This window comes from Corvus moneduloides, chromosome 3 (assembly GCF_009650955.1).
Source record: "Corvus moneduloides isolate bCorMon1 chromosome 3, bCorMon1.pri, whole genome shotgun sequence".
Classification (NCBI taxonomy): domain Eukaryota; kingdom Metazoa; phylum Chordata; class Aves; order Passeriformes; family Corvidae; genus Corvus; species Corvus moneduloides.
Genome location: NC_045478.1, coordinates 13524466 through 13596554, shown reverse-complemented (window position 1 = coordinate 13596554; position 72089 = coordinate 13524466).

The following is a 72089-nucleotide window of genomic DNA, read 5'->3' as shown; positions in this document are numbered from 1 at the left end:
ATTTTTGAATGTCTTACTGTTGTGTTAATAAATATACAAAAATATGACCACCATCCTTAAGAGCTATTAAGACTTTTTTTTTTTCCCCCCTGAGAAATTAACTTCAAAGGCAGAATTGTAATTATTTACCTAATGAGGTAACTTTCTTCAGTACAACAGGTCACACACAAGGCTGGAATACCTAGATTATAAATAAGATAACTTCTTTTTGCTTTTAATTCAGAGGGGTCCAACTTATATAGCTGGAGTTGATAAGAAAGGCTGGATATACATACAAGGACTGTGGAGAGAGCTTACAACTTTTAACAGACTAGCTCATGCTGTTAGAAAGTTGACAATCATTCAGAAATACAGACACTCTTGAAATAATAATTATTAAAATGAAAAGAATTCCCTCTTAAAGCCTACAAATATGCAAATGCAATTTGCAGATGAATATTCTGTATTACTTTAAACACATTTTATTTGACCTCCATGTGAATTGTCCATTGTACTAAATATGTTTGAGCTCTCCAGGTCTACATATGGGTGTGCTTTTGTTGGTCATGTATACCTGTGGTCTGAAAAAACAAAACATCAGTCAGACTGACTGATGGACTACATAAACTCAGAACAGTTCGTAGAGCCTGAGAACAGTGAAAGAATGGGTGCTATGATGTGCAAATAAAGACAATGTCAACTTCATTATATGAAACTGAATATAATAGTTGGTTTTGGTTTCATTTTCTTTTTTTAATTTTCTGTCAGAGATCATGTTTTAAATGCTGATGACTTTCATTTTCTACAAATTAATTTTGGACATAAAAATATACTCTGGATCACTGGTATATTTATGTGTGTTTAGAATTTGCTGATCAAATTACAAATGTAAGGGATTTGGAGAGTTTTACTTGTCACATTTCATAATATTCTGATTTTTTTTACATGCTTTACTAAGTAATTGTTAAACTTCATTTTACAGCCTGGGTATTTAATTAGCTTTGTCCTGCATACACCAATCAATGACTGAAGACCATCTTTTCATGGTTTTGCTATGAACTAAACTCTTTTCAGGTAAATTTCTGTAGTCAAGATAATTTCAATATATTTAGTTATTAATGTTTTCTAAGAGTTTCTAAAATGCCATCCAGAACTTAATAAAGTATGGACATGAACTGAAAACAAAAATATTTTATGCAATTATGTAACCAATAAAAAGCAAACTAAAAAATGTGGTTAGTCTGGGTTGAAGACAAAAAATATTTTGAAGTAATCCACAGATTAGTGCAGTCCCTACATCTGAAAATAACTGAAAGTGTGACTAATGTAAATATTTATTAGGTCAACTGTTAAGTAAAATATTATTTTGTTTTTCATAACATATTTCATTGATTCCAGCAGAAATTTTAATCTGAAAATGTTGTAAAAAGTTATATTGTTCTGTGAACATGTAAGTGTGAAAATTCCTGTATTCTAATGTAAGTACTTGAGACATAAAACTTGCTGTTCTGAACCACCTGTGAGTTAGAAGCCTACAGCTGCATAAAATGGATGATGTGAGTATCCCTTTCACTGTGTTGTAAAAATCTTTTAGCTTTGCAGTCAAGTACCAATATAGGTACTGTGTTTAAATAATGTTAAATATCACACTAAATTTTCAAAGACTTCATGACAATAATGGGTGTTTTCAAAATATCACGTATCATGTAAGAAAAAGATTGATCTTAGAATGGGCCTTATTTTCATATAACATGACATATCCAGCCTCTGTAATTAAAGTTCCTCTACAGGATTATGAAAACAAGCACGCAGATAATAAAATTTTAAATATAGAATACTTTTTAAAAAGAAAAAGGAGGAATGTTTAATTCCTGGAAACTCATATCAAATATGTAAGAAACCACCCTAAAAAGAATGAAGTGCAATGTAGCATTGACTGTAATAATGCTAATATTTAGTTCTTCTAAATGTAATTATATACTGCAAATTATGGTACTGTATTACAAGATAATTCACATTTAAATCATAAACTATTGGGAGAGTAGTTTTGTGCAGAACTTCTTTTTGGAAAAATCTCCAGATGTGTTTTAATATAGGACATAATACTGGCAAACAGATGTGGAGCCAGTAGCTGTGAAAAACAAGGTGAAAAAAGTTAGCAATATTAATACACCAATTAAATAATATGAAATTACACTTGATTAGCTATTATTTTTTTTCTTGCTGTGCCTAAAAACACACAAAGAGGTATGAAGAACGCATTTTAAAATATATATATGTATATACATTTACATGCACACATACCCTATATATGCATAACCTGTTATAGGAAGTTCTTACCCCTAAGAAGTAGTGTGTTTTCAGGAGATAAAAATTAGCTAGAGTCCTCATGCAGTATCTGAGTGTTCCCAGGTATTCCCAGTAGAAAGAGCAGGGAGGCTGAGATAACAGCACAGGCTGATAAACTTATCTATTAGAAGTCTCTTTTAAGGCTGACTGCTTAATGTATCCAGTTCCTTTCCAAAGCTATTTTGTAACTATCATTTTATTATATTTGCAACATTTAAGATTGCAATATTACCCTTAAAATCTCTTGGCTTTGTCATAGTCTATAGAAAAGCTTGCTTTGTTGGTTTCTGGTGGTGTGGTTTTTTTGGTGTTTGTTTGTTTGCTTTTTTTTTTTATTTGAAGCATCAGATTTGGGGTACATGAACTGAAATGCATTTCATCTTATTGTAGCCAAGGACACATAGATGAGCAGCTACTTTCAGACTAAGTCATCAGGATCTTTACAATGATTCACTCTTTTTCCTCTCCCCAGGCATCCAAGCAAAGAAAAAGGATAGTTTATTCAACCTGGTCTAAATGTGACATCTATTTACATGTCCAGACTGAGAGGCGTCCCAGAGAAGGAGGCAACAGAGGTTGTAACAACCCCTGCAGTGCATTTTGGTTCAATATGTGCACTGCAAGCCAACTGGAAAGCAAGATGTTGCTCATGTGTGCTGTGGCAATCCCTGAGACAGAAGTGTTGGTGGAAGCTGAGAGACTTTGTAGCACTTTGGCCCTTTCAATACGTGGTGTCATGCAGAGATGCTGTGCGTTGCTGGAGAAATCTTCCTGGTGCGGGCATTAACATTCACTTCCACCTTCATGTGTTTTCTTTGTCCTCTCACACACGGCTGTTCGTTCTGGTGATCATCCTGATAATCCCTTTTTCTTCCTGTTTCAGTGCAGATACATTTGTTTTGATAATAAATTATGAAGAATGAGTTCAGCAATTCAGATGAGTACTCATCAGCACCTTCCATGGCTACATTACTACTTTCAAACTGGAGATATCTTTTATAATGCGGATATCACATGACGTGATTCATCTTGCCTTTTTTACTGTGCTATCATTCTGGAAATGACATCATACTATGCCTTATAGTCAATTAGAGGTCTTTCTCCTGTTCAAATAAAGATAGGAAGGCATGTACGAGAAATAGTTCAACATAGGATTTGTTACTATCTTTTGATGCCATTTCTGCCATTTTAAATTTAAAATGTATTTGGCTACTTCTGCTAAAGCTATGAGGATGGGTTTTATTTCAGCTAAATTTAGATGTCTGAGGTAACTTTTGGGGCAATTTGTCTCACCTGTTTTTGATCCTGTCTGCTTTATTTCCAAAGGTGTATCTCATTGTTTCCAGAGGTAATGTGTGACTCTATTAGACATAGCAGATATTATATGCAGTCAGATGACTTCACTATAAACCAACTTTTTCAAAGGAAATTGAAATACTTGAGAACCTAAATCCTTATTATTTTCAGTGACACCTTTGACAAGCCAACCCTATAGCTTTAAATAAAACATTTTATGGACTTCTGTAAGATTCAGAAGCATTGGGAGCCAGGAAGCAAAGTTCCCTAACATATGGTCCAGCTGACAAGTATTGACATCACAGAGCAATGATGAGTTATACAAATGTAGTATCATACATCAAGAAGTAATATTATTATCTTTGAACGGATAATTTTCACAGGTTGTATATTTTGTGTTCTGAAGCATTTTGTTTCCATGGAAGAATGCTACATTATATGATCTATCCACCTGAGGAAGGCATACCATGTTAAAACATGTTATATTTTATGGTATAGACATGTCATTATATCAGGCACAATTTCAATGACAAATTCAAAAGTTAAAATTAAGAACATAAATAGGAGTTAGATCCAGTGAAGAGTTAAGCATATCCAGAAGGTTTTTCATCCTGTCCAAATGTGTATGTCTAAGATAGGTGTGATGAATTCCCATCTGTCTCTTTCTATTCAGAGCAGATGACTAGTTCAAACTATGTGCCAGACCGTTACATAAACAAAGACACATTTAAACAGTTTCAAGACAAGTTTAAGCTTTTGGTATCAAAATTCTCCATACATCTGAGCTTCAGCTTCCAGACATGTTGAGAAGAGATTCAGTTTCACTGCACCTAACATTATCCAAATCTGCAAGCTAGCAACCCTTTCCTCATTTCGACTGATGGGCTTGTGATGGTGGTGGAGGTGGAGGGAAAATGTTCTGTGAAAGGCACTAAATGGCTCATTTGGGATGCTGTACGTAACTGCTGTCGAAGCTCTGGAACACTTATTTACTTGGTATCCTCCCATCTCATTTCAAAAGGCAGATCTTTGGAAATCAGACTAAGCTTTCTTTCTGTTTCAAGTAGTTACATGGCCTGGTAAAATGGATCTGAAATAGTAGAATTGTACCATTTTGCTGTCCAAAAATATCCCAAGACCAGGAAAAAAAAATTCTGGGGAAATCCCTACCAATTTTTAACTCTCATCATCAGCTAAAGAAAGCTTCATGCATCATGGATTAGGAAACCCAGGAGCACCAGTGAGTAACAAAAATCCTCCGTGGAACTTTTCTAGTATCTCTTAGCTATAAAAGAGTGGGGAAAATTTCCAGGAAGGTTTTTTCACTAACTCAGTTCTTAAGAGGGCATGATTCGGAAACCCATCATAAGTTTCTTTTTATTGCAAACACTATGCTACTTTTGTCTGCCTTGTAATGCTTCAAAGGCTTCTACTTCATCTTGCATGTATGCATACAGACACCTACAATATGAACAAATACGTCTAAGCTACTTGCCTTAGTGACCCTTTATGGAAAATGAAAGTAATGGATACAATTCCTTTCTCTCTTTTTAAATATTAACTGTAGAGTAACTAAATGAGATCCTCACAGTGCTTATGTCTCTCTACTGTCTGTAAAGGGAGCTTGTTTCATTATATGTATCTGCATGTTATCTGATGAGGGCCATAAGCAGTGGAGGAAGATGATTTATTAAAGAAAAAATAATAATTTATATTCAATGAAGACTCTTAACTGGCATTTTGTCCTTGCATTAAACTGCTTTGAATTGCCATGGACTTTCTTTGCACAAACACATTTGTTAGAAGTCCTATGAAAAGCATAATTTCAATACAAATTTTCAGTTGATTGTTTGTTACAAGGCATGGGTAGTCCACTGTATAGGCTGTTCCCTTTGATGATAATATCCTAAGGAAAACTCAGCATTGCTAATTCAAATATAACAGGTGTGAAGTAGTATCATGCCATTTTTTAGTGCTGTGAAAGGGGTTGTCTTCAAGATGAAACAGAAAAGTGCAGCACTGGTCACACAGAAATACTAGAAGTCCAGTCATGCTCAGAGTTACCCAGCTAAATCATGACAGGCTGTGTCCATCCTGCTAACAAACTGCTGGAACATGACCTGCTCAAACAGTGTCATTTAAAGCAGCTGCCACAGAGGTCACAGAATCATAGAACTGCTGGTTGTAAGGTATTGCTACAGGTCATACAGTTCAGCTCCCACTTGAAGCAGGACCATTGACAATAATAGATCAGGGCATCTGCAAATTTATCCTACTGAGATTTAAATACCACTCAAAAGATGAAAGATTTTTCAATTGCTCTGGCAATCCTGCTGCAGTGCTGCATTCTTTTCCTAATGCTGAATATTTTCCTAAATGTTTAATCTGAACCATCCCATCCACAGTTTTTTCTCATTCCCTTTATTCTTGCCATCATTTATTTGCTGACAAGAGTGACACTCTGGTCTGTAACTGCCGTTCACGTAACTGCAGCTCACCTTTTGAGTCTCCTCCAGGACACTCTCACCCTTTAGTCTCCTATTCTTTAGACAGTACAAGTCCAGCTCTGTCAATGGCTGTTTTTATTTTCAAGACTGTGAATAATGGTCCAAATGATGGAGATTAATGAGATCATAAGGCTGGAAGTGACCTCATTTAGCTTGTCCAGTCTGCCCCAAGTAAGATCAATTGCATCTATACCATTCTTGACAGATTATTTCTCTAATCTAAACATCTCCAATGATGAAGGCTCTCTAGATTATCTGGCTTGGAGACTGAGATTTCCAGTAGAATATTTTGAGACAGATAAATTTGGCCTCAGGCTCTTTTCTCACAGCTGCACAGTTTCAGGGACACTGCATTTTCATGCTCTCAGCTCCAGCCAGCAGTGAGGATGAGCATATCCCCTCCACAGGCAGCCACACTACAAATAGCACACAGAGCCATGCCTGTGCTGCCACACACATAGAAATACAGTGAACAACATCTGTTCCTTCCCTCCTTCAGAGCAGGGTTAAAGCTTGCTAGTGGAATACGCAACCCTGTACCCACACACACACACACATACACATGTATATGTATATGTATATGTATATGTATACACATACATGCACACATGGACTTTTTCCATAGTGATGTTATATGGTTGAGTCAGTTGCTGGCTCCCAGACCCTGGTCTCCCCTAGCTGCTGTCATCCACAGCTGGGCCCCTCATGCTTCAACTTTCCACTCCAAGAGCTTGTTAAATAGAACTCTTCTCCTAGGACTTAGCCTATTTGGCTGTGAGTTCTCTAGCATGTGCACAGAGCCTTAGAAAGGAAATGCATCCAACCCCAAGACAAAAAAGGATTTAATAAAAGTATAAAATAGACTGCAGTGAACAGGTGCAGAGCTTCCCAGATGAGTATACTGACCAATCTCTTTCCCCCTTGAGACAGTTCGTAAGTTTTACATAATCTGCATGTTCTCTTCCCACTGCATTCCAAGACAAGTTCTAAAACTCTTTAGGCATAGCTCCTTTAGATTTGATGGCTTTCCAGAGACAATCTCTTTTTGATGCATCTTAGTGTCTTTCACAGCAGGTGCAGTGATCTGATTATTCTCTTCCAATGTTTGTTTTTGGAGGAGCTTATCCAGTTTGCTCCTTATTAGGTCACTATAATCTTTTCACCTGTCATTGTCCTCTGCTCCTTGCCAAGTCTTTGTGATTAGCCTTTACTCACATAGCCTAGGAGAATTCACAAACCATGGAAAAAAATCACAAGACATATCACCGTGAATTGCTGTCACTACAAAAAAAAATATGACGAATGATGAAATGAAGGGTTTTGCAGTCTTGCTTTAGATGGCATGCCTAGAAAGGACTTTATCCCAAAAGCATTGTTCATTAATTTTTCAGCCACTGTATTGTACCTTAAAAACATCAAACATTTTTATAGAATTTTTTTCCAAAATCAGTGCTAAAAATGTTTCCAAAATTTATCCTAAAAATATAAAACTTTATACAGAAGAAGAGTGTAGAATGCGCTTAACAGAATTTACTGAATAATAAGCTAAAGATCATAAAACCCATGCTTTATCTTCCTGTTAGATTGCTTTCATTCCTGTGCAAACCTTAACTAGCTAACCGAATGATTTAACTGCTCTAATCCTTGCCTTCATTCTACTTTTCTTAATGTGCTGTCTTGTTTTGTGATGATCATTTAGGCTGCTTGCATTCCATGCAAAATGATTATATTGGAACATCTCCAGGGCATTGAAACTTGCATTTATACGTTTTTGCACAGTATTCACCACACACTTGAGTGCATTTTGGCATTGTTTTTAGTAAAACTAAATGTAAATACCCAGGCATAAATTTACTAGGTTCTCTTCTAAACTAATATTAGAAATAATGTGGTGTTGTTTGTTTTGGTTTTTTTTAATTGACATCCTGTTTCTACTGTTCAAAATTATTTTTCAATCAAGCACAGAGAGTGCAGAGGAAAATGAATCAGGGGAGAATATTCTGAAATGGAGCTCCATTTAGCGGATTCAGCAATAAACTCAAGGGGTTTTTATTTAGATATGGCAGACTCAATTAGCATCTCATTAGCAATAAGCTGTATAAATAGGCATGTTCAGCAAAGAGGGAAAAAAGTCAATAGTCTGCTGGCAGCCACTCAGTATCCCAGCACCAAGCTTTCAACACATAGAGAAGCTCTAATTAGAAGCTTGTCCATGTGCATGCATCACTCATTAACTGCCTCTTTACTGAAAGGGAATAATGAATTGAGCCCTTTAATCTGACATTAATAAATTGCCACCATTTTGGGACTATTTGAATGTAAAATGGTGATGTTCATTATCAAAATTATGTTTGATGAGTTGGGTTTGTTCTGGCTCATTGAGAAGGATAATTTTCATACTGTTAGGGCTCCTTCCAAAAAAACAAGTCTGGATGCTTTTGGCTTACTCCATAGAACTTTAGGTGAGAGTTGGGATGTCTGGAAACCAACACTATAAATTACAGATATGATAGATGATGTAAAGCAATGACATATTTCCTGCATCTTGTAGCTACATGTGCAAGGGTAATTGAACATGGCTTGAAGGTGTGTCTTAGGGAGAAAATCACTCATCTCCTGTTTATAGCATTTCTTCTGTACTACCTGAGTCCATCAGAGGGAATTCAGCTCTCTCTATATATGGTAAATATCTGACAAATACCTTGGGCCTGGACAAATCATTGTCTCTTGTTCTGAGTCAATTTCCTCTCTTGCTAAGATTCCTTCTAGTTCTATTTCACCTTTTTTTATGAAACAAATAGACAAAATGGACTTTTATTATGCTTGTTTATGAATGCTTGTTTATGGAAGACACCAGTCTATGGATTTTGAGCCCCATGTTGCTCACCAAACAAGGGTCAAAATCGGATTTTTCAGAGCTGCACTGTGCCATTAGTGAGGTTGTGCAATGACTAATAGGTGACCCGGTCCCCTCTGTGGTACAAAGCAGCCTTATCCCATAGCGCAGTGGTAGAAGCAGAAGTTGTTACAATTTTCCCTGTGTGAAATGGTCTCGGAAACTCTTGCCTTTGGTTCTAGTTATGTGATGGGTATGCTTTGTGTCCTTAGTCATCTGCACAGCTACCTTCATGTGTGGGTTCACATGGCTGACTAGAGATGATTGCACTAGAGGATAAATCTGATAAAGAGCAAGTTAATATAGCAGAACTGTTGTGGTATGCATAAAATAACTGATAACCCTTCAGGACAGGACATATGAAGATAAATTCTATGTTGCTCAAATTAAAAGCAAGCAAAGTGTATTAATCTGTGACTGTAACATGGCTGCCAAAATGTGCTTACAAAACTGTGCAATAGCAAATATGAATTTTTGCCAAATTAGTTCTACCCAATAGGCAAAGTAAACTGTATTATGGAGAAACATCATAATGTTATTTTTCAATATTCAAAAGTCATATAAGAAAGTCCATAGTGACCTGTCTTAACTATATATCAAATTTTAAAAAGTCTTGGAGAAATATTGGTAAAATAAAACCTTTGCTCACATTTCCTCAGTGAACTGCAAATTCATTAGAATCAGAAACCATGCACATTCAAGTATGGCTATTGGAAATCATGTTTCTAATACTATGAACACAACAGGCAATCACCAATTCATCTTATACAACTCCTTCCTAGTTTTAATCATCTTTAACAAATAAATAACGTAGTCCTTGACCGCATTTTTCCTAATAAAATTCCCAGTCTCTGTGGCAAACTGAATAACAGCAGGTAATATTGTATGCTATAAAAAACTTCCTCCTTTTTCTTCATGAAACGGTGGTTATTATATATAGAGGGTATCAAAGGGCTGTTTCCCCATATAGGTTTATGTTGTTTTAGGTATATTCATAATTCCATAACACCAAATCAGACGTTTTTTCTATGCCAAAAGTTCCTCACATAAATGCATTTTGTATACAATTTCTGCAGAAGAATTTTTACAGAAATGATGCTCTCTAGAAATAAGTGTAGGGATTTTTCAAGAATTAAGTATATCTGCGTTGGATAGAGAAGAAATGGTATATAGTCTTTACATAATTTTCCTCAGGTATCATAAAGTTATTGGATGATCAATGGATATTTGATTATATAATACTGAATTTATTCAGTTGGGTAATCTATACGACAGGCTTTGGAGTATGAACTTGGAAAGAAGTGAGTTTGCCACATTTTTCTTGCCAGCTCTCATCACCTTTAGCTTTTTCTCATCCTGAATTTGATATATAGATTAGAAGCTTTTGTAGTAGGACAGTGTACGGAACAGTGAACCTGACATTCTGTGAAGCTTCAATTTCACTAATTTTAATATAAACATTAAATATGTTTAGCTTATGGGAATGATTTCTTAACTTAGAAAATCTATTCAGGGAAGTTACTTAATATCTTGTAATTCATCTAGTAATTTAGTGCAATTTAAGATGAGGTGCTGAGTAGAAACCAGTAGTAACTTTATGTGGAAGTTAAATAACAATAGTATATCTAAGTCAGCTAACATTCCCCCTGAGAAATATTTTGTCCTTGGACTTTCAAGGTGGAATAGGAGAAAAAGCTATAGGCCTAAATTAACAATAAATCAATATTCTTAATTAAGATCTATTTCACTAATAGCCTGTCTAATCCTTGGCAGTGCTTTATCTCACTAAAGACTCCAGCAGACGTATGATGGAGGATTAAAATCAGACAGCTGAAGCAGCTACAGCCACCAGGCAGTCTCCCACATTGTCCTTCTGATAGATGCTGCCACTGAGCAGAATGCCTGATGCTTTGGAAGAAAGTTCCTAAACCAGCATGGCAAAAAGAAGTAAGTTTAACTTAACATACTAAATTGAAATAACCCTACTTTGTATCTAAGAGACTGAAAACTTTAGCAATGCAAGACCTGTAGCACAAATAACTCAGACATACGTATGTTTGAGCAGTAACATCTGTGAGTGAATGACAAAGATGGCTAGGGTGATAACAAATTTAGCCATCTGATTTCCACCTAGTATCATAAGTTTTTAGAGCTCTGAATAAAACACAAAGCTGATGAAACATTTTATTCTAGAGGCCCACTCAGAAAAGTATCTCTTTTCTTGTATGTATTCTGGTGTTAGATGTCTTCTGGTTGAGGAATTCCATATTCCTAATTCTGACTAGATAATCCTGACCACATATATTTAAGTTGCTAATTTCCTATATAAGAGTCCATGAAAATGTAGAGAGACATTACACAGATATTGGTAAAATTTTAGCTGTAATAAACAATGGCTTCTCAAAGATTTTATCTTAACATGAGCTGAGATCTGTCTTTTATCTTGCCAGATCCAAATCCTAGAGAATTTTCCTTTTGTATCAGATAGAAGTTGGATTGGATAAATTCAGATATGTCCTCTGTGGGTGACTAGGGTTTTTTTAAAGATTAATCCTTGTGGTATTTCTGTTTGATGAATATCAAATTTACAACATACCCATCAAAATGAAATTGCTTCTGCTGGAGAACCTTTAGAGGAACTGAACAGGAAAAATTTAGCTTTCAAAAGTGTGAATGCCTATATTTAACTTGCCATTTCTCTTCTTTTATTGACAAGGAAGACAAAGAAGCATGTCTGAGAGTGCCTACTATTTAGTGCATAGACAACTGATTATTTTTTTTAAATCTAAGGTAAACTATTAAAATAGGTTAGATGAAAGAACTCCAGAAGTGTTTCTCTATCTTCATGAGTAATAAAACTCTAGGATGACTAGTGAGATTTGGGCATTTATATTGTAAATTTTAGTAGAAGAATCCTACCTTATTGATACAAATATATCAGTTATAATGTCACCTGACAGATGAGGTGAAGTCAGCACCTCCTTAAGATGCTTCATCTCAAAGCTCATTTACAGATTTTTGAGGGCAGGATACATTGTTAAACTGTCATTTGAAAGCCACCATTTATTGCCACGCCCTTGAGGGAATTTGGACAAAGAGCTGAACACAACATATCAATTTCAGGTGGCTGTTAAGGAAGATGAATCTTATCCATTCAAATTTTAGTGATTACTTTTCTATTTTTCTTAATCACTGACTATTTGAAATCCATTTCCATGATTCCTTAATAATGCTTGAAGACGTCATACAAACCAGAACAAACAGACTTAATGCACAAAGTTTGTTTCTGGCTTTTCTTCACCCTTGTCACATGCTGCTTTCAAGTGTTATTTCTATAAAATTTTTCATGATTTCTTGTGTCATTTTCCTACATTTGATGAATAATGAATGCCAACACCTTCCAGTATTTCCAAAGCTAAAATTAATTTTACTGAGTTTTTCAACTATAAGTTAAGTGGCAATTACAGAATATAAACAATCCACTTCTGCATATCTGAATTTATAGTATTTTTCGCATTTAAAAAGTATCAAAGAATCAAGCAGAAAACCATGTCCAATTAGAATAAAATATTCAAAATTAAGTAGAACTTAATTAAAGAGCTGAGTTTAACCTCTAGAAAATGTTTCCTAATTATAAATGTAATTATGCTGGGCTTAGGGCATAGTTGTTTTCTGTTTGTTGTGGGGTGTTTTGTTGTTGGGTTTTTTTATTGTTAGGTTTTGTTGTTTGGGTTTTGGTTTGTTTTTTTTTTAATATTTCCATAGTTTTACATTATAAGTCTAGAAAGCAGCTGGTTTTGTAATAACATTTTACTTCAGAAGATAAAAAAATATATTTAGCCTTCTACCTTAGGTGATGTTGCCCATCTTGCAATCAATAAATCACTTTATGCAAAGATCGCTTTGCGATCTTTATGATGAAATATTTTTCTCAAAGAAAAATATTATAGTCTAGTAATTTGTATAGTTTAAAATTATAAACTTCTCTCCAGGTCTGTAATAACAATGTTTATACACATTTGCTATATGATACAGAGCTATTCCAGCAACATCAAAATAATCATTACAAAGAAAAATTATTCTTTCCGCTCCTTCATAGGTTTCAAAGGCAAGACTTTAGTCTTCTCCAAAAACTGGTCAAACAAACATTAGCTACATTTTGAGTGGTCAGACAATAATTCTGGGTTACTTTTGGACAGAAGCAGAGAATCAGCCACAGAGCTCTCGATGTGTTTGAAACCATGTGGTTTTGAGGAATACCCATGAAAATAATCAAATCTAATTGTGTTTGCAGAATTTGAAGGAGTTTGAAAAGCTTTTTAGGCAATATAGAGCTACAGTATAAAGACCCAGCAAATGTCCATTACAGGTAATTCATATAGCCTCATAATACAATATCCATCCCCATACAATGGGGAGTAAGACTTGCATTTTAATAGTTAAAGCTCAAGGTAACAGATTTAGGAAAACAACTGCAAAATACACGTCTGAAAGGAACATCATTCAGATGTCTTCTGAATCAGTTAACATTTTGCTGTTTGTCCAAACTAATCTTCATTCAGCACATTGGTGCTTACTTGATTCTCTGTTAGATATTGGCCAAGCTACTGAACTCTGCAATCAGACAAACTAGGAATGAATGGAATATACCTGCAACAGTAAATTGCACAAAATGAGAAATTGGCATGCCTATACTGTTAATTTGTTAGAGAGATTCCTGGGTTTGGGTGATGTGAATTAGAACTATACAAATATTTCCCAGGTCTAATTTGGGAATTAGTAAGGATGATTAGGCAGGGACCATTTCATAAAAGTGACTTGGATGAACCACTTTGTTTTGGCTAGTAAAAGTGTTCAGTAATCTGGAAGCTGACAAATCATGCCAGCTTGACTGCACAAACCCTAGCTTGCTTCAGTTTACTAATGTATATTTCCTCTATGTGGTTTGAGAAACTGATGGTTTTATAATCTGATACAACCCTAAGAATACTCAGAAAAGTGCTCCTGGAGCAAAGACAGAGAGGGAAGAATAGCAAAGGAGGAAGACAGAAGTGCGATGGGAAGGAGAAAAGAGAGTGCAACATACCTTCTTTGGCAATCACGGATTCTTAAAATGGCTCAGCTAGTTATGAAACTTCAGCTCAGCACAGATTTTTGCACTGAAAGTTGGGGTTACTAAATTTCGTAATTTTATATTTAACTTCTACAGTGTATACGTATTTAACAAGATGTGTCCAGGAAAAGAAAATTAAAATGAAGATTTCCATTCTAATTATAGTCTATGAGAAGTGTTTAAGTGTAGACGCTAAAAAGGCTGGCAGAGAAATTTTCCTATTTTTTATAGCCGCTTATGAAAGTCTCCTTTCTCATACAAGCTAGCTGTCAACATTGTAGAGGTTTTTGTAAACCAAGACTTTATCTCACAGGTGCAAACTTGTTATGCAGTTTTGTTTTCCACACTGAAGAAAATATTTTGAAACGGGTGTCATAGCATTCAGCCAATCACTCTGGGAAGTGTATGGTCAAGCACCCAATAATGTTATACCACTTTTGCGAACAGGGCTATATAAATGAGTCTGTAATTGATTAAATAATTCCATTTATCCTGGACTTCTGTGTCGTTTTTCTTGCCGTCCCTATGGACAACAGCAACATTTAAGCAACAGGGAGCTTTGCTTACGCAGTGGCTCTTGGTCAATCTTTTTAAAATAAGGTTAAGCAATGGGGCTGAAAAATTTTTTGTAACAAAAAGGTGTCCCAACCACCTTACTAAAATGTCTGCCCTGTGCTTCTGGTCTTCAGTCACCTGATGCACATATATCCTAGTCCTAAGAATGTTTAGGATGCCTGTGCCTTCCTAGGAAACTGAATTTACACATGCCATGGACACGTAAGACAATCAGGCCAAGGAGAAGGTAAGCCAGAAGATACCAGATCAGTCTGGAAGAGAGGAGGACAAAGCTTGCTTGGGAAAGCACATAAATGTGCCATGTTTTCTGACCCCAGGAGCAGTTTTGCTGTCGTGGGACAACCTAGGCTTGCTGTAATTGTCTTATGGAAAAATGGAAGGGCCAACAAATTTCTGGTGCAGGAGGGAGACAGAGCAGTGTATGGCCGATCATCTTGCTCCCATGCAGGAGTGTTGCAATTCAGGACCATGATAAGGGAAGGGTAGAGGAAGGCAAGGCAGTCTGAGGCCTAGAAAATATCAGTGCTCTGAGGATTTAGGATCCACATTGCCAAAATCAAATATGGATATGCTGACAGTGGGCCTCACATACAAAGAATGCTCAGCTTTGTGGGCCAAAGACTTTCTCTGTCTGTGTTGTCCCTATACCACGCAAATGGTAAATTTCTGAACCTGGCTAATCAAGACACAGATCTTGCAGTCATGCAATATTGATACTGTATTTTTTTTCTATTCTTAAAAGAATGATGATGGTGCCAGTGTTTGGTCTGTTCCTCTGACACCTGGTAATTTTTTATTCTCAGTTTACCTTTCAGACTAGTTTAACCAAATGGGAAGAATAGACAGTCCTGTTTCGTTTTTTGCCTTTGTAACCAGGCCTTTCAAGCTGACAATGTGAAAACATGAAAAAAATACCTTCTATCACCCTAGACAACTTACACCCTATACTCAAAAAATTTGAAAGTTAGTGATTGAATTCAAAATAAATTTAGAAAAATAGATTTCAGTTAGAGGAAATGATGTTGTAATACAAGCCTAGAAATAGCTAAACTCACTGGGTAACCACTAAACCAGTAAATTTTATTGCAGCTGTGACAGTTGCACACATTAAAAAGAAAGGACTACATAGTTTGAGCATTTCCAAACTGTGAAGAATACACATTTTGAAAAAGGGCAATCAGGCAAAGTTGAAAAATTTTTCACTATCTTAGAAAAGATGTCTTTAATGCATTATTTAAGTACTAGCTAGGCAACAATCCTTTTATAAGCTGTCGTTTGAAATATATTTAATGGTAGGAATGACAATGCTTTAGAAAGACTCTGTACAAAGTGAGGGAAAGACTTCAGTGAGGAACTTGCCACAGTCAAGTCATATACTCCCCAATCTCATTTCCAAAGAGACTCATCTTTCTTTGAGTTTTCTATTGTCCAGAACTCAAATTTACTTTTAAGTCAGGACAAATGAGGGAGTGTTTTTGTGAAAAAGAGCAGAAGGAATGTCTGCTACAGAGTGCAAGGACTAATACTTTGGAATGCTTTTTAAACTTTATTTCTCAAACTTCTGAAAAAGAATCTTATATTTTCTACCTGGAGGCTGACATTCATTACAATAACTTTAGCAAACTGCAAGTCAGAAAATTGGTCTATGCTAGTGATCTCTTCAAATCTAATAAAGACATAAAGTTTGGGAAGTGCTTATCTTACTTATCTTAAACAGCTGGTTATAATGGAATTAATTTCCTTTTCAAAGTGTCAGTGTTTATCTTTTGGATACTTCCTTCTAAACCTTTACAGCTCTTGTGGTTCTAATGCAGTCTTTTTTAACTTAATTGTATTAAAGAGTTTAGAATAATGGAAAGTGTAATTATAAACCATTTATACTATTAATAAATCTGCAAAGTAAAATTTTCCATTGTACACATTAAAAAGGTATATTTCACAAATATGTGTATACCATTTAATTGGAAAATAAATTTTATGCTGTCCTTGGCATTCACTTAGCTGGCCTTGTACACACAAATTGGTTTGAGGATTGCTCATATAAATATTTATTCAGAAGAAGCATTTACAGCATCTTTGTGTATTTCTCACAATTTAATTGATAGCTAATCTTGCTTTAGTAAGAACAACAATAAAACAATAATATATTTTCCCTTTTCCTGAGTATAACCAGTTGCCACCGAGTTAAATTGGGAGGGAGGGAAAGTTATAGAGTATAAAAACAAGGTAAATGTCTTCACAAGTCTATTAAACCAAATTAATTCATAGGTAATATAATATTAAACTTAAAATTGTCTTGCTTAATGTAAAGAACCTCAAGTAATCCCATAAAATAGAAAGTTTATGTGATTTATAGAGAGAAAATGCAATGCAGACTCAATGCCTTTATCTCTTCAGCAAGTAATTACTAGGACCATATTTTATATTGCTCAGGTTATTTCAATGAAACTTCTAAACCATACAGTGCAGAAAACAACCTTTCCATGGTAAAAAAAAAAAAAAAAAAGTTTTGTGACTTATTTAAGTTCCTCAGTAGAAATCTTTGAAAATATTTTTGACAGGTTTGATGATGTCTTGGAATGGACAACTGTTTTCCCCAAAATATTCTTCTAAAATATTCTTACGTTTGCACAATTAAAATGCAGTTATTTTCTTTGGATGCTTTCTTCATTAAAAAGAAGGAGGGAAAAAAAAAAAAGGCAATGCAACAATAGGGGTAGACTTTTATTTCAGGTGTTATTAAGTCCATGTGTTAGCATATCTTTTCCCATATGTTTATACTGAAGTTTTTGTGTTCCCTCAATTTTTGACAGTTATCCTCAGAAAGTCATGATAAAGTATGGAAATAAAAATTCATTTGTTGTACTAGGATGTAAAGAAAAAGTTACTTTCTAGGGCTACATGGGAAGCTTTTGATAGAAAACAACTTAAGTACAAACTCTTTTCGTATCAACAGTGCCTTAATGTGTTTCAGAATTTTCTTCTCTTTATCTTGTAAGATTTAATTTCTTCTGAGACTGTTCCTGCATCATGCTTTTAAGAAACCATCCTTAAAAGATTAAGAATTCATATTTTATTGGAATTGTCTCATGTGGGATTCAGCTGCAGATTAAGAAGCTCAGCTTTGTGTGTCTGCACATAGGTGTACTATGTGTCTCCCACTCTCAGCCATGGAGGTGTCATTAGTACAGTGAATGGGGCTTGGAAAATAATTAATCTTATTATAAAGCAGACTATTACAGAGTAATTAGTATGTGCTAAAGGAATTATTTAGTGCTTCCTATGATGTCGTGAGTTTTCCAGGATAATCACATAGCACTTACAGATGTAATGGAGATCACAGGAGACCAAAAGCCTCTAGGAATATCAAGTAGAAAATTACATTGGTTGTCCAAGACCAACTAAAATTACACCAATGTTGTGGTTTCACCCAAGCGAACAACCAAGTACCGTGCAGCAACTGTCTCACTTCCCCACCATCAGGATCAGGAAGACCAGTGGAAGGGTAAAAACCGGAAAACTTCTGGGCTGAGATAAGGACAGTTTATGGGAAAGCAAAAGCTACACACACAAACAAAGTAAAACAAGCAATTAATTCACTGCTCCCCATGATCAGGCAAGTTTTCATCCATTTCCAGGAGATCGAGGTCCCACCACACATAACAGTGACTTGAGAAGACAAACGCCTTCACTCCAAATGTCCCCCCTCCTTCCTTCTCCCCCCACCTTTCTATTCTGAGCATGATATCATATGGTCTGGAATTTTCCTTCTGTCTCTTTGGGTCACCTGTCCTGGATGTGTGTCCCAAGCTCCCCTGCATCCTCAGCTTCCTCACCAACGTGGCAGTATGAAAAACAGAAAATGCCTTGACTCTGTGCAAGCCCTGCTCAGCAATGACAAAAACATTTCTGTATTATCAACCCTGCGTTCAGCACAAATCCAGAACACAGCCCTGTACCAGGCACTTGAAGAAAATTAACTCTACCCCAGCCAAACCCAGCACAACTAAATGCTTATTTTAGGAAACTGAATCATATATTTGATGGAGAACAGCTGAATATCCATTCTAGGACATGAGTGATTTTTGATTCAAAGTGCAATTCAGTTGTCAATTCAAAAGCATAAATTTCCATTTGAAATGTCCTCCAACAAGACACCTACATTCCATGGGTGTTGAGCTGTATCTGCCAGTCCTGTGTGGACTCACACGTGCTTTGCACAGATGATAGGTGGTTACATATAAACATTTCTATTTGGTTGCCTTTATATTGAACCGAATCCTACCACAGACACTTAAAGTGTGTTGAGAAATCTATGCTCTCCTGTATCTGTCCTTCCTTCTCTGCTCTCCTCAGTCCTGAAGTATCAAATTGTCTGAACAAATCTAGATGAAACATCCGAGCTATCACAATGTAATTAAAGTCTACAGGGATCAATGTCTTGCTTTCTAATGAGAGTACATAAGGACACTGAATAAAAGGAAGTTTTTCAACTTTGTTTAAATAGGCTTAATTTCAGCAATCTATCATTTGCCTTTCCTCTAACTCCTCTTTTGAATGGTTTTGTCAAGATAAATCTGCTTATTTATTTTTTCTTAGAAAAATTGTCAAGAGTCACTATGCTTTATAGCCTATAAAAGTGACCTATGCTTACCTTTTTTTTTATTTAGTTATGACCTGTAACATATTTTAAAGATATATCTTAAATATTTAGGGGTACATTTTTAGACCTTTGTTTGATTTTAATGCAAATTTAGGGTCCATTCGAAGGCAGATTAATTCAAATTAAGCTCATGAAATTCAGAAAATATGTCTAATTTGAATGACATCTTTAAATTTCATTATTTTTAAATAACATTTATGTATATTGTGTTCTTCTGGATGTAATTTCAAAGTGTAATTTCTACTGAACACAGAAAAATAATCTCCTAATGTCTTCCTGCTTCCAAGTTTATATTCTTTTGTGTGAGCCTTTTCATTGAAAAAAAGAAAAAATATATGCAGATGACTAATTTTATTGGTTTGGTATGAATAATTTCAGGCTTAAGCTCTTAGACTAAATTGCAGGTGCAGGTTCAAAGAAGTAAGTGATTGGAATAGATCTGACGCCTCAACTGGAAACTATTGAATAAGTATGAATTCTAAATTGTACCAAGAATTCAGGGTGGGAGAACATGCAGCGCATGGGTGAAGTGCATCCTTGCTCTGCTCATGCTCCCTGTATTACCGTGGGAATGCATTTGATGCTCACTGCTGCATTCATTTAAATGAAGAAAGCGAATTTAAAGATCAATGTGCTGTAAATTTTGTATGCAAAAATACGGTGTCACAAATATGATGCATGTATTTATTGTTGTTAGAGTTCATGTTCTACTTAAGAATAGTTTCATGATTTATTCAAAGCATCTCTGACGTCATAATTTTTTACCTAAAAAATAGTGGATATCTGTTCCCCATCTAAACACATATTTAATTTTATATATACATATCGGTATATATATATATATATAATGTTTATATATCTATGTATGTATCTCAGTATAACGGTCTTCCGAATTTCACCCTCAGAAGAATCTGTAAATGTAATTCAGATTCTAAATGCCTTGTACAGTTTGTAAAACAACTTCTCTCCTTTTTCCTATCAGTCTGACAAATTTTGTTCACTGTTTATTAATATTTTAGGTTCCCTTTGTGATCTATTCAGAATTGAATTTACTTCATTTCTCCAGAGAAGTTATCACAACAGACATTAAAAATATTGTGTATATTTTTTAAAAATTTAGCACAGCATATCTACATTCTCTAAAATAATTGTGAAAATTTGAGCTTTGTCTCTCTAGTTGTTGGATGTTTAAATTTTAGTCATCCCAGTCTACACATAATCACCTTAGGCTCCCTTTAAAATCAATGGGGGAATAAAATCAGCTCAAAAGGTGGTTCATTTGACCTTGTTCAAATCCTTATTTCAGGAAGATATCAATCTTCCTTTGGAAGTGCCAATTTCTCTCAATTAACCATAAGAAGAGTTAGTGTGATTCGCTCACAGGCATATGTCTACTTCCAGTCATCCCAACCCCAGTTTAGCTGTCTAGTGCAATTTATTTTTTTACTCACCCATTTCCCTTTAGTATTCAAAGGTTCACACTTTTTTTTGCTGTGAATTACAATTCAATAAAAAAGTCCTTTAAGAAGTATTCCACGGGCACACTGAATATATTAAGAATTACAAAGAACCCTACCTATCTTATCAGACAGATAATTTAACTAATTTGTCCATTGTGCTGTAGTTGGTGAAAAGAAATTACGTATTTGCACAGTAAATTGACATTCTTATTGTTTTAGTATGTTTGTGCTAAAACAGCTACTTTGAAAAGAATAACGTATGTTCATTTTTTTACTAAGAAAGAAGAACTATGCAGCTCTTTCAGGTCTATTCTATTGGTCTTTAGGCTGCCAGTTGTATTAATGTATGCTCCTGCTTACAGATCTCATATATTCCAGTTTTCTCCTTTTTTGTTGTTGTTGATGAAAAAATTATGTTTCATGTACATATTCTATGTGTATATTCTGTGTATTTCACGTTCCCTTTGCACATTTACGCATTCAGTATATTTTTGGAATGGTGGTAGTACATCAACTTGTACATCAGCAGGAGCTACTGCAGAGACAAGCAGCAAGGAAAAGGCAGCTTCTGCCTCCCATTGCTGCTTCTCTGAGCCATTCTTCCCTCACGTAATTTAATAAGTGTTCCATTAAGAAGTGGAGGGCCATGATTCCCTGCTGTAAGATATAGCACACAAAGCTTCAAAGAAGGTTCATGATGATTTTGGGTCTCTGTGCAGTACTATAATTTCTCATACATACTTCTTTTTTTCTTTTTTTTTTAAATACAGGAAAATCGAAGGATGGAAAAATTGCTTTTTATAAGAGTAGTGCAGCAGAAATTTTTTACCAAAGTTGTATTCTATCTGGCATGAATTGCATCTTTGGAACAAAAGTGTCATAGTCACCAATCACCCTAAAACGTTATTAGAAATATCTTGGTTTGTTCTCAGTTGTGCCTCTGAGGTTTCATTTGAGCTTTGAAACTTTATCTGTTCAGTGATACCTTTCAGAACATTCTGATTGTCAAAGGAGTACACAGATTTGATTTCATTTGATTTATCATTTCTTTTTATAAGGGGTTTTTCTTTGTAGAATTTTTTTAGTAAATCACCTCCAAGAGTGATACATAGACATACTGAAATTGAAACTCTCCAAGATTTTATCAGTTTAAAAGCAAAATATTTATTTTTACACTAGGTTGTCTAAGAATACTTATTATCTCTGCTGATGAAACAGTGCAAAATATTTATCTCTTGCTATCATATTGAAGAAAGGAACCCTGTACATTTAAACACGAGCTGATTCATTTCCTCCTTCTCTCATTAATTAATACATGTTTTATTACTATAAAAAATTAGAGGGAGTGTAAATTGACAAAAGAATGTTGTTTCTTTACTTCTCACCCTTAAAAACACAAGAGCTATAGAAGGATAAGAAATTCCCTTTGGAAACTGCATACAAGAATTTTTTAAAGATAAATTTGTGACTGCATGAATGATAGTTTTTGGCAGATTATCTTGTGTAATATGTGCAATACTATAGCTTTATTAATTAATTCTTCATTTATTCCTTGAGCTGAGCAATCTCATAATTACAAATGTACCTTTGTATTCTCTTTAAATAGATCAGAGCTACAGATAAGAAAAGAATTATTGGGAGGAGTAAAGAAAAAAAAAATCTTAAACTTGATTTTCAAGTAACAAAATAGGAGAAATAAGGGTTTTCTCTGCATTAGAAAGACTTTGTGTAGTCCCATAAAGACCAACAATCTGAAAAGTGTCAAGTCTTGTCTTTTTAAAGGGGATGGCTGCTTCCAGACTAATGTTAAACCATTGAATCGAGGAAAGCTACTTGAACTGTCCAAGTGCCTTCCAGGGACCAGTCTCACAATTTAATTGTCCAGTTGATGCAGTTCCAGTGCTTGGACACCTGCCCAAGCACTCTGTAGTTTCCTAATATATGAGTTGCTGAAACACCTCTCTGTGCTTCCACAAGAGGAGTAATGCTTTCTATCTGTCAGAGAAATTCCTTTTCAAAATCCAACCTCCTAATCTCTTGTGGTGACTGTTTTCAGGTTGACAGGAGAAATTATCTGTGTATACAGAAAGCAATCTCAGAATATGGGATTCAGAGATGTTACCATATACTATTTGATTCAGTGTCACTTGATCACAATTATGCCTCCCCCAACCATATTTTTCTGCTCCCCCAAATGACCAGACAGGCTTACTCATAACTCAGGGTTGGATGTGTGTGGGCATTGTTGTGTTGGGTTTTGGTTTTATTTTTCTTTTGTATCTTTGTTTTACTAATCTGAGCCTCTGATCTACTCCTGGACACCTGAAACAAACTCTTAATAAATGGTTTTTTTTGCATTTCCCACTAATCTTGGATTTATAAATGGTACAGTTCTGATGCATATGCTTATTCTTGGATATGTGCAGACCCTTTGAACCCAGACACAGCTGTCTATACCTCTGCTGCAAGGACATTTCTGTTGTGCCACTAGTAGCTGTTAAACAGCCACAAACTACAAGTCTGGTACAATATAAAGTGAAATTGGTGCCAGTTGTGTTCTTACCCTGGGTTTAGAATTGCAGCAGTTTGGGTGCCGCCTGGTGAGGCAAATGGGGTTCTTCCTGCAGCAGTGCAATCAGACAGATATGGGCAAGATTAGTCAATCCTTCCCCTATATCTAAGCCAAGTTACATTATCTTGAGGTAACTCTTAGTTTCAGAGGGAAAATGAAGAATAAATCACTTCTAAGTAGCAATGCTTAAATGCAGCGTATCTCAGAATGTGAAAATGTCAACTTGAAACCCTGGAGATGGATAATGACATGATGTTTGTAGTATGGGCCATTAAACTCATAGAAATTCAGCTAGAGGTGACTCAGAGCAATTATTGTGCTGTATTTATTTCATCGCCGTGATGGACAGACAAAACACTTCATAACTGTGTATAGCTCTGTAGTAAAAGAACTTTTTCTTGTTGAATGTAAACCAGTAAAAAAACCAATTTAATAAAAAATAAAATCAAACTTTAAAATAAACTTTAAAAATAAAGTTTAAAAAATTATAAAACTTATTTATAAAATGAATAAAAACATAAAAGAATCTTATTTTGAGACACTTTCCATGTTCCGTTTCCTATAGTTCCCATATCAACTATTATAATGTTCCTGAAGGTTTTCTGTGGCATTAATTGGGAAAAACTTTCAAAAGCTGTTTGGATTGCTTGGAGATGACACATCTCTACTAAATTATGTAGTACAGTGTACTATTCAAGTATCACACAAAAGCTTTTAGCACTGTACTGCACAGATGTCCAGAAAGACATTAAGGTGCTGGAGAGTGTTGAGAGAAGGGCAGCAAAGCTGATGGATGGTCTAGTAAGTCCTTTGAGGAGCAGCTGAGGGAGCTGGGGTTGTTTGGCCTGGAGAAAAGGAGGTTCTGGGGTGACCTTATCACTATCTGTCACTAGCCAAATGGGGATCAGCCTTGATGACCTTGGAGGTCTTTTCCAACCTAAATGATTCTGTGATTCTCTGTGTCTTGGGGTGACTTTATGCTGTGTATCCCCTATCGCTGCTCTATGCCCAGACATGAATTCTGTGCCTCTCTGTGCCTTTAAAGCTAGCTAAGGGAGAGGGGGGAGAGCCAGTGGAATTCCTTTGGTGCTGTGTTCAAAACACAGATAAGCTCACTGGCTTCTTTGCCCCGCTGCTCTGCTTTTGCAGCAAGAAGCAGAATTACATTCCCTTTGCTTTCTAGCTAGCTTTCTGTTAGCTAAAGCAAGGAGTCTTCCTAGAACTTTGGTTTCTTCTTCTTCTCTTCTGGAGTGTACAACAACAGCAAAACATTGGCTGGGAGACCTTACACCTCAGCCTGGAGGGGCCCAAGCTGACCCAGCTCTGAAGAGCAGAAAAGCCACACCCACAAAGGGCTCTGAAATCTATGCAGGTTTCTCTCCACAGTGAGAGGTTTTATTATTTAGCATTATTCTGTTCCCATGTGTTTGTTAAATAAATAGGTTTTTTTCCTTTCACTTTCCTCCGAGGAAAATCTTTTTTCTCCCCGAACCTGGTGGGGGAGGGATGGCTGTAACCTGCCTTCTATCAGAGGACGTTCAAGTTTGCATGTTCCTCCAAATTTGTCTCAAACCGACACACTGTGACAGAAAAATTATGGAGGAGGACAATACACTTCTTTCCCTTGAAGTGGCATGTCTAATCTAAGACATTCATTCTTCAGTTTCTTTAACTCAGGCTGTGTGCCTCAAACACATGGATTCCTGATTAAGGTTTACAAAGTCTGAACTAATGGATGTATTTTCATTTCTCTTAGAGGACACTGAGAACTATGAATGTCTTCTTAAAGCTTCTTCTGTGACAAATCTTCTTGACAAAAGCTTCAAAATGGCAGAAAATATGGGCATAAACATGCTATGTATGATGTCTACAAAAAACCAGTAGCTTAATGAGAATTTTAAGATTGTAACTTTTACACAGCTAATTCATTTTCTAGGACGGAATTTTTAAATTAAAGTTTCCCTGAAATGTTTAGTTAAGCTCAAAACATTTTATAATGGCAGATCTGTTGTCTAGGAAAGGAGGAGTTAGATAAAATTTTATGTAATTTTTTTTACCGAGAGACCACTAGGCTATATTGACAGTTCTTTAAACCTGACATATTTAAAGAGCATTCTACTTGCATTCTCATAAACAACAGTGTCAGCCAAAGCTCGAATCTATCCCCTCACTATAAACTGGAAAGAAGAAGATAGAGTTGAGGGAAAAGTCAAAAAACTGTTCAGATATTTCATTTTTAGTCAACAATTACTAGTTAACCTCCAGGTTTATTTGGGGAATTTTTGAAAAACAATACTCTGTAAATGAAAAACTTTTGAGCTGGAACGTTAGCTTCACTCAGATAAAGCTTATTTTCATTTTAACATTTTCTCAATTTTAAAGTGGATTCAGAGGTTTCTAACAAAGAGCTACTTCTTGTACAGAGATAACAAGTCCAAATAAAATTGTGTTTACCGGAAAACTCTTTGGAAGTGAGAAAAGTTTGGAAATGACAGAAACTGGGCTGTGTTCTCTAACTACAAGAATCAGTTTGAAGGAGTAGTATTATCAAATATTGGAAAAAGAGGTTTGCTAATCTTATAAGAGTGTTAATGGAAACTGTTCAGGCGATGGAAGAAAAGTCAACAATTTAAAGGAATGGCATATTATTACCATTTACTAAGTACTCATTAAAAAATTGATATGGGGAAGGATATGGAGCACAAATCTGATGAGGAGCAGCCAAGGTGGTGGTGGTCTTTAGCCTTGAAAAAAGGAGGCTCCAGAGAGGGCTCTTCTCACTCTCTACAAGTGCCTGAAAACAGGTTGTAGCCAGGTGGGAATTGGTCTCTTCCCCCAAGTAGCAAGTGATAGGATGAGAGGAAATGGCCTCAAGCTGAGCCAGGGGAGGTTTAGATTGGATGCTAGGAATAACTTCTTCATGCAAAGGGTTTTCAGGCACTTCAACAGTGCCTGATCACCCAGTTCTGCCCAGGGAACTGGGTGATCCACCAACCCTGGAGGTATCTTAAAGATGTATAGGTGGCACTTAGGAACATGAGCTGTCTTGCGGACCTTGGCTGGGGTCCCAAGGTTTTACTAATTAACTTCATATTGTGTATTCCCCAGAAGCAGGTATGCAGTCTGACTTCCATGATGGGATGTCATTTCCCATGTGAAAATAAATGTTCTGTGGATCAAGTGATACATTACAACTGTAAGTTTCATGATGTAAAAGGTACTGCCTGGCATGCGGTACAGCTGTGCCAAACAAAGTCCTCTGTAAACTGGAGAAATAGAGGCAACCTGTGACAAGCAGTACTCATGAGCCAACCTCTCCCTCTGATCTCTTTAGTTTCATTCATTTTGAATTTGACCATTATGAATCCATCTGTACGATTGTGTCCTGGCCCAGCAGCCCATACCACTGATTTACAACATCAGTTTGCTGCTGACCTCACTGTTTGTATTCATGGAGAAACTTGGATGAGAAGGAGAATAGGGGAGGGGACAGTATTGACAGCACAGTGAGTTTTGTCCCTGTTTGTAGTAGGGATAAGAACAAACACAAGCAATCTGTGATGTCTTTCTCACTCACAGTCTTATTAAGATACCTCAGCAAATCTTGCAACTACCAGGCAGGCACTAACCTAATCAATAGAAAATGGATTTTCAAGACACATACTTAGGCAGGGTGACCAGCCATCATGTCCATGAAACAGACAGTGTGATAATGACTCTCCTTTACTGATCTTGTTTTATTTCCTTCTTCTAAACTGGAAGCTTCTGAATAGTTATCTTTATTTTCAGGGTTCTGTTCAGTTCTGTTATATTCTTTATCATAGCATCCACAAGAAAAAAAAAAAAAAATAGATAACTCCCCAGCTTTCTTGGAAACGGACTAGCCAAATTGGTTGTTCTCAAAAAACATACTGTAAACATACAGGGGAAACTATTTAAACGATGACAACAACTTCTGTGAAACAAGAGGTGAATAAGGAGGGCATGTGGCAAAGAGAGATAAAAATTTAGTTACCCGGAAAAATTAAGTGGGTACTGCTTGCCTGCTGCTTAACCTAAAACACTACAATAGGCAAAAAACTCAAGGAGTTTTACCAAAATATCCCAAAGGTTTTATTATCCAATATATAATTAAATTGCAGAAATCAATGCCACGGGATGTTGTGGATTCCACAAGTTTTAAGAGCTTGTATTGAAAAAATAATAAGGAAGGAGAAAACCCATAAAAGTCTGTTCAAATTTCAGATTAAGCTCTGGTTGAGGAGGTCTTTTTAAGGTTCAGATTTTACAAAAAGGAGAGGTATTATATATTTGGAATATGAAGGGAAATTTTCACTTGCCATATGCATTTTACCAAAATACTTCCTTTTATTCATGAGTATGCTGGTCTCATCTCTTGCTGTATCTCAGCACATGCTTTCCTGTACTCTCTCAGTAGCCAGGAAGTGTCCCCCTCCCACAGGTAGGTGAAGCTCAGTGTTCTGTGGCCTCAGCTCATTCAAAAATTATTCCCAGATCCCATTGAAATCCATTTGAATATTTAAGATAACTAGATATTTCAAGATATTAGATGAACACTAAACTGGAGAATGTTTTAGGAGGAGCAAACTCTTGATGTTATTGTTTTCCAGTGGGCAAACTCAAGGAGATCTTACTTTGAGACGCATTTCTCATTGAAACATAGTCAGCTCTCAAACACTTTTTATTAAATAATCCCTGCCCAAGCTCTCATTAAATGTGAGGTTTATGCCAAGCTGTCTTCCACGATGACAGTCTAAGCCACTTGAGGAAGGTGAAAAGTTCATGAGTAAGTGAACATAGTGAAAAGGGCAAGAGAGATGGAAAACCTGAAAAACCTGAAATGACAAGGTTGCTCCAGTACTTTGTTCTGCACTGCAGTCCTGTCTAGTATCTCTGTGCTGATATTACTGTGCTGCAAACAGACATCACTGTGGAGCAAGACAAATTCCAAGTGTTCAAAAAGAAGATGATACATCTTCCCATTTGACTTCTTTTAACATATTTTAAGGGTATGCTTTACTATTAATCTTTCTCTGACTCAAAACTGGATTCCCTAATTTGGAAGGAAAAAGAAGAGAATACTCTTCTGAACCACTCAGAAGGTCTGAATATACTTTAGGTAAGCTTGCTGTAGAAAGAACTTGTCATTAAATGAGTCTTGGAAACTACAATTCCACTATAAGGAGTGCTGTATTCTGTTGATACAGTTTTGAATGTTAAATTCAAACCTGGGTAAAATAGTTATCAGACTGGAATAAGTAAGAGAAGTTCAAAGCATAGGAAAGATAGGACTTCATACAATACTCACTAGGTCTAATTCAGTTTCCAGGCAAGATCATGTGTCTGTCAATAGTTGTAAATGCATGTAGATTGTAGATTATGTCTGCCTGATGGGAAATATAAGGAGCAATTTTTCCTTTATCTATTCAATTGGAAAATACGTGCTATACTGTGGAGGCAGATTTTCAGCATGATGTAGGAAACACATACCTCAGTCCCTTCCTTTCCCATAATAATAACAATAATAATAATTGAAATGTTAGTACCTTATGCTGAGATATATAAATCTTAAATAAGAAACTATGTTGTGTTTCCTATTAAAGCAGTTTTGGTTGGTTTACTTTTCCCATCTTTAAGGGACATTGAAAATTTTGTATTACAATATAAATATCAGTTCTGTAAATATGTGGTTGAAATGCTAAAACCTATATGCTTTTTTATAAATTATATCTGAATATACTTCAGATTCACCACATGAATAGTGTTTGAAAAGAACTCATAGTATTTTTTTTTTTTTAATGGATGTGAGAGTGCTGCCATAGCATTTACATTTGTATTCAATTGAAATCAGTAAATTAGAGTTGTGATGAAACTTCCAGTCCTGTATACTGGAACATCAGAACTATGCAGTTTCCAAATTAGCAAGAAAAGCCCTGCATTTGTAAGTGATTTGCTGTGCAAATCCTCTGCTTTTCTTTTGTCAACTATCAGGGTAATATTCGCTCTTGTACATATTTTATACTTAACCAGCAACTTTTTTCCATTAGAAAGTGTCCTGAGTACATATACGATCCCTAAATAAGCATGTTCTACTCTCTTGTTCCTATTTGCATGCCTGGACCAGCTTGAATTGATTCAATTAGAGATTTAATTAATAAAGTGATTTGATTCATATCACTGTTGAATGGACAGGATGGAGGCCAGAAGAAAATTAAAAGAAACTAGTTCAGACTTGTTACACACAAATCACTACCTTTGGATATATCTCCCTCTTTAGGAATCTATCAAGGCAGATATGTGCTGTAACTTTTTAATTTTAATGGCAATTTTTTGCAAACAACTCTCATTTTAGGATGAAATACAGCCAAGTTATTCCAGAGTCTTGCCAGTAAAACTTAAGTGAAATTTCTTAAATACATAATGGGATATTGTAGCCCAAATTTTGGTATGTTACCACATTGAAATAGAACTTCAATAAGAAAATACAAAAGAGCAGTTAGGAAATCAGTATGCTGTGTAATATCAGAAGAGTGATGATAATTGTGTCTGATTTTTGCTGTTATAGGCATGGTAGATAGCAATATACCTTGACTAGCAAAGTGAAGATAAATAGCTTTATTATTTACCTACTAAGGTAAGTCAAGCCTTTTCAGTTAGCTCTTTGCAATGCCAAACACAGAAATGCAAGCCATTGAGTCATTCAGCTAATTCAACTGATTTAAGAGAAACAAGATTTTAGAACTAAGGTGGTAGGATTTCTCCAGCAATGTCATAGTGTTATAGTATGGAATCCATAAAAATGTAAATACACATGAATGAGACTGGTCTTGCAGGTAATAATTTCACAGCATAATCAGGAGAAACAAGTTTATAATTAAAAGGATTAATAGTGACTACAGACAACCCCAGACCAGTAACTTTATCAAAAGATTTAATACATTTCAGGATACAAATACACCATTGTTTTGCCATATAGCCATGAATTATCTTGAAGTTTTACAGAAAGATAGAAAATTTGGACAAACAGACTTCTGAACTGTAAACAGGAAAATATCTTTCTTTCATACAGTTGTTCCAAAGCAGGTATCTAGACCTGATTGGCAGGTGGATTCAGTATTGGAGTTATTGAATTTCTTGTAGGAAAAGCATGGCTTAAAGCAATTTACTGTGATTATTTTCTAGACAAATTGCTAGCAGAAGGTTTTAAATTGAAGCATTCAGAAGTGGCTAGTAAAAACTACTGAAGATGCATCTTTGAGACGGGTGGTGTTGTCTGTGATAGAGGGACTTAAGTAAAAAGGGACATGACAGAGGATCATGACATATGCTCTAGAATCTATAATCTGTCTCTCTTGTGTTACTTTTCATACTGCAAGAACAAGGATGTGAGCAGTAAAATTGATACACAAGAAACATAATGCTAAAAGACAACATATTACATAAAATTCACAGCAATCCTGTAGTAAGCAATGCCACAATTACTGTTCAGGCCAAGACTTTTACCATGTTTAAAAAAAGACTAGAGGTTTATAGGTCTAATGAAAACTTCTACTACCTACAATAGAATTAAAAGGTGCTACAACACTCTTGCTTCATGACAGAAATGAACCTTTGCCAAAACTCCAGTTGCTCTTCAGACACAGAAATCCTCCCACTGATTCTAAAGAGGCAAAAATTTTACATACATATATTCAGTAAGTGGGATTGTGAAATCTCTTACTGAAATTTGTTATTGAGTAGTTTTAAAAATGATACAACAGAGATCAAATTGCAAGAACTATTAATATGGTCTTTTCACATTCTCCTCACATTTAAGGTACTAATTCGTTAGACAGTATTCCACTTTGCTTTCTGAGGGGTTCTAATTGGCAGTGTTTGAATAAGTATTCTTGGCAATATAAACATATGCAACTGTGAACAAAGTTGTTCCTTTAAAGTAAATCTAAATATGAGATAAAAGCATTAGTGAGATGAAGCTGAACAAACAGATATACCAATGTCAGGGCCCAGGAGAACATTGACTGTATCATTTTAATGTGCAGCTAGTTAGCCTAGAGACAGTGCTTTCCTATCAGCAAAACCTTGTCACTTGAGCATTCATCATCAATGAGGCAAGATGGAAAACAGGAACCTCATTTTCTGACAACTTTGATAGGTGTCTTCTTCTCTTATCCCTGCTGATATGACAACAGTGAGACAATTCCAAATAGAATGTCCATTGTGGAACAAAGGTCTGAAAAGAAAAAGCTCTCTGCTTGCCCCAAATGACTACTCAGGTGTTAAAAACAAACTAAAGGGCTTGAATATGAATCCTACCTGTCCTGTTATTTGGTATTTTCCCTTAGAGAGAAATACTATTTTGTACATAAGGAACCTTCCTGATGAAATTTCACTTAATCCAATCCACTTTTGCACAGTATGTTGGTAAAGTTAACTGATAATTTTATGAGTAAAAGCTGTATAGTCCTCTTTTTCGTCTTATTTCTTTTTTAATCATCTCCAGTCCTCTTTTTCCTCTTATTTCTTTTTTAATCATCTCCAATTCTAGTGATCCTTGGCCACAAATGAAGCTTGAAATAAATATGAACATAAACTATCCAGTCCATGATCTTTGCAAATTGCCACATTGTCACAAGGATACATCTTAACTGTAATCACTGAAACATAACTTTTGCATGGATTATAAAGTTTATATATTTCACAAGAGACACTGCCCTTACTCATCCCAGTTTTAGATCAGGGTTTTATACAAGTTCAAGTCCATTGACTTTACTGGCATTTCTCCAAGGTTGCACGAGTACAAATGAGAGGAAGCAAGACTGATAAACAATAATAACTATTCTTTTTGCAGTTAGACAAAATATTTTTTGCCAATAATGTGTTTCAAATAAGACCTTTTTCTGATAATTTCTCCACCTTAAGGGAATTTCAGACTAGCAAGCAACTTTGTTATGCTACTTTTGCACTGAAATGCTATTCAAATAGTTTAGCATTTTTCAAAAATAAGTTATTTAAAGCATTTAATGTTTTGAAGGATTCTATATTATGCTATTGTAAATTATTTAAAACCAAATTATAGGGGTTTTTTTCCTAATCTAAAAAATGTAATTTAGAAATAATTAAAATACAAGACATTCTTATCCAAGGTGTTTTGCACCATATCTCTAGGTCATGTTTTAAAGTTATTCCTATTTGATGGTACATAAGACAGAGAAAAAGGAAGTGGAGATCTTCAAATAAGCAATCCCAAAAGCTGGAATTTATATGTACTGACTATTCCTTTTACAGTGTTTGGACATATATGTGAATGAGAGTGATTTCTTTTTCATGAGTATTAGATTTATAAGTGTCAAGGACAAAACTTTAATTATGAAAAGTGTGATTATTTTGATGTTCTGATTAGCTCAAAGTCTTGATTAAATATAGTCAAAAAATGATTAATATTTTTGATGTTTACTCTGACATATATTAATGCTTTCTGAATCATCCTAGTTACTCTTAAGATAGGCTTTCTTCTGCTACTAGTTCTTTCGTGATCTTGCAGGATTCCCAAGTACAAATCAGTTTTATGTTTCTTTTGAGTAGAGCTACTGTAGATCATGTAACTTACAATTGGAAATCAATAATCATAACATCATAGATTTATAAAATATCTTGAGATCAAAGGAACCCACAAGGATCATCGAGTCCAACTCCTGGCCCTCCACAGCACTATCCCCAAGAGTCACAGAATGTGCTTGAGTGTTTGCCAAATGCTTCTTGAACTGTGTCAGATTTGGTGCTGTGACCACTTTCCTGGGAAACCTATTCCAGTGCCCAACCACACTTTGGATGAAGAACCTTTTCCTAATATCCAGCCTAATTATCCAGCTCTAGGTGACTTTGCCTTGGCAAGAGAGTCGGACTAGATTATCTCCAGAGGTCTCTTCCAACCCTAACAATTCTGTGATTCAAAGGCAATAAGAAACCCAGGACAGCTAGCTAGCTTTTTCAATGAATGCAAACTGTTCAGTAGGACTCTCATTTCCAATTACCTCTCAACCCTCCCTTACAAAAAAAAAAAAAAAAAACGAACAAAAACAAACAAACAAACAAAAAATCCAAAAAAACCCAAGCTCCCCCCAGAAACCTTAATATTAATAGCATATAATACCTAACTTCATGTAATATCGAATATCAGAATAATATTTAATATCTGAATAACAATATTCCAATTCCAGAGTTCTCTCACTTCTTTTCAAAGGGGAAGCTGAATGCTTGAGTAGTTGTTCCATGGCTTTTTTTGCTCTAATCTCTTAGGCTATGCTAGCTGTAGTAAATTACGCTAAGTCAATGACCAAGGCTATGAATTATATTCTTTGTTCTATGACATAGTTAAAATGGTGCCTGGTTCAGTTTTGGCTTGAGACATACAAAATTAATTTGCAAAATTCCCACACTCAGACTGACCAGGTGGCATGCCCCATAAGCAGTGTGGATACAGTTTCCCTGCACTGGAGGATTACGGGATGTTCTCAACTATGGATTTGAACAGACAATGTAACTGACCTCAGGAGCAGAGAACAAAACCTTTTGCTAGTTTACAAGCAGATACATAGCTTCAAGGCTCACATCCTTCTGGAGAGGATCATAACCCAGATTCCCACTTTGGTAGAGCCTCAGGCTTCCCTGAGGAAATGTGCTCTCCTGCACACTATTTTGATTCCTCCTGCCGGGAAAGCTGATCAAAATGTCCGTGCTTTAGGAATGTAGTGGAAAAGTCATGTAAATAACAGAAAAATTGCAAAGCACAGAGACACGATTCAAGGTCAGTACAATTACTGTATGACCATTATCAATCTCTACACGTCCTTCTGTTTGACTTTCAAAGACAGTTCATTTTTAATAGCACCATAATAATTATTTTGAAAAATGAATTATATTGACATGCAAAGCCACTCTTATCTAAACAGTTATATGTGTTTTTATCAGATTCCCTCATAGCTGGCTTTGTTGGCACCTTTGCTGCTTTTTTCAAAGTGGTTGTAGCCTACATGACTCTGAAGATTGAACTGCCTGCTTTATACCCTGAAGGACAAATTTAGGTAGGCGGAATTCAATTGTGGTGGCTGGTGAACATACATTACAAGGGAGAGAGAGTTTTCTGTAAGACAACTCCCTAGTACCACAAGAACCACTTTATGTTAAGGTGACCAGAAAGACTTCTCCCAGGATGCTTGTTCTGTTATGTTAATCTATCCCAGTTTGAATTCCCTGGTTGGCTGTCAGCCTTTACCCCTCATCACTCCCCCAGAGTTCCCCATTGGTCCCCGTTCCCTAGTCCCGCCTTCCCCCCCCCCCCCCCCCCCCGAGAAAACAGTGAGTTTTGGGCTCATGTTCGTATTTGCCTCTGCACCCTTCGACAGTATAGCAGCAATAAATGCTCCTGCTGGAACGCACACAAATGCCCTTCTCAACTCTTTGCTACTGACTGTAACACTGAACCCACCCGTGCTTCTGAGGGTGCACGCGGCACCCCACAGAGGTGGGCAGAGACAGTATTATTCAATTAGGCTAATCTGAATTTGGCTCAGACAGCAGATGCAATATTAGTTTTCCTGCTGGGATTTTTGCCTCTGTAACAGTGCAGTAATCTTTCAGTAGATAGTCTGGCAATATCTTTACCTTCAGCATGGACTATGGACATGTTTGAAGCATAGTACAAGTGTTTCAAAAGGAATAATAAGTAAATTGGAACCACCCTTAATTGTCTCAGTGGAACAGATTCCCAGAAGAGTTTCATTAAAATTGCCCCATTTAAAAATGTGTTTAAAAATGCAGCCACTCAAAATGATCAGATATATTATTAAACACTATCACACAAATGAATAATTTACAATTAATAACCAAATCATATAATTAAAGAACTTTAAGAGTTCATTTTGCTTTATCCATCTCTTCCTTTCTCAATCCTTTAAAAAGGATTGACTAATGACTGTTCCCTCCTGTAAAAATTTTTTGTCTGCTGCTAAGGGATTACTATTGTAAAAATTTTCTGTGTGCTTCTAAGCCTGACTATTTCTCTATCTGACTTCCTTCAAATTTCCCCTTACTTCCAAGGTAGGTTGTTCAGCACCATGGACTGTTGTGTTCTTAATTTTTCAGGTTGAAGGACATGGAACTGTTGGAGCAAGTACAGAGATAGGCCACAAAGTTGATAAGGGGCAGAGAGCACCTCCCCGACAAAGACAGGCTGAGAAAGTTGGGACTTGTTAAGCCTGGAGAAGAGAAGGATGTGTGGAGAGCTCAGACCAGCCTTCCAGTATCTGAAGGGGGCCCATGGAGAAGCTGGAGAGGGACTCTACATCAGGAACTGTAGAGATAGGACGAGGGGGAATGGCTTCAAACTAAAGGAGAGTAGGTTAGATTAGATATTAGGAAGACATTCTTTACCGTGAGGATTGTGGGGCACTGGAACAGCTTTCCCAGAGAAGCTGTGGATGTTCCACCTGTGGCAGTGTTCAAGGCTGGGTTGGATGGGATTCTGAGCAACCTGGCCTAGTGGAAGGTGTCCCTGCCCATGGCAGGGTGGTTGGACTAGATGATCTTAAGGCACCTTTCCACCCAAACCATTCCAAGATTCTATGATTCTAGGTTCAAATATGAGTTAGCTTCAGAATTTTGGATGTGGTACTGAGATGTTTTTGGAGTAAAGTGGTTTTAAATGCATTTTGATTAGACCATGATGTCTACTCTTAAAATTAAACTACTTAGATAATAAAATCCATTTATTGGATTGGTTCCTCCATGCATAATTTTGGAGTTTTTTTCTTGTGCTCCACAGTTTGATAACATGAAGTGTCAATATATAAACCGCAATGTCAAATAACTTGTCTCCTCATTTCCTCCAGGGTCTTGCTTTCTTAATGGATTCAGCATATTAACACCCAGGCATTATTTTTAAGTGAACTATCAATTTTTCATGGAACATGTGCTATTTTGGTGATAGTTCACTCCTGATACTGCCTCTAAGGGTAATATGGAAGTTCACACCCAGAGTGATGCCATTCATCCATATATTTTATCACACAATTCCAGCAGGTCTTTTGCCGTGCTCCCACTCACATACCCTCATGATATTTCCTAACACAGCTAACTTGTATCACTTTTACTGTACTATAAAAATGTCATTCTGGTAGATTGAAAGTTCACACATGATTTCAAGCCTTGGGCCTGAAAAATCCTAGAAAACCCAATCATTATTTCTTTTGGTCTTAAGACTGTCATACATTATATATATAAAATATGGAAAGATATTGGCAAAAATACAATTACACCATCTCTATTGAACCATTAAGGGTAACTGCCTAAGTGATGCAGAATGATCATGCCCATACTGCTAAAGGAAAGCACAATTCAAACCAGACAGCCCGAGTTCACTTGTCTGTACATTTAACCTGGCACTAAGCTGTACTATAACTATATTTTGTATATGTAGAATTTCTTTTGCTTTTTGTCCTTTAGTTTGGTTCTTCATAGCTTTGGTTTAATATGGCAAATGTCTTGTTTATCAATAGTCATTCTTCAACCTACTAACATTCAGTAGGAGAGTTTGGCAAAGGTAAGCTATGTGGTGTCTGTTGGCTTTTTACTTGTAGGAATGTCCATAATGGAGAGAAATGAAAGAAAAGGCCCGGAACATTCCTTAGCTCTGCACTGTCTGAACTTCAATAGTTAGCTGAAGTCACCCATAAAATCTGCTTTTGGTGCACCCTTGCCTGTCATTTGCATCTTTAAAAGCACAGTTTTATGTATTAATTCAATAAAAGGAAACTGATAGGAGGACATTTTTTGACAGATCATAAATGATATTCAGTTCTAGATCTGCAGACAATAATGTTTATTTATAATGTTTATTATAGAAGTAAACTACTAATAGTAGGAGAAACCAGATCAATATCTGACTACTCTGGCATTTTCTTTAGCAGAAATTGTTATAGTACTTACAGTAAAATAACTGGATATGATAAAAAGTAGGTTCTTGGCCTTATAATGCAAAGTCAAAAGTGTTGCCTGCAGGATACTGTCTGTTCCTATACATATGTATGTAAACTAAATGGCTGTTCCATTCACATAAATATATTTCTGACTATGTTTTCCTGTCTTCAGCTTGTGGAGAAAATTTGTTATATGATGATAACCAGAAAATTAAACACATGCCTGAATATAATTACATCAAATGATTTTTAAACTCTATGAAAAAATCTTCTGTAAGCATTGTAGTGCAGCTGTCAGTAAATTAGACACATCTGACATAGTAATTACCCTTGCTAGTCAATAACTGCTAATTAATCTGTTAAAACTGACATGAATATTTTAAACATCTCTAGGAAGTTACAGCAAGTTTAAGGGTCTGACTCGAAACCTCTTTTGGTTTAGAAGTTTTGCTGCGCTTGCAAAAAATGTGACTTGCCCAGCAATAACTCTGTTGGGATTGGAGTGTACAAAGCAAGTGTCTGCATAATAATAACAACAATTAAAAAAATAAACCTTGACTGCAGCTCCAGTAAGTAAAGGAACTCTTAAGAGAAGGAATGGCTGCATAGTTTTCTTTTATAAAGCTCTGAAACTACTTTGAAGCATGTTTGGTCCACACATAGCCTTTAAAAGCTTCCTCACCCCATTTCCTCTCTTTTCTGTTCATCAACGGTTTCTGTATATTCCTTTATTCTTTCTTGGGATTATCTCCTGATACATTTCAGCCTGTTCAAAAGGTACCCACCTCCTAAACTGACAAAACTTTTCAAATTTTCAGTGTCTACATCAAGATTTTTTCAATTGAAAATTTTAAAACCTTTTTGTTATATGAGCAAATTATTGTACATATGTCCTTATGTGACAGTTGATGAAGGTATTTCACCACCTCCAGAATAGTTCAGAGTGGCCAGAATAGTTTAGGTACACATTTCAGAAATGGGGAGCTTGAAAGGAAGATGTTTTGTTTCTAAATTTGCATATATCTAAATCTCAGTTTACCTTAGAAAGACCTTTCATCTTCACATATCCTTAGAAAGGTGCTTGAGAAGAAACAAAAAGTTAATGATCACTTCTGTTGCTGACTTGGTGTTGCAGGTTAAAGTTTAACCATCCTGAAATCTATACTGCACCATAGAGATATCTAAGAATGTAAGAATAAAGATATCTAAGATATCCTACACAAGAAATTGGAAAGATAGACTGTGCTAAATGTATAGGTAATTAGATTTAGAAGATTCACATACATTGCATCTGAACAAGATTGTACTGACATATAAGTCAGAAATTTACTGGTTTACACTCCCATTGTGGCTAAATATGTGGGAACATCCATGATTTGTACTAATGTAAAATGCGAATGTCTCTGTTCAAAATCAGAGTATTTCATACTAAAAAAATTCCTTCAAAACATGCAATGTTACTTTGCTACCTAAAATATATCTTGAACTTCAGAGAGGTCCTTTTAAAGACCTAGACCTCAAGTTATCTGGGTGCCTAAATATCCATGTTTCGTTACAAGGAAGTAATAGCTCTCATTAATTAAGTTAAAAAAAATAAATATTAAAAAACCCTCAAATATTAAATAATGCAAAGTTATAAATACATAATCCAAAATCTCCTTTTTAATTCTTTTTAGTCTTATTATTTCATACTTTTGAACACTAAAGAATAAGAATACTTATACCATTTTAATTGTACTTTTCTAATGTTTTCTTTTCTGTTGATTGTCCATAAATTTGCTAGTATATTATAAACCAGAATGCAGAACAAAATCAGTGAGAAAAAGTAGAGTAGGGGAGGTAAAAAAAAACCAAAAAACCAACGGAAAATGACAGTTTGCACTTTTTCTTCTTTATTACTTATACTGTCTAATTGTTAAACCACCTGTTTTTACAAATGTGGTTTAAACCCAGCTGGAAATTAAGCCCCACACAGCCACTACTTTCCCCTCATTCCCTTTGGTGAGAGAGACACAAAAGACAGAGAGTCTGAATTGAGATAAGAACAATTTACTGGAAACCAGCAATTAAATAAGAAAGCCGACAGTAACAACAACAATATTAATAACAAAATTACATACCAAAAGCCAAGGCAAAGCAGCCCAGGGATCCTCCATATATGCATTTTTCCTCCAAGCAAAGCCATGCTCCTTCTTCAGGAAAGTGGGGAATTCCATACTTCCAATCCCCTTGTAGTCATACAAGTGGTATAGAACAACAACCTCGGTTAGACCACATGACTCCAAGCTCCACCCCCTCATGTACAAGACCAGGACAACTATAAAGACAGATGGAAAAACAAAATACAGTAAGGTTAATGAGAAGTATAAATCTGAAAAGCTCTAGTACTGAAATGAATCCAGCTCTGTGTGCTGTGTATGTCATCTTCAAATATGTGTGTCACAGTCAAGCAGCACTTCACTGGAGTTGGAAACCAATATTCTGTAATATGTGATTTTCTTGCTAGTGATGTACTTAGGTAGAATTGCTATTAAATGTGAGAGGATTCCTGTTGGGTTCAAAAAATGCCATCACATTTGTTCAGGTTTTGATCTCCACAAATCAGAGAACCTAGCAGTGCTAAGCCCAGTCTGAAGTGGTTGTTCCACCACCACCAAATAAACTGGTTACTGAAGGAATCAGTGCTCATTTTGTATTAAATTATCTAAAAGGTTATGAGTTTTCAAATGTTAAACTAAAATTATCTATATGTATAGTGGAAATAGTCTTGTATTGTAATAATGGTGATACATTGTAATAAACAAGTGTTGCAGCAGGGATTACTGCAACGTGTATAAAACAGTGAGGCCCGTGGAAAAGAAATATGGACCAATTCTTGGAAGATGTTTTAGAGATGTTTATTTTCCAGCCGCATGGCTGGGGACTGCCGAAGAACTGTCACAATCACGGGATCACCAGGGTCCTCCCCGCACAAGGAAACACAAAACATCCAATGGGGAACAAGATTGACCAGGGAGTAGGGAAACCCCGTAGGCCGTGCCTCTACCCCAGGGTCCCCTCCCCCCAGACCCCACGCCAGGGGGGAGGAACCCCAACACTTCACCCTTTTGTTTTAACTAAAAGAGATTTAAAACTTAACATTGGAAACAACTGGACAAACATAAGATAACAATTTCAAAAGAAAACAAGCCACTCTCCTGAGTCTATAAATGTCCGAACAGATTTTTTCTTTGGAACATTTTAGGGCTGGCAGAAGGGAGGCAGGACTCTCTGAGCATGCTTTGAGGGGAAACTGAGGCAGGAGAGGGTTTCTTCCATTTGTACCTGTTGGAACTCTAAACAACAATAATTAATTCCCCCTCCCCCCCCCTTGTCATCCGCCACTCGGCATTGGAAAGGGATTTTTGGGGAAACAATTGATAAAGGCATGGTTTTGTGAGGGAAACCATGGGTAGAAAAACGGATTAGGAATACACTGGGGGTAATAGGATATAGGATAAAAGGGAAAGGTAGGATTGGGAAAGGGAGATTGTATGGGTTGCTTATAATGGGGATATTGTTTGACATGACTACGATTTGCAGCATATATACTGTCTTTCACAGAAGCGCCATCGGGCCTGGTAACATTTGCTGCTTGCAAGGCTTTCCTTCCTTGAATAATCCTGAACTCTACCGCTTCTCCATCTCCTAAACTAGGGATATCTTTTTTAGGGTTATTCTTTTTAATGGCAGTTCTATGAATGAATATGTCTTCCTGGTTGTCACATCTTGTTAAAAAACCATAATTTTGTTTGACATTATACCATTTTACTATTCCTAAAACCTTAGCTACCATGATTTTTTCTTTTTTCCAAGTCGCTGCTGTTTTCTGTCTCGCCGTGTTCCTGCTTTCACTTTCACTTTTACTCGCTCCCGTGTTGAAACTGCCTGAGCTGCCAGGGCTGCCGGGGCCGTTGGGGCTGCTCGTGCCTGTGCACTCTCGCCGCGGGGTCTCGACTTCTCGGGTTTGCATTCAGGGCCGCGCGGGCCAGGCCAGGCCGCACTGCTCAGCTCCCCGCACACTGCTGCATCTGCCACCTCCAGTTCTGGTCACAGCTGCACTGCTGCTGCCTGGCGCCGCGCCCACATCTTGGCCGGGCCTCCTAGCGGCGGACCCCCGCGCCCTGCTCCGGCGTGTGTTTCAGTGATGCACGGCTCTGCTCCACCGCCATCGCTGCCGGCTGCTGCCCACACACCGCCCCTCTCATCCGGGCGTTCACGGGGCTTGCTCCATTGCGTGCTGAGTGGAGCCAGGCGGGCACTGCCGGGTCACGCCTCTCCGGCTGCACCTTGTTCCACTGCCTACACCATGGCTCGCACTGCTCCGCCCACGCACGGGAACTGCCTTGCTGCTGCTTGCAGAGCACTCGGTGCACGTGGCCACGGTTGCACGGTCCCTGAGGCATGTTTCCCTTCGCAAGGACACGACTGATATTGTTCAACAGTCTCCATAATTAGATAATATTCACGAAAATATTCTTCCATCGGCATATATTTTGACTCAGAAATTAACTGTGTCCACACAGTCTTCCAAAAGTCTTTGGTAAGAATCAAGTCCCAAGAAACGTAGAAAAAGTTTCTAAACAACCATGCCAGGAAGTGTTTCAGTTCTTTTTGAGCTTGAATTAAGCTAAAATTTACATATTGTTGTTCAAGAATCTTTTCAAGTTTAAGTTAAATGCCCCTATGCGGCTCGGAGAGCCATGAGTCTGTCCACAGCTCCTCCATAGTTTATGGAACAGCAAAACAAAAGCAAGAAGAGAGATCCAGAAAGTTTCCTTACTCACAAATTTTTGGGGATCTTCAAAATCTTGATTGTTTCACAGTCGCTGACTCCAGGAATCGTTCTGCCTGCATTCTCTACCATTGCTGCAGCAGGGATTACTGCAACATGCACAAGACAGCGGGGCCTGTGGAAAAGAAATATGGACAGATTCTTGGTAGATGTTTTAGAGATGTTTATTTTCCAGCCGCATGGCTGGGGACTGCTGAAGAACTGTCACAATCACGGGATCACCAGGGTCCTCCCCGCACAAGGAAACACAAAACATCCAATGGGGAACAAGATTGACCAGGGAGTAGGGAAACCCCGTAGGCCGTGCCTCTACCTCAGGGTCCCCTCCCCCCAGACCCCACGCCAGGGGGGAGGAACCCCAACAAACAAGTACATAAATCTGAATAAATACGTATTTTCAAAGATCATAGAGTACCACAACTATGCTATGTTTACTTGAATTAAAAATTATATCAAAAAAGTATTGAAATGATCTATTACTGCATCTATCTATTCTCTTTCCACAACATTTTTATAATTACGTACACTGATATACTCAAAGAATTTGAGAGGCTTTCTAAGATCTTATTTGTGTTTTCTACTGCCTACACTTTGGGAGGACTATCTTCCATTTAAAAAGAGAAAAAAGTGCTCATACATAATCAAAATTGGGCAAAGCACATTCCTCTAGGAGGAAAAATATGTACCTTTTAATATATCCTGTGGAGGTATCAAAAATACAACTATATATAAAATTCAGTACAATCAAAGTCAAATAACAGTATATGTATTCTACACTGCATAAGAAAATACACCAATATGTGTAGTATATGGGAACAATGGAAAGAAAGAAAACTATTTTTCTTTCCAGGTATCTGCTGTCTACTTCCCTTTCACCAAAAAACCTCAGTTACTCAACATATCTTCTGTAATTTTCCTGTTCCTGTTGTTCTTTCATCATCTTTCTTGGAAAAAAAAGGGGCAAAAAAGTTATTTTCAAGTATTTCAATCTCCTTTCACATTTTGCTCTTTTGTCCCCTTTGATTTTCTTTCATCCCCTGCTTATCTAAAGCAAAAAGTAGGAAGGCAGGAAGTCTTGCAGCTGACTAGGAGATATTAATATGATGACAGATTGGTTGGCAGACCAAAAAGACAGATAACTGTTCCACCCATTTTATTTTCTTTATGAAGATAGTTTGCATCCTCAGTCCTTGCCATTGACCACAGTTCATGAAACTTAATATTTCATAGAAATTTAGTATCTTTGAGACCGTCTGTCAAATTTGATTGAAAAATCCCAGTGACATCAAAAGTTATTAAAAGAAACTGACAGATGTGCAGAGAAAGAGATGAACCAAAAGACAGAGCTATTTTGTAAGTATTATTCGTATAGGAAATAAAATTCTGGTTTGGGATTATCCAGTTATTCTGAGCAGGTATGTAGTGCTAGTTACATTCCATAAAATGTTTATTGCAATTTTGAACCTTCTAACTTCAGCTTATTATCTGTCATTAAAACCGGAATAGAATACGTTCCTAATTAGTAGTATGTTCAAATATGATATTATAGTGCAAAGCAATTATTTTTTAGCTCTAAGAAAATTAAAGTAGTAATTATCTTTTTTAAACTATTTTAGCAGAGGTATTTTGCACTTCCCAAGTTAGGAGATTCAACTTAGTTGTCTGAGCTTATCTGCATGAAAAAAAATTACTTGACTCCATCAGTCTAGACTTCATGGCTTATATTTAGGGATATTTAGGGAAAGTGGAGCTAAAGCTCCCAGTGACACCAAAATTGAGCACTGCAATTACAGTACATGCACTACAAACTGTAACTTATTAAGGGGAGGGTGCATTTTCTGGCTAATACAAAGATACACACAAAAAATAAAAAATCTTAAGGGTGTTTTTTTTCCTAGAGTCTTTAGCTTTCAGGCGTAGACGTCACCATTTTTTCCATCTCTTCAAAGCATCAAATGATCTATTATCAAAAAAAAGCAGTAGGAACTGTGGATGCTGTCTAAATCTTGGATCAATGATTTTGGGAAGGAGTGAGAAGGAATAAGTTCATATTTCTGAAACCAATATTTGCCTATGTTTTAAGATTTTTATGTTGTGTTTTATGTGTTCAATAGTAGAACTCTAAATAAAATGTAAAAGAGGCCTAAATTCTCCCAGTAACTCCTTTGGAAGTCTATTTTAGGAAAACTCATCTTGATTATGTTTAACTTGCCTTACTGTGCAAGTTTAAGCAACTGTGATCTTGCAATTATTCCCAACTGCTTTATCACTCCCTCTCCCAGAATTATTTATTTAAACTACACCTCAACTTTGCAGTCACCTGTATTGAAGGAGTATATAATGAGATTGCAAACCAGAACACTAAGTGGAAACACCATCTTATATGTATTATTATATGTCAGATAACTTATTGGAAAGAAATTTTGGTCACATCTAAACAAATGACTTTCATTTTTGCCTTTATATTGTATAGAAAATCCATTCATGGATTAGACCACAACTAGAACAGTTTAGAACAGAGAGGTCAGTGGAACTTAGTTATAAGACTATTGACTTTGCCTGGGCTCTAACCAATTGGATTGGATGGAATTGGAGGTTTCTACCAATTTCTTTATTTTTCCATTTACAAAAAACATTACTGCTAATTCATGATGTGTTAAGGTAGCATTTTAAGATTTTGCATGTCTACCTTGTTGGGAGAAAGAAAAACAAGACTAATTATTATTTCCTTAAGTCCATTTGGTATTGCTGCTTATATGTATTTACACTAAAAAAAAAGTGAATAAAAATACATAAATATTATGCCATAACATACACCCAATTAATTTTTAAAAACACAGTTTATGTAAGAAGATTTAGAAAAATGAAATCAGGTTGTGTAAGTGAAATTAAAAAGTTTAGGAACTGTAGAAGACTGCTTTCAGGCATTTACCACAATAACGTTCATGGAATGTTTTTCCCTTTTCTAACTGAAAGAAATCTCACTGGTATTAGCAAAGGCCAATAAAAGCTACTTTTATTGTCAGGGAAGAGACACTGCTGCCTCACATCATTAGATACAATTTCTAGTCTCCCAGAAGACACAGTTTAATTGATAAAGCATTAGTGTGATAGAGACGATTTGTCAAAAGTTAGACTTGTGAACTTACTAGAGCTTAATGAAAATGAGCTGAAGTTTTTTGTTTGTTTTTTTAACCTAGAGCTTCTTTAAAAAAAACTTCTAGTTCTCTTTTTTTATTATCTGTAACCGTTTTTGTATTTTAGAATTGGAAATACCAAAAATTGGTTTTGAGAGATATATTGGTTTTTAACCAGTAGTGCATGTAATTTAGCTTTTTATTATGAATAATCTCTTGGTAGTTCTGTCTGGTCTTCTAATGAAGTGTTACTATGGATATAATTTGATATTAACTTCTGTAATTATTTTCTCAGACATTATTGCTGCTGTACATATCTTAACAGCCTTCAGGTTTATAATATGTTCTTCTCACACATTTTGATTCACCTTTGATGAAGTAAGGTCCCATGGCCACCCTTGATGCAGCAACCAAAGACCATACTACATCTTTCTACAAAAACATGTCAGTGAGAAGTAATTACAGAATTACAAAATCATGCCAGAAGAAGGTGTTATGATCAGGTTTAAACCCAGAAAAGCAAAGAGAGCTAAGTCTCTGTGCATAAACTGGAAAGAACTTAGAAGGTTCAAAATATTCCCAGAAACGAGATTAAAACCAAACGAGGTTAGATGTTGATGCCAAAAAAAATTTGATGTATTTTATTTAATAGTAAAAGAGGTAAAGAGAAGGGAAGAGAAAGAAAGAAAGAAATAGAAAAAAGAAGTGTGTGGGGGGCTGGGGGGACAGGGAGAGATGACAGGGGTTAGGTGGAAGCATATCACCCATGCGAGGGTCCCAACGATGTCTCGTTGCTCCCCTCCATCTGGCCTGCTGGTGGTGAGGGTCCCCCATCGCCACTGTGGCCACACTGCCACACACCACCACACCACATGCCAAAGAGTACAGAATCCTGTGGATTAATATACGCTGTGGGGCAGGTGGGAACGCCCACGTGTCTCCCCTCGCAGGACCCAGCTTTACACTGTCCCTTGCAACACTGAGGGTCTGTTGCATCACCTCTGGTGCTCTGGTGCAGGGTCTGGGGACCCCTTTGAGGGGGGCCCCTGTGATGGGCCATGTCACCCCCTTCTGCTTTGGATAAGCTCCCCCCCCCCCCCCCCCCCCAGTGAGCGCCCCTCAGCTGGGCTCCTCTGTATAGCGGAGGATGGGAGTCACTGCGCCTCTGACCACAGGCCTTTCCAAGATACCCAAAGCTTCTCCTCCCCGCCACCCTTTGGTGCAGGGGGTCTGTTCGAGCCTGGCAGCGGATAGCCCTGGGGCTGTGGTCTCCACCTTGGAGGTGTTAAGCCTGTGCTTTGTGAATGTCCCCAGCCCTGAGTTGTTACTTTATCTTGTCTTCATCAGCGAGCGGTGTAAGGCCTCAGTCAGGGCCCCATCCAGGGTGCAGTAGTCCTCTTTGCAGCTTTTGTAATACAGTTTTAAAAGTCCTTTAAGAAAATGTTTAAGTCATAAATTAATATATTTCAGTCTCTGACAGAAGGGAACATAAAAAGGAGAAAAAATTGAAAGAGTTATTTATGTGTTAGAAACCTTGGAGAATGCCTGAGAACAGTCTCGTAGGAATTCTGCCCATAAAAGGTGGTGGGATCCATAACTCAACTGAAGTGCATCTAACAGCAGTACATGCAGTATGGGCAATAAACAGGAGTTGGAAAACATTGTGTGGGGGTTGAGTGCACCCTCAGTCAGTTTGCAAACGACACCAAGTTGTGAAGGAATGTTGTTTTTCTGGAGGGCAGGAAAGCTCTGGAGATTGATCTGGACAGGCTGGATCATTCAGCTGAGGCCAATCATATGAGGTTCAACAAGACCAAATGCCAGGTCCTGCACTGGGTCAAAACAATCCCTGCAGTGCTACAGTCTGGAAAAGAGTGGCTGGAAAGTGTCCCAGCTGAAAAGGACCTGGAAGTGCCGATCAACAGCAGCTGAACATGAGCCAGTGTGCCCAGGTGACCAAGAAGGCCAGCGACATCCTGGTCTATATCAGCAATAGTGTGGCCAGCGGGACCAGGGAAAAAATTGTCCCTGTGTACTTAGCATTCATGAGGCTGCACCTCGAGCCATGTGTTCACTTTTGGGGCCTGCACTGAGGCATTGGAGGAAGTCCAGAGAATGGCAAATGAGCTGGTGAAGGGTCTGGAGCACAAGTCTAATGTGGAGAAGCTGAGTGAGATGGCAAAACAGGAGGTCTTTTTTCCAAAGTAATGAGCAATAGCAAGAGAAGAAACAGACTCGAGTTCTACCAGGGGAGGTTTAAATTGGATATTAGGAAACATTTCTACATTGAGTGGTTTGTCAGGCTTTGGAAAAGGCTGCCCAGGAAAGGCATTAAGTCACAGTCCCTGGAGGTATTTTAAAGACGTGTAGCTGTGGCACTTAGAGATATGGTTTAGTGGTGGGCTTAGCAGTGTTAGTTTTAGGATTGAACTTAAAGGTCTTTTCTACCCTTAGTTATTCTATTATTCTAGAAATTCCAAAATCTTTACTTTCTTAGGAATTTGTATTGAGTAAAAAAGGTGTCCCCAACTATCTAGAAGGAGAACAAATATTTTTTTTTATTCCTGAAGTCTTTCTAATGAATTCAAAGTTGCAAGACTGAACTGAGTGGAGATCAGGTTTTAGAACCTTGCTTTTCAAACCACTGTGCAGCCACTCTCTTTAAATAGTCCGAATCAGGGTACAGCACGACAGTTACACAAAGTTCCTGTGATGCAACAAGGCTCTGCAAATGTTCAACCTTATCATATCGAACAATTTATCATGGAAACTACAGTACCATCTTGCATGCTATAGAACCTCATCAAGATTTTCTAACATCTAGCATTTCTATAATTACTCTCATCAGAAGAATTTCTATAATTATTCTCATCAGAAAGAACTAAAGTTTCAAGATACATAGATTATCTCTCATGCTTCTAACTATGAAAGGAACCCTACTGAAGATAGAAAACCCCACCCCGAAGTCTTCACATTTATCTGCAGAATAATGACTGAATTTGCAATATTCTAAATCACTTTATGGATGTAATCAACACTAAGCAAAAGGAGAGGAGCTGTCATGCTCTATAAAATTATTGGCTCACCTACTAAACAATACTTGATCACTGTGCTTTACAAGAGATGAGGTTCCCTTCATCATTATTTGAATTATAGGCAACCATACATACTATTTACACCAAAAGCTACTTTACAGTCATTTAATTTTAATCATCTTCTTTTCCCCTCTATTGTTTCCTTTTTATTACACAAGCTGGCAAATCAATAAAATAACTTTTCATCTCTTTTTTGTATCTTATATAAAATTGCCTTACTGACCTCAATGGAATTTTTGTCTAAGACATGAATAAAAGCAAGGTAATGACTTTCATTTGCTCTGCTCTTTAGGCTTCTGATCTAAAGGTGAAAGTATCTCATGTAAATAAATTTGGATTTATTTTTAGGCCCTCTGAAACAAAAGACCTTGGCTGAGTTTTTTGAGGGATTTTGGTTTTGGTTTGTTTTTTTAATTTCTTCTCTGAGGTTCAGATGTATACATCACTTAAGATTTGCTTATAGCCTTCTTATTTTGCTGCTAACTTGTAGCACTGCATTCAAAGAGCAGTTGACTTTTCTGCAATAAAGCTTCCTGTGAAGTATTTAAGTTAATTATTTTTAAAAGAAAGTATTTCAATTTTCTATTACCTGAATTCTAGAAAATACTTAATTTTACTGGCTTGAGTATATTTTATCTCCCTTTTTTACTTTTTTGCCCAAAAATTATTTGTCCATGCTAGTTACTGATAAGGTAGTACAGATGAATAGACAGTCTCATGTAATGTTACTGCTTAGAAGAACAGAAATTATTTTTCCTGATCATAGTCTTAATAAAGTGAAAGTTTACTTTGATATACTGCTTTGTGTCTTAGTCAGTCAATACTTCAGTCTAAGAGTTTAGTTTTCTGTTCTAGGCTTCTTACAGGGTCCTGTGCCAGTGCTCACTCGCATTGGGACAACCTGGACAGTTTTCATTTTACTCAGCTTTCTGCTCATCTCTCCATGTTCCAGTTGTCTTCAGAGACAAATAAGCCATTTATCTGAATTGTATTTCAGAGTCTCTTCCTGGATGGGATGAATCTCTCTAGTGTGACTAATTTTTTTCCCCACTGCTTTTTAAGGAATTCTTGGGTGAGTGGCTCAAATGACAACACTAGTGACTGACACTGTCAGATAAAACCCACTCCTTGTCTTCCTGTTTCCCCTGCTGAGCTCCCTTTCCCATCATTTCACTGCCTATCTGCAGACACACGGTCACTGTCTCTAAAACCAGGACAGAAGCCTAGCCCCAGAACTGGAGTTATAATCAGGTCCATTTGGAAGGTCATGGCCATGGTTGAATGAAGGGCATGGACAGATGCAGGGGTAAGGGCCAGAGCTGAAACACAGTCCCCAGATGGAGGATGGCACTGGGGACATCTCACCACCCTGGCTCGTACAGCTCATCCAGCTTCATCCTGACCCCAGCTATGTGCCAACACTCCATCCTGGGGCACAGGCAGACAAATCCTCGTGGAGCTGGGTTCTAATTCACGGTCCCATGTCTCTCACTGGGAAACACTCAGGACTGGGGATTGTGTTTGGTGAATTTGGTCCTTCCAGAGCCACTTAGAGATCTATTGACCTCTCACACTCTTGTTATCACCTTTTTCACAGACTTTTTCTTGTATTTGCCAGTACTAACATCAGCTAGCAATGTACACTGTATGTCTGCCTAATAAATGAGGCATAAAACACCCTCTAATTTTTCTGAATGTAAAGTCACAATTTCATTTTTCATTTTCAAAGTTTCTATTTTTGTCTTACCAGTTTTAACTTGCCCATATGTGTTTCTTGAAGGCTTTTACTCCTTCATTATTACTATTTGGGAGAAACACAAATACCATGTTGCATGATGCTGTCCTCATAGAAGTCCAATTAAGGCCTGTCAGCAGTACAAATAGAAATATTACCAATGGACTATATATATATAAAAACATCACAAGAATAATGCTCTTCAATGTTGGTTCTTATGCCTCAGTGACAAAGCACTCCAATAATAGTTATCTACAGAGATTTACTCTATACTCCAGTGAGTTAACAAATTCTAACCCACAGACCCTAAAATAGAAGAATAAAAAGCAATTTTCTTCATCTGTTGGACTTTCTTCTCCTGCTTCTAACGACTCTTCATTAGCTTTGAAACAACTATTCACATTGCATCTGATAGAAATACATCAGCAAATATTACTACTGTTTGCTTTATAAGAAGTTAAAGAAGGATTCTGAGAAGTGTCCAAGGTATATTTATTGCCAAGTTAGTAGTAAATTATATTAAAACCTCCTTCAGAATTAAAATCAGCATCAGTGTCAATATCATCTCATTTTATATCTTTATTTTAAATTAGCACAATTCTAGTAATTAGTGACATGCAGTGTGACTGAACTAGCAGACTCATATTGAGTAACAAGTGCAGATATGGAAATAATACATTTTTCTGTTTGTTAATTAGTGTATAAATCAAATTATCTTCAGAGAAAAAACCTTAATTTTTTAAAAAGAAATTAAATAATAATATGAAAATAAACACAGCATATTTTAATATATTGTGCATCAAAAATTCTGAAATTCATTGTGTTACATGATATAGCAATTTGGACATTCTGCATTTCACTTTCTAAGAGAAATTTCAAGATACTAAAAATTGTAAAGGTGGCAAAAAGATGTTTGAGGGATAAATCTACAAAAATGGACATTGTGGTGACCTCTACCTACCTTTTAGCAAAAGACTGAGAGATAACACCATGACAGAATGTAAATATCCTCACTCATAAAAGAGCACTACATACCAAGGGCTATAACATCTCTCAATAAAGAGGAAATAAGTACAAGAAACTTAAACCGAATATTCTGAAATAGAGAGGTAAATAATGATTTTTTTAAAAAAACAAGAATAATAAATAGCTGCAATAAAATACCAAGAAAATTGTTAGATCCTCACTATAGTTTGATGCCTCAAGAACTGGATTTATTTCCAATAGATGTGCTTTAGACAACTAAAAGGGCAAATTCCATGGCATGCAATGTACAGAGGAGGACAGACAAAATTCCTGATGTTCTTTATTTTTCTTTGCCTTTATGAATCTTGGTGAGTAGGGCCCTGCAAGTTGCAGAAATCTGTTTATAAACCCAATTATAGTATTATAGGAACCTACAGAAAATGCAGAAAGCATAGTGAGTAGAAAGTCAGCAATGCTTGTGGGTTTTTTATGCTTTGAGCGCTGCAATTTACCTTGCATAAGTAAACAAGGTGGCAATATCAAGGAACATCAATTATACATGCCTGAGCATACTTTTGTCCCTAATGTATATTTGCTATGATGTATTTAATAGCATTTTTATACATTTATTTTTCACAAGACTCATTCACTGTGCACAGAGAATTGTGAATGAAGTGACTGAGCAAAATTTAATTTAATTCTAACTATTTAATGGTTTGTTCTATGTCTTGTGCATAGTTTATTAGCAAATCCACATGCATAACACTTGGAGCTGTTCTCAACAATATCTTTGGGTTTCTAAAGGGTTTATCAGATCTGATTCATATTTCTATCATAAGAAATGCAAATATAATTTGGACAAAAATTAATCATGGATCCAAAGGATTGTTTTGGTCTCATAGAAAGTGAGTATCTTTCTCACATATTTTACTTATTATTCAATTATCCACTAATTGAGGTGTGTGTGGGGGGTCATCATATGCATAAAGATATTTTGAAAACAAGTACAAGAGATTTAACATAAACTGATGAATTGACTTTATCCCATAAGGCTGTAAAAAAATACAATAGTGACATTTTGGGGAACAGTTTAGAAATACCTGGTTTTGGCTGAACCTGCACATGACAGTTGGTCTAAATAACAAGGAAGAGAGAAAATACTGAAACACGAGGAGGTGACTGGGAATATTTCATGTGGATTTATTGTAGGCAAACCCTGTATGACAAAACTACAAGGAAAAAGGACTGTTCTTGTGAATGTGGAGAAAAGAGAAGATGCTGTTAACTTTGTCTTAGAGGAGCAATATGGTTTGAATAAATTCACTGTGTGATGGATGGACCACTTGCTGTTGCAGTGTCGCCATTTAGCACTACAGAAACTGAAGTTCTGAGGTCTTATGTGGAAAGCTAGCTGGCTGCAGAAATTGGTCTTGTGTATGCTGGTTTAGCATTTTATGAGAAGCTCCAAGCATTGATGAAGAATAATCTATTTTTTTTTTCTGTTCACAAATTCATATGTATTCTGAGCAGGTTTTTGATGTAAAGGAATTGGGTAGCAAAATTGTTATAGTGAACACAAGAAAGCAAGAAAAATAATGATCTGCTTATTAACTTTTAATGAGTTGAATAAAAGAGAATAAAACAAGGATAAACTAACACTCGAGTGTCATTCAAGTCTCAGCATTTTTAATAATGAAAAATAAAAAATAATGTTGCCATCCTTAAACAGGACTTTGCAGAATAAGCTCTTAAAATAGAAATGAGTTCTGTTGTTTGCCATGATACATTCCAAGGCTTTGCTTGTGTTTTTCTAAGTTCAAGTCGCCAGGTTATTTAATACATTGTTCTATAGAGATTCAGAATATATTCTTCTCCAGAGTATTAATGCAAAACTAGATTATCAGAGACTAAAGCACTACAGTTTCACAGCTGCTGCAATGGTACAAAGCAGAAGTATTAATGAAATGGATTTCTGTGGGTATAAGAGAATACACTACTGTTTGGACAGTAACACCTAAATTAATTTCACTGACTATGAAAGCTCCAACTGGTAGCCAACAGTGTGGCTGCTCTCTGTATTCAATAATGAGAGAAAAGTACTGCAAGAGCTGGATTCCTTACACCTCTCCAAAATGGCCCAAGAAAACGTGAATAATGTTGTTTTGTTAAAAAATAGTTTTCTATTTACTTGCAAATCATACATGTGAAGCCTTACTTCCTTAGCACTGGCCGAGGATATATGTGTATTTCCTCCCCAGAGGGACCGCTGTGGGTGCCTGCCCAGCAAGTGGTGCTGTGCTACGCATGCAGGACCCCGAAGCAAGAAGGTGCAGTCAGCATCGGCTCCTGAGGAAAGTAACGCCACTACTACAACAGCTGGAACACTGGGACCCCCGTCTCGAGAAGCCTTGGGAGAGGCTGCAGACGTGGCTGAGTGAGGGGGCTGAGAACTTGCCAGGTCCACCACTCTCTGTAGTGGGGGAAATAGAGAGACCCAGTGGCGAATGTAGCGGCTGCCCTGGGTGGTTGCTCGTGACTTGCGGTGGTTGTCGGCGGACCCTCTGGACACACAAGCTAACGTCAGAAAGCAGGTGGTATACGTGCCCGCCTTGTGCGGACCGTGATCAAAGGCGGAACCAAGAAGGGGAGCTGCGTAAATTCTTGGGTATAGCACCAGACACAGAGGTAGAGTGGGGAATTGTTTTTGACTGTCTTGAGACAAGGGTATTGGCGGACACCTTTGATTGGCTGTCCGCCCATTTAGACCGAGTGAAGGCAGTAAGGAGTGTGGCAGCGTTAGGGCGAGAGTGTAGCACACAGGTTCGTGTCCCACGGCAGCATGTGGCGGCCCCTGAGCTCTGGGAGGCGACAAAGCAGCGCTGGGCCCACAAACATTCTGAGAGGTTTGCTTCTCGTAAGCATCCTAGCCGTGTCCCACTCAATGTTAACAGCAATCCAAAAGAGACAAAACATGTGGGTCACCCTAGCTAATTTAACAGGGCAAGACTCCATGTGTCTGAGCCTGGCCATGCCGGGGGACCCATTCCGCACCTGCTTAATTGGGGTCCCATACTTTAACCCGCAAGACTTCTGAGGGATTCTAGACAACAACTCACTCATAGGGAACGCCGCAGGCAATGGCAATTGTTCAGGGCTGATCGGACTCAAGCCTGTGCAACAGTGTGCTTGCTGGCAAGCTGCATTCTTGAAAAGCATCAATGTCACTATGGGGGCACCCAAAGAGTTAGACCTACTGGGTTCCACAAACCAAACTGGGGATGGTTACATGACATTCGTGCCGCTCGCTACCGGTCAATTATATGTTAATAGGTGCCTTTGGGCCACTGTCGACCCTCTTGCAGACTGGTTTCTGAGAAACGACGAGTCCAAAGCAATTTACTACCGAATCAACCTCACGGGTCAAGCCCCAAAACGCCTCCCCGGTGGTACGTTCTTAATATGTGGGGACCGCGTGTGGAATGGGATTCCCGCCAGCCCACATGGGAGACCATGCTACTTAGGAAACTCACCCTGTTCCACCCAAACCTGCATCAACTCTTAAATATCACCCACCGCACTGAAACCAGGGTGCGGCGTTCAGTCCATGAGCTCAAATGTGAAGGGACTGAAGAGCCCATCTTTTGGAGTCGTAGTCCAATTTGGCTAGCATCCATGTTTTTACCTGGTGCTTCAGCAGCTAGGGCACACACAACATTACATAAACTTGCTTCTGGGCGAGGGACGAACTAAACATAACTTTGCAGATGCTTGACAAGCTAAGGCAGATGCTACTAGTGTTAGGCATGCAGTATTACAAAATCGGACAAAACTGATTTTCTACTATTAGCCCACAGCCACGGCTGTGAAGATTTCCAAGGTATATGCTGTATGAATCTTTCCGACCACTCTGTCTCAATTCACAAGCACCTCTCCAACCTCCAGAGGGGCTTGCGCAACCTTCGGGAGACAGACGACCCTATTGGGGATTGGCTTAAGGGTCTGGGTATCACCAGATGGCTGCGTACCTTGGTAGTAGAAGGCTGCCGATTGCTATTTGTAGTTATAATAGGCTTAATAGTATTTGGGTGCATTTTTTCCTGCCTCAAAGCAGGGCTGCAAAAGATTATCGACCAGGCCTGGGTTGTCCAAAAAGAAAACAGGGGATGTGTAGAGGGATTCCTTATGAAACCAGGGCATATGATACCCCTGGAAAGATTGGACAACCCAGGGTTGCTGAGGAAAGGCCCCTGAACAGGCCCCTGGCTGCAGGCAGGCCTGGAAAGCACCTGGCTGCAGGCAGCCTTGAGAGTCCTTGGCAAGGTATACACTGGCCAGCTCCCCCACTGATTAGAGGCTGTCTAGAGGGACTGGGTGTGAATCTTTGCAAAAGTAGATATAAGTTGGCATAGTTGAACAATAAAGGGAGAATGATGCTTAATCGTATTGGTGTACGTGTCGTTTATCTGGCCAGCTCTCAGGACTTGGTCCCTAACACTTCCTGAATAGCAGAGAAGTAAAACATTCTAATCCATCATTTTTACCAACTTCTAGCCAAAACTTTAATAGAATTTAAAAATGCCCTTCATTAAAATCTTTATATAGTAACCTTGTTACTCAGTCTCTGGCTAAACTTCTCAAGGGTTCTTTTTGGTCCTCTTTTACTGTCTTTTAAAAGAAAAATAGTAAAATATTTCTTGAAGATCTGCACTTGAAGACTACATTCCCTGCATAGGATTATTTATCCATTTTGCTATGTAAAAAACTGAAAAATTATTGACGAGCAACAGAGCAGGGTCAGGACTATGGTTGCTATTAGCTGACAGGCACTCCATAGTGGGATAAATACTACAGATATTAAAAACATTCTCCTCTGGCTTCAAACTGCTGATGTGTGACCATCATCTGAATGTACAACAAGGAACAGCACTGTGGGACACTACACTATACTTCTGTATGCGTTAGCAGCTTTGGGTTTAAATTTTGAAAACAGATTTAAGGGTGTTTTCCCAGCATGACTGAAACAGACATGCCATCTGAAGTGAGCGAGAAAGAAAATGGAGAAGAGACGCACAACTAATTTTCTGTTTTTAACTTGTAGAATGGTGCTTCCTATGTTACCCTTTAAAAGAAGAGGTTTTACACATTCTGATGACAAATTAAAGAAGAAAATTCCTGCCAGGACTTTCTTCACTTTTTGCACAAAAGGGGAGAAAACACTTGTCCAAGCTGCCTTCAGATAAATTTTTGTTAAAAATATTACACCTAAAAATGTGATATATTGAAGTGACAAGAATTCAGAAAATGAACTCAGACAACAACTTACTATTTACATGTTTGAGGTGACGCAATGAGAGAAAGGTTCATAGAAATAGGAAAAAGTAAATAGTTTAAATGTTCGGTATACTGTATTCTAAAATATACCTGTTTGTGTGTCTGTATTTTGTTCATACCCTGATAGGCATGATTTATCTTATCAATTTTTATCCACTCAGAAGACTGATTGTCAAGCTTCCTATATGTTTGGGAATTGGCTTCCTATATGTTAAGGAGTTTCTAGAGAGTGCTGCACATTCCTGTCTTGGGGTGACTTTATGATGTGTATCCCATATTGCTGCCCTATGCCCAGAAAATAATTTTTGTGCCTTTCTATGCCTCTAAACTGAGCCTGAGACGGGGAAGGAAAAACTGAGCAAAATTTTTTCAAAGCAGTTTGCAGCTTGTTCAAGGTCACACAGAGACAGCGACTTTTTTTATTTTAGCTGCGGCAGGGGAGCGAGGAAGCACCCAGCTTGCTGCTTTCCAGTCAGCTTTTGGCCAGTTTTTCAGCTTCTTTTCTCCGGAGAGAGACTGAGAGTTGAACTTTTTTCCTTCCCTGGAATTTCGGATTTTCTCTCTTTTCTGCTGGACTGCTTCAATATCAGAACACATCAGGAGGACTTTCCACCGAGCACAGAGGGCCTGGCCCTGGGCCAAGCCCCAGCTCCGAGGAGGCCAAAGGGAGGACTCTTAACACTTTCCCAGGGTTTTTCTCCACAGTGAGAGATTTTATTATTTAGCATTATTATCATTTTCCCATGTGTTTGTTAAATAAGTAGTTTTTATCTCCTTCACTTTCCTTCGAGGAAAATTTATTTTTCCCGAACCTGGTGGGGGAGGGGTGGTTGTGACCTGCCTTCTCTCAGAGGATATATTTCTAAATTTGGCCAAATTGGAACAATTCCATTAGCCCAGATAACTCTTTTAAGAAGACACTGATTGTCTGCAACCTTTTCCTTCCACAAAGTGTTGAGAAAACCTAGGACAATCTTTTCGTAACATCTTGAAAACTGTTGTTCCTTTTATTTCCTAAGTTTTAATAGGCATCCTGAAATACTTGCAAAAGTTTTCTTGCAGAAAAATGGAAACTTCATTGAAAAATTGCAAAACATAATTCATGCCTCAGGTTTTCTTACTCTATTTCCCCTCTCCTGTTAGGTAGGTATTCTCCAATATGTACATGCTGTGTTTTGCCCTCCATCCCTTTACTAGCTTTTAGTTTTCTTCCTGGTGTGATTCCATTTTTCTTCACACAGTTCATGACATATTCTCCCTCTTCTTCCCAATCACACCATGTGTTACACTCTCATATTCCAATTCTTCTCTATTCTGTGTTTGTATCAGATATCTTCATACAAAATATTTCAAGACATCTGTATACAATGTGCCATCCTAATTGTGCCATCCATATGCGACATCTATGTTAGTTGATGACACAGAGCTGTGGCAAAGGTACAATACTGGTCTGCAGCCATCCAAACTATTAAGTTGTTAGCACAGTCTTGACTAATGTTAACTAACTTTCTCCCAGATAGCACCCAAGCATGCTTCAGGGGTGGCATGATGCATACCTATAGAAGAAAAAATAAAAATATTTGGCCATGTAATTCACCTTAATGAGTGTTTGCAGAACATCTGCAACACAGCATTTCTAATTTTAATGATAAATTTCAATTAGTGTAACTCAATCAGATATTGAAAGTTTTTTGTGGGAAAAGAAAAAAAGTAGAATAAATCAAACCCACATATACCCCTTTAAAGAACACCGCGACATGAAAATGAGCGTACTTTTATAGCTTGTTAGATAACATGACAATGCCAAATTGAAAGTCCTTTTTAGTAGTGAGCAATCTGATTCAAAAATTAATGTTCAGCATGATCTTTTTAAGATGTCTGGTTTTGGTTTTCAGGTTAGTTTGCTTGTTTGCCTGTGATTTCTGAAAATACAGACGTGTCCAGACACATAACACTGAAACACTTCAAAAAACCTTGTCCTGAGATGCATTCTCAGAATTTAAAATTTGAACTAGGTGGTTTAGTTTGGAAAATATGATGAAAACTCAGTAAAATGAATTTTAATTTGAAGTAATCCATAGTGTAATAGGATGTTGTGCTGTTGGGTGATACACTTGTAAATTCATGACAAATGACTTAAATTTGGGGAAACTTTATAGTAATTTCTTAAACTGTGACTTTATGATGGGAAAGAATATTGTCAATTTACAGTCTACATTTTAAATAGAGCTTTTACATCAAGTTTAATCATTTATGTTCATCCTGCATTAATTTCTACAGTTCAGACTATTTGTAATGCAAATAAAAGAAGTGTGATGTTAGTAATAGTGAAGTGACGCAGGGAATTCTCTGAACTGCTGTTGAACTCTCTTGTGGCTCAGAAAAAGTGGACAATATACTTATTGCACATGGTAGTTTCAGTGAAGTAATAAATATTAAATCTGTCCCTGCAGGGAAGGAGATGTTTTAGTAATATGAGCTAAGTACCTGGGGTTATTAAAGAATTTTCTTCTTACCAGCTTTGAGAGGCAGAGCAAAAATTAAAGTTGGCATAGAAGTACTGAATTAAATCAAGGAAAGCCCTTCTGCTGAAGAAGTTTCCGAATACTGGCAAATTAGATTACTGTAGAGATACAACAAATTCATCAGAACACCTAAAGGACACATCTTTAAAATTAAACTTACATGGTTAAAGATGAAGAGTATAGTGGGGGTGAAATAATTATAAATATGCAAAAAACTCAGGAAACCTAATTTCGATTGTAAGTAATGGATAATGTAATAGGATGTGGTGCTGTCAGGGATTACATTTGTAAATTCATGACAAAATACTTAATTTTGGGGAAAATTTATAGTAATCTCTTAAATTGCAACTATCTTGCAAATGAATATTGTCAATTTAAATCTACATTTTAAATAGAGTTGTTACATCAAGTTTAATAATTTATGTTTATTTCTGTAGTTTGAACTATTTGTAATGCAAATAAAATGTGTGATGACTAGAGAAATTTTGAACCAACACCCTTGACTCTCAAACTTTAGTTACCATAAAACTGTACAAGTAAACACTCAAAATGAAATCTTTTGAGGTTGTCTTCTATTTCTTTCCATTTATTGTCCTATTTTATTCTCAGACGTTTCTGGAGTTAGATGCTTTGTCAGCTCTGTGCCTGCATTTTTTAAAAATTTGTTTTTGTCTCTGTCAGCGTCTGGTTTGTCCTATTCTTTTGAATGCAATCAAAACTTATTTTCCATTTTATGTGTGCTAGAAAAACAAATGACACCCAAGTTGAGGTTTGTGAAAATGTATTTTTGGACCCTCAGCAATATGGCAGTCCATCAGAACTCCTCCCCAATGTCTCTGGAAGTGTAAATTTTAAATAGCAATATTATTATTATTATTGGTATTATTATTATTATATATTTTGCTAAAAATCTAATATTATTCTACCTGAATAGGTAGAAATCTGAATAAATTCTACCTGTAGTCTGAGCCAAATGGTTTCTTTCTTTTTTGTTGTATTATTTACTGGTGTCACTTGATAAAATATTTCTGTTCTCTAAAGTTTGTGGATAACAATCATCTGCAAGTCTTCTGAAGTTCATATTTAGAAATCAGAAAGAATATGGTCTTGGAGACAAAAAGAAAAAATGTTATGGGATAATGGCACAGAGGTTTTAATAGAAATATATCGGCTTCACATACCATGTGAGAGGACTATGACCCAAACTACATGTGTTTGTTTGTTTACCTATATCTATCTCTTGTTACAGTCATGAATGCATGGCTTTAAAAGTTTCAGAAGTGGAGAATAGTTCAGTAGTGTATCAGTAGGATTACTAGTTGTTTTCTGCCTCAGCATCTGTTCTCTGCCTGCAGCCAGGACATTCCAATGTCTCTGAGTTTTTCACAGCCACCACATTGGAGACCATCTTACCTTCATGGTGAGTTATTCATGATTTTTTTTTTATTATTTGCACCAATTGTTTTGCATCTTGAAAGTTTTGTGGTGTTTGGGTTTTTTTGTCTTTTTTTGGGGGAGGGTTTGTATTTGGGTTTTGTTGGTTTTTTGCTTGGGTTGTTGGGGTGTTTTTACGTGGTTTTTTATTCCCAATATTTTTTCTTCTATTGTTTGCTTTATATCTTCAATATATCTCATGGACTTCAAGCACTTTGTTTTTCACCAGTGGCAGTGATTTCTTCAAAGCACAGCCACTCAACTGCCTATGATGCATAAAACAAACATTTTATGACTCAAGTTTGTGTTTAACCCACATGCCCAAGGAGAATGACTGACAGATGAAGACATGACACTGAAAACTGAGGAGATACGAAACCCTCTTGAGCATTGTGCATGTTTTTTCTTTTTGTACTGAGAGATCTAGGCAATTTCAGAGGACAACACAACTCTTCATCCATAACTGAGATTTCTAAGGATTTGAGTACTTCAGCAAAGAAATACACTGGTGGAGATGCCAACTTGACTGTATTTGCCTCAGTGACAAAATGGTGAAGGAGCAATCCTCCATCAGAAAAAAGGTGTAATCAGGATCCAAGCAACACAGTTTCTTTGCTGTGTTTCTAGTTACACCATTTGCAGAAGAAATTCTGTAGATCTTTAGCAAATCGGTATTGTGGGATCCTCCTCTGGTGCAATAGTAGTGGTTTTAATAACAATCAGACTAGACAAGCACTCATGAGAAGAAAATCCACCCAAACCAAAACCCACAACAGTTTCTTCTTTGTTCAGAGATATTCGGTATAACTGTTTTACACAATCCCTCCTTCCTTTCTGTCCAGGTCCCCAAGGATCTGAAGAATCTGTGCCTGAGAGAGACTTTGAAGGACACTTCATTCTTTTCTATGAACAGAAATTTGGAAGCATACTGTCCTGCTTTTGACTGGGATAGGGTTAAATTTCTTCCTAGTGGCTGGTTTAGTGCTGTGCTTTGGATTTAGGATGTGAATATATTGATAATATACTGATGTTTAACTTACACTGTGTCAAGGCATTTTCAACTTCTCATGCTGCCGGATATCCTGTCAAGGGTCCACAAGCAGCTGAGAGGAGACACAGATGGGACAGCTGACCCAGACTGGCCAAAGGGATATTCCATGCTATGTGTTGTCATGCTGAACAAAAACAGCTCTGAGCAGTTGGCCAGGGTGTGGCAGCCACTGCTCGGGCTGGACCAAGCTTCTGGAAGCCTGTGGTGGGCAATTGCACTGGGCATCTCTTGTTTTGCAAATTCTTTTATAATTATTAATTTTTCTTCCTTTTCTGTCTGATTCAATTGTATTTATCTCAAACACCTATTTTGCCTTTATTCCATTTTCCTCCCCTATCCCTATGAGGGAGTGAATGAACAGCTCTGTGGTTTTTAGCTGCCTGCCAGGTTAAACCACAACATATACATATGAAAGTACACCATGGATGCAGCTAGATCAGCTCTCACCTCTCAAAAAAGTACCCCTCTTTCCCCCGCCTTATATTTACATGTGCTGTGTGTACATAAATTATATAGTGGATTTCATAGACTAGTCACAACTAAGTTATCCACCTTTAAATTACCTGCCATCTCCTTACCCCGGGTATTATACCAAAAACCCCTAAAACCAAAACCAAACCAAAATAAACTAAAAACAAAACCCCAAACCCCAAAGAAAATAAATGTCAAAGTTGTGAAAAATACATTGGTGAAACTCTATGATTAGATGAATTTATTTACTTATTTATTTATTAAAGGAAGCAGTTTTCTGCCAGGTTCACCCCACCTGTGCTTCTGAACTGACCTATTTTCTCTAAGTTGTGAGATTTTTATGACATGCCATGGCTCATAGTGGCACAGCATCACTTGCAAAAAGCATTGTTTATCTCTTGGGTGGATTGATTTTTGGTCTTGGCAGCTAGTCTGACAAAGATCTATTTCAAGACTCTTTTTTGACATTGGGGGTTACAGGTATGTTAATTCGTAAGGTCAAAGGTGCCTTTCCTGGTCTCTGTCTAATATGTTTCCAATGTAGACCACAATCCTTTATTTCTGTGTTTGACAAAAGCTTAGCAATTCTTATTTTACTTCCAAAGTAAATGTCATTAATAGAAATGAAGTAGAATAATATTGTTCTTTTGAGTAGATGCTCATTATAAATATCTACAATACACTTGACAGTTGAAGGATGATATATTGATTTATTTTCTAATTTCAGCTGTAAAACTGCAAGGCAGCTGGCTGGGTTAGCATTTTGAGATTCAAGATGGGTTCCCTCTATGAAAGAAATAGATTTTCTTATTCTCTCTGGTGGAACAATAGTTCTGACAAAATTAATAACATGCTACAGCAGTGTTTATAGTTTTTCAACACTACTGTACACGTCCGTCTAAATTAAAATAAGCTATATTAAGGCAAAACCCTGTTGTTTATATTCAGGTTTGGATATTAGTCACAAAATTATGTATCCATTTTCTTTACTTTCGTAAGGTTAAAAAGACAATATAAAATAATACATTACAACAGTGTATCTGAAAAAATTGTTAGAATTTACAGAAGGGGTGTGCAAATAATTATAATTCTTAACTTCAGCAAAGGGTTGTAGGACAGGACATTTAGGACTCCATTTTTGTTTCTAAAACAATTTTTCCATATGGATTTTGTCAAAAGTATTGAATGGGGATTCATCATACCTAAATTTAAAAAATGAAATATTTAATACATACTCCCTTCCTCTTCCAAGGAGAGGGACGTGTACTCTGGACAGTAACTCATGTAGTCTTGGGAATGGTGAAACAAGCTTAATAGATTACTTGAGTCTCATGTAGTAAACATGGTTGCTGTTAGTGTTGCAGCCTACTTTTCATGGATGCTGACAAGAAGGAATGACACAATGCTCTTCATTCTGTAGATAACCCATAACTTGATAACTGTTTGTGATAACTGGTTGTCTTTGCAGGATGTATTAGCCAGGAGAAAATAATAAATGTATCCATGTCTCCTCTGTCCCTTAAATTCTGAACTCTTTCCATTTTGGAAAAAGGAATTCTGCTTATTATAAAGTCAACTGCTGACATTCAGGGCCAATGACTGATGTCAAAAACCAGAAGTGTTAGATTAAGTAGAATCCAAACTGTAAAAGCTGAAAAAATCTATTGAAAATTAGTAATGATTGTGTTAGTGTATTCTGGGTTCAAAGGCATTCTCAGCAGAGCAGGAAATAATAGGTTGATTTTACTGTTCCAGCTTCTGAGAAGCATTGATATTTCCTGTAATCAAACTTTTCTTTTGCAAAAACATAAGTCTTTAAGCTAGTGCATTGAAAAGGCACTGTCATGGGAAATTGGGAGATGACTATAGGTGTGCAGAAATCCTAAAAATATGGTACTGATTGTTAGTTTGCTTTTTAATGGAGAGATTAAAGGATATAAGTCAAAATCTTGAATAGAGGTGTTATATGCATTTATAAATTTAGCACCTCTTTCATCCATTTACATTTTTACCAGGTATTGAAACAACATTTATTTGGTGCTTCTGCTCTCACACATGCACACATTTTGTTGAAAAAAGGATGGCATTAGTCAGAATTTCTTATTTATATTTATATGCAAATATTATGACCTCACTCCTATTTCAGCCAATCTAAGAATAACCCAGAATATATTGTGTGTATTTCAAAGAAGGCAAAAGTCCTCCTAGACACATATAAAGATGTGCCTTCAGTTGCCAGAACAGGTGTCTTAGATAGCTGTTTTTCTGTATGACATCATACCAAGAAACTCTGTTGTCTACATTATTACTATGACTGCAAAGGTCTTGCTGTTAGCTACAGCTCACAGGTAAATTTGTAACAATCCCCAGATTTGTCTCAGTGTTTTGTACCAGATTTTGAAACTAACATTATTACAGTGAAAGGAAACAGAAATTTACTCTACTAAGTACTGTTAATTAAACAAACAAACAAAAAATCAAATTAATAAACTTTTATCAGATGAAGAATTTTGTCCTGAAGACTCTGCTGTCTGCATTAGAATCTGTTTCCCTCAAGGCAGTCCAGGTTCAATATAATTCTTGGATGATGGTTTTTCATCTATGGCAAGCCTTTCATTCTATAATTCTCGGGTTGAAGGTGTTTTCAATGTGAATGTTTTCTCATTCGTCTGAACAGGCAGTCCCTTGTCCTATTCTTGCTCTCCAATGATCTGGCAGCAGAGAACCAGCAGGTTCAGCCATGTCATTAGTCTGAAATACTCCATAGTATCTTTTTTTTTATTCTGAGCTATGTTCTCTGTTGTCTTGTCTTCTCTTTAGTCCCCTGCCAAACACTGGACTTGGTTTTAACATCCTGCTCAGTATCTCCAAGGCCCATATGCTTTCCTAGGTGAAGGCAATGCACACAGACAAGTTGCAAGCTGAAAATGGAGCACAATTGTCAAATTATTTTTAGACCACTTCCTTAAAGTTATTGTATATCTTTATGTCTGTTTTGCTTTCCTCTTCCTCTCTTTTCATATGAACATTTGAAGAATATTTTGAAAACAAATTTAAAATATTTTGTAAAGTAAAACTTGAATTAGAGAGGAAACTAAAGTTTTTTTGATCTCCAAAAACAAGGCACTGATTTTGGAACAGAGAATTTAGACCCTTTCATTTAGAAACTACTGTTTTATGCTGGAAACAAAAGGCTGCTGTAAGTCTCTCTCAACACTGGAATTGGTGTCTTAAAGTAGACCTCCTATACTCTTGATGACTTGCAATAAAAACTGTAAAACAGTTCTGTATCCACGCAGTAACCGATCTTTTTTAAAATCTTGCAAAACAACCAAAAATAAAAATGGACTTTTAAAAACTCTTTCTTTTGAAACTTACTTTTTTTTCTAGCCATAAGTTTACATGTAATAGCTTCTGAGTGTGAGTCACACACACGTTCTTGCTTTCTCCATACTTCTGACTCTATCAGAGAGTTTAATTAAAACTCTCCTCCCCAATTCATATCATTGTGGCAGAGAGAACCTTACACCATGAAGAACATTATGGGTAGCTGCCAAATTCCCCAGACACCTCGAGCTGGCAATTCTTTCTGCCTGTGTGCTGGAGCCCATCTGGGAATGCCTGTTTTCCTGGCTCATGTTCTTGTTTGCACTTTTAGCCACTTTTAGCAAGGCTGAGTGTGTATTCCAGGCAGACAGACAAATACTCAAACACTGCCAAAAGTCAGATACAAAATATGTACAGATAACCAATTCATCTTCTTCCTCTCCAAGAAGTCAGGATTGAGGTTCACTACAGAACACACACATGCCCACTCTGTCTAGATTCAGAAGTTCATGCATATTCATAGATCACTTCAATGTCTCCACAGCTTCTCAGCCTGTCTAAAGTCCAGACCTGGATCCTGGGCCCCTTTCACAGTGTGCAGCTTTCCTACTCACCACAAAGGCTACTAGTAAAAGTAGTCGACTAGTGAATTTTGCACATATTTGGACACAGCTGATGTTTCACTGTAAGAATAATGGTTATAGCAGCAAAATGTTACTTCAAACAATTTTTTTTTGCCACTTGTGGTGGGAGAACAGAAAAGAAAAGGACCATGTAAAAAATTAAATGTAGGAGACAAATAAAAAAGAAGAAATTGAAGTAATACCTTTAAATTAGTTATTTTAAAACAAAACAAACAAATGCAAACACAGACACAAAAAGAAAAGGGAGGGAGGGAGGGAGGGAGGAAGGAAGGAAGGAAAGAAGGAAGGAAGGAAGGGAGGGAGGAAGGGAGGGAGGGAGGAAGGAAGGAAGGAAAGAAGGAAGGGAGGGAGGGAGGAAGGAAGGAAGGAAAGAAGGAAGGAAGGAAGGGAGGGAGGAAGGGAGGGAGGGAGGAAGGAAGGAAGGAAAGAAGGAAGGAAGGAAGGGAGGGAGGGAGGGAGGAAGGAAGGAAGGAAAGAAGGAAGGAAGGAAGGGAGGGAGGAAGGGAGGGAGGGAGGGAGGGAGGGAGGAAGGGAGGGAAAAAGAAAGAAAGAAAGGAAAGAAAGGAAAGAAAGGAAGAAAGAAAGGAAAGAAAGGAAAGAAAGGAAAGAAAGAAAGAAAGCAAGAAAGTAAGAAAGGAAGGAAGGAAGGAAGGAAGGAAGGAAGCAAGGAAGAAAGAAAGAAAGAAAGAAAGAAAGAAAGAAAGAAAGAAAGAAAGAAAGAAAGAAAGAAAAGAAAAGAAAGAAAGAGGAAGACAACATTAAAATCCTGAAATGAATGGCAGTCTTATACTGAGTTCAAAATAAATATGATTAGGAGTAATTCAAAAAGGCCAGTGGATAAAAATTGATGCGTAACTATTGATCCTCTAGCATCTGGGTTTATATGAATAAAGGGCAGTAACCAATCAAACAAAAAATGCTTAGGTTCAGTTTTAACACAACAGTCTGGATATTTTTAAGATGTTGTTTCCCATGGGACAAATTTTCCTAGAAGCTACTCTAAGGCACATGGGAGGCAGGGAGATTATTTGGGATAGCCAGCACAGCTTCACCAAGGGCAAGTTTTGCCTGGCCAAGCCAAGTGGCCTTCTATGATGGGGTGGCTGCATCAGTGGACAGAGGAAGTGCTACAGATGTGATTTATCTGGACTTCTGTAAAGTTTTTGATGTGTCCCCCCTACTACATCGTTCTCTCCAAATTGGATAGATTTAAATGTGGTAGGTGGACTGTTTGGAGGATTAGGAATTGATTGGACAATCACATCAAGGGGTAGTGGTCTGTGGCCTAATGTCCTCATGGAGATCAGTGACAAGTGCTGTCCTTCAGGGGGACCAGTGACATTCAAGGTCCTCATCTGTGACAAAGAGGGATGAAGTGCACTTTCAGCAACCTTGCAGGTGACACCAAGCTGAGCTGTGGGGTTGACATTCCTGAGGGACAGGATGCCATTCAGAAGGACCTGGACAAGCTCAAGAAGTGAGACCATGGGAATTTCATGTGGTTCAAAGCGCAGTGCGGGGTCAGGGCAAGTCCCAGTATCAAGCCAGGCTGGGAGATAAAGAGAGCAGCCCTTCCAAGAAGGATCTGGGTGTGCTGGTGGATGAGCTGCTGGACATGACCCTGCCACGTGCCCTTGCAGCCCGGAAAGCAAATGTGTCCTGGGCTGCATCCAAAGCACCGTAGGCAGCAGGTGAGAGAGGTGATTGTGTCCATCTGCTCTGCTCCATCCAACTCTGGGGTCCACAGCACAGGAAAGACATGGACCTGTTGGAGTGAGTCCAAATGAGGGCCACAAAAATTGTTAGAGGGCTGGAGCACCTCTTCTTTGAAAAGAGGCTGAGAGAGTTGGGGTTGTCCAGCCTGGAAAAGAGAAGGCTCTGGGGAGACTTTATTCTGGTCTTTCAGTACTTAAAGGGGACCTGTAAGAAAGATGGAGACAGACTTTTTAACTGCCCCTGTTGAGACAGGACAAGGGGTAGTGTTTGAAACTAAAAAAAAGATAGATTTAGACTAGATATAAAGAATAAATTTTTTACAATGAGGATGTTACCCAGAAAGGTGGTAGATTCTCCATCTCTGGAAACATTTAAGGTCAGGTTGGACAGGGATCTGAGCAACCTGATCTAACTGAAGGAGTCCCTGCTCACTGCAGAATTGTTGGACTAGGTGACCCTCAAAGATACCTTGCAACACAAGTTATTCTATGATTCTATGATTTTATGTCAGAGATTTTAGAATTTCCCTGCATTAATTCTCACCTGAAGTGGATTGGGTCTTCTTGGTAGAAAAAGGCAGAAAATTCAATATTACTACTACTACTAATAATAATTTTAATAAAAGTATTAATAGTGGTGGAGTAACCATTCAGACTTATAAACTATTTAAGCAGACATTTACTCTCTGTTGAACCTTAAAATTAAGTTAGAAATGACAAATACATTTTTTTCCATTGGATATTAGCATGCTTTTTTTCTGGTAGACAGGAAAGCTCATGATGCTACAACGATAATAAGCTAAGTGCAAAGTGAAATTTGTAAGGATACATCTTTTGGCAGCCTACACCCAACAAAAAAATTCCATTAGAAAAAGTTGGCTACTCTGTGAAAAGTGCATTTTTAGGAATCCTGTCAGAGTCCATCTACAAACCTAGTAAGTGAAGTAGCTGAGCTTGCACAGATAGTCAACTGGAGATTGTTTTTGGAGGCAAAACTTAGGAAATAATTCAGCTGATGGATACCACGAGACAAAAATCCAATCCATCACACATAAAGTCTGTTAGCACAGAATGGCTGAAAAAGTTTTAAAAATTCATTAAGCAGATAAGAGCTGAAGAGTAGATTTATTGATTAAGAAGGTGACAGTCACTTTCCAGATTATAATGTCACTCTAACCAGTATCGCAAAACTGATTTTCCAAGCAGATTCTAAGGAAAGAGAAACCTCTAAGAAAAACTATTTCAGATATGACAAGGGCTTAAAATAGAACGCATTCTAATCAATATTTAGTCATCTGGTAATATCAGATATGCAAAGTTTAAAAAAATAGCGTTCTAGCAATTGTTATCTAGGACGATATTCCCTCAGATGCTTGGTTTGTGCTTTAACAGTTTACATAAATTCTTTTTATCAGCATATATTTAAAGGGTTGTAAACTGTGAATTTTTCATTTCTGTCTGTTTTCACATTATCTAGCTAATGATTTTTATTAGAATGGCCAAAGTATTTAGGTGGTTGTGACTAAGATAATTTTTTTCCATTCCATTTGCTTATCACAAATCCAAAGGCTTTTTTGGACAAAGCATTGTGGGTTCTGACATAAGGATAATGCCTGAATGCTTAGAAGCACAAAAAACCAGCCCAATTTGAAGTACAATGTACCAATTCATAATAACAAAAGTAAGCCTTAGCCCATACCCTCCAGCAGTTCTCTATGTGTTTTGAATGGTTCACCACAAGTATAAAATACTTATATTTGTAGAATTAAAGAAATACTGCAAACAGATTTCAAAAGGTGTGAACTGGAAATATTTCTAAAGTTGACAGAAACAGTAACCAGTAACAGGTTTGTCCTTATGACCTATTTTATTAACTAATTTTCACTCATTTTCTTAAATAATTTAAAAGAAATATAAAACTGGTTAAGAACTTTATTTTTCCATTTTGCAGATTTCTTCTTTTAAAGATAAACATACTCCCTTTCACTTTTTCTTATATGTGAACCTGATCAGGCCTAGGAAGTAAAAAATATTTATACTCAAAATTTTCATTTACATTTAAATTACATCATTAAAATATGGACATGCTCATTTTTGGCCTCAAAAGCAAGAACTTTTTTTAGGGTCTGAAAAATCAAACATTAAAATAATAAAACACAGCTTAAAAGAGTGAACAGTTATTTCACAGCAGCACATTTAATTGAGTAGCTCCAGTAAAGAACGGAGACTTGGCTGAGATAAAATAAACAAACGTTGCATGATTAGGTGAGTCTGAGAAAAGAAATATTTCTCTATTTTACTTCTGAGGACAGAAAAAGCATAATAATTTAATTCAAAATAGGACAAGATAACACTAAAGATCCTGAGATAGCCCTTTCCCAGAATGGGTTTAATTTCTGCAATCCATAATGACATTTTGAAAATACAAATGTTCTTTAATATGTTTCACCTGTAAACCTTGCATGAGTAGGAGGAATATGATATTTACACCTTTAGCCAACAGATGAAACAGAAATTTATGAGCCAAGTAAAGATCTACAGGGATTTTCATATCAAAATTTAATTGGTTTTAGAGGCAAAAAAAAAGAAGAAAATTAAAAAGAAAAAAGGCAGCCTCCACTGGCATGATTTTGGGAATCATTTCAGATGCATAATTTGTATTTCAGACTGGGAATTATCTTTTTATACTTTAGACTGTACATTGCATTTTGAATATGACATATTGACAAAATCCTTGTATAACTAGTACTTAACCAAATTTGAGTGCCCTTGTTTAATTTAACAAAACACCCCATGCCTGTTGGTCACAATAACCCCCTGCAGTGCTACAGCTCTGGGGAAGAGTGTCTGGAAAGTGGCCCAGTGGAAAAGGACCTGGGGGTGTGCTCAACAGCAACTGAGCACAAGCCAGTGTGTGCCCAGGTAGCCAAGAAGGTCAATGGCATCGTGGCCTGTATCAGCAACAGTGTGGCCAGCAGGACCAGAGCAGGATCATCCCCCTGTACTCGGCACTGGTGAGGCCACACCTTGAGTCCTGTGTCTGGTTCTGGGCCCCTCATGACAAGAAAGATATTGAGGGACTGGAGCAAGTCCAGGGAGGGGCAACAGAGCTGGGGAAAGGTCTGGAACACAGGTCATATGAGGAGCAGCTGAGGGAGTTGGGGGTGTTTAGCCTGGAGAAAAGGAGGCTCAGGGGAGAATTTATCACTCTGCAATTTCCTGAAAGGAGGTTGTAACAAGGTGAAACTGGGGCTCTTCTCCTAGGCAACAAGAGACAGCACAAGAGTAAATGGCCTCAAGCTGTACCAAGGGAGGCTCAGCTTTGACATTAGGAAGAATTCCTTCACTGAAAGACTTGCCAAGAATTGGAATCAACTGCCTAGGGAGGTGGTGGAGTCACTGGAGGTATTCAGGAAATGACTGGATGTGGCACTTGGTGGTGGTGATTGGTCAAAGGCTGGAACCAATGACCTTAGAGGTCTATTCCAACTTAAATGATTCTGTGATTCTGTAACTAGAATATCTATCCTTTAATGGATAATAACAATGGTTGTGCTTTTCTGATAAAGCAGATAGGGTTTTTTCTTTTGTTTTCTTTTGGTTTTGGTTTTGTTTTTTGAAGGGTTCTTTTGTTTTGGTTTTTTGGGGATTTTGGGGGTTTTTTTAGTTTATGTTGATTTGTTTGTTTGGGGTTTTTTTTGTAAAATAAGGATGTCTCACTGACAATTGATGGAGAAGAGAGAAGAAAAAAAATAAATTATAGAAATTGTATCAGGAACAGAAAACTTTTTAGACAAATGGCGAAGGCTCCAAGTTGAGAGAGAGAGAAATACCAGACTTTCAGTTTGGAACCATCAACATAGCAAGAAATTGATATGGAGTCAAGAAGGTTTGTTTGAATGAGGGAAAACAAGCTGAAATATGCACAGAAGTTTTCAACTGTCATGTGCTCTTGAATGTTTATGAATCCAGTTGTCCATAGAACTGATGCTTTAAGAAAGTTCCCACTTAATCTGCTGATGAGCTGTAATAAGTCTTGAGGTTTTAGATGAACCAAGATATAAGGACACTTTTTTTTTGGTGAGCGTTATTGCTCTAAAGAAAGTATGGTTCAGTGTTAGGTGCACTGCCACCTACTCCTGTCACATTAACTTTGCAATCAGTCAAACAAGTGCTAAGGGATTTCAGATCTTCAAATACCTGGATGTCAGATGCTTTGTAATTTTTTTAGTGAAAGGAATGATCTTATTAAATTTTCCACTGTGAATTATATCTTGATTTTTAGGAATTCAATTAAAAATCTCATTAATTTCTGATAAAGCCTATTTATTACTGTAATAATTTTGCGTAAATTGTATTTTTTAAGCCCTGTCTCCACTACTTTCTTCAAAGTAATCCTAGAATTCTGTTAAGTGT